Below are 63,604 nucleotides of genomic sequence, written 5' to 3' on the forward strand. Positions count from 1 at the left end.
GGGACCCCGGGTCCAGGGCCTCCTGCCTACTTTGGCAGCTGGAAACGCAGAGCCCTGACTTGGGACCCGGGTGAGATGGCGCTAGAGCCCGGGAAGGGGTGGAGTAGACGAGGTCGTGTCCCTTGGCGGGGCACGGGAGATGATGCAGGCAGAAAGAGCCCCTCGCCAGGGAGCGCACAGCCTAGCTGGTTCTTTGAGGCCGTGAGGGTTTACAAACTTTTTGGAATAACAGTGTATTCCGCAGAAGTAAGATCGATTGGGAGAGGTTTTATGTTGGGAAAAGCAGTCACTGGCAGCTGCCTAAATGTCCTCAGGTGAGGCCCCGTTAGAACAAGTCAAGGTCCCTCCTGTGTGGATGCAGGACCAAGCGTGTGATTGCAAAGTGTGTCTTTGACACTGTTTGGATTAAGTATTGGCATAAGCAGTTTCTGCTGTTAAAACAAGTGCATGTATGTGGATTCAGATGGAAGGCCTTGGCATCCACTGGTGACCCCTGCACACAAGGTCCCTACCCTACTGAGCCCAGAGAAGGAGTGAGATGAAACATAATCACGACGTGTATGACAGCGTGGAGGAAAGAAAGGGCAAGCAGAGCTGAGAGGAACAGGGTGGGCTGTGGACCAGGGTGCCAGGTGGAAGGTTCAGAGAAGTGGAGGAGCTGTTGCAGACAGCACCCAGCCCAGTGCTTGGTGCACAGCCGTGTTTGTTAAGGACTAAAGTATTTTGGGGATTAGAAGGAAATTCTAGAGGATGTCTGCTATGGTGCTGCCCTCTCTCGGAATATGTGAGGTCTTACTCCTACTCTACAAGTGTCCATGGCTCACGAGCCGTGGCATCACCTGCTTTGCAGAGTGGGTTGGGCGATTGACGGAAAGGACGTGGTCAGTGTTGGCCATTCTTGTGACTGTTCTCTGTGTTGGCAGAGTGGCCACGACCCAGCACAGGATGCAGAGCTTCCTGACTCTGCTGAAGGAGCATGAGGACACCCGCGCACCCCCAGCAGAGCTGGTGACCCTTGCAGGCAGACTGTGCCGGGATTTCCAGGATGACCTTGCCCAAGTGCGGCCTTTGGTCACAGCCATTCTGGACAGCTCGCTCCGCCTGCACCTGCTGGACAATGCAGATGTGGCCCTGGCGTGTGCTCGTGTCCTGGACCAGCAGGAGCAGCAGCAGGCAGCTTGCCGGCTCCTGGAGGTAGGCCTGGGCTACAGGCGTGGGGTACAGAGAGAGGCAGCAACTTCTCCAGGCAGCCTCCACCCATGCCAGGCACTGCAGCAATACCGGGGAGTTAGTAGGAACCCGTTGGTTGGAGGTCCAACCCCAGGCCTTGGGAAAAGGTGGGGGGCAGATTTTATATAAGCTTAGTCCACCCTCATGTTACTAAACTCTAACTAGTTTGGTAATCTGTCATTCATCAAATCCCTATTGAGTGGTGATCTGTGACAGGCATGATGCCAACAAAGTGAGTGAATAAAACGCAGTCCTGCCTTTGGAGAGCCAACATCTTAGCGAGGCATTCAGACAGACCCCCTCTCATTCTCTGGCTGCAAGTCTGCAATGGAGAACTCTGAAAAACAACAGTATCTTTGTCACTCACCTGCTGGTACCTTCAACCTCAACGCATTAGGCATTGAACCTGACCTGTGCTGATCTGAAGCTGTTTACAGTGTTTATTATTCCAACTAATGTGACCTCTGAACGTTTCGTATGCTTGGTGACAGGACACTGCCCCAGGTGGTGCTGAGTGGTGCATGTCGTGTGCCGGACGCCTGTGTTACTTGCTGAAATCTGAAAAATTCTGAACTGCAGAACACGTGTGGCCCAAAGGGCTTCCAAAAAGGAATTTGAATGCCTATTTTTCCTTTCTTTGACCCTGTAATACAGTCCATGCATAATTCATTGTGAGCTTACCTTCAAGATACTCAGTTCCTTCCAACCCCACCCCCCCAACAAGCTAGTGTGGTGTCCTCCTGCTCCTCCACCTGTTCACACAGCAGCCAGAGGGAGTTTTTACAATGCGGATGATGTCATGGTGTGCCCCTGAGCAGTGGCTCCCGGAGCCGGGGCCCGAGCCTGCTGCCGTCCTCTCACCTCTGGCTCCTCCCAGCCTCCTCTGCAGTGGCCACACCAGTCTCCTTGCCATTCCGACTCCCGAGATATTTCCCTGTCCCAAGGCCTTTGCAGGTGTCTTTCCCTCTGTTAGAGGCTGGCGCCTGGCTCTCCGTGTGGCTGGTGCCTTCCTACCCTTCTAGTCTCTACTTTAAATGTCAACCCATGGAGGCGGTGTCTCCCTCACGCTCCAGTATTGCCCCCTCATTATCCCTTTTCTGTCCTTTCCTGTGTTTGTGACTAGAAGGTTGTTTGTCATGTGCCTTCCATCTGCCTCCCTTACTGCACTGAAGGCCCACAAGGCAGGGCCGCCACAGCCTTTCTCACTGCAAGATTGGCTATACAGCATGACACCTAGAACCTAGCAGGGCTCAAGGTCTTTCAAATCTGTCAAAATCAATGAAGTAAACAAATGAGGGAGTGCAGAGTTAGAGCTGTAACGACTGCCGTGAAGGCGGCCGCTGGCATCAGTGATGAGAAACCCTGGAGAGGAATTAGAAGCTCAGTCAGGGTGACCCATGAGTATGTCTGAGGAGGTGACTTGTGGCTGAGACCTGGGAGGCGTGAAGGGACCACCACGTCAAGAACGGGCAGCAACCCCAGCCTGTGCAGGGTGTTCCTGCCCAGTCCTGCCCCCAAGTCAGGGCAGGGGGAGGTTCCCATGCAGGTTCCCTGAAGGCTGTGTGCTGAGAGGAGACGGGGGCACAGAGCCATCGGCTCTGAGGGGTCACTGCTGAGCAAGACTGGGCCTCTCTGATGCCTCAGAGAGAAAGCTGAATGATTCTCAGCACCCCCCTTGCCAGGATGGTCCAGGCAACACTGTAGTTAAAGGCCAGTGTGGGGCCACAGGGATCACTCCTGTGGCAGATGATTGGAATTAAGGAAATGATGGGAGCCACACAGGAATCACGGGAGACCAGCACCAGGCATCCTCCATCATCAGCAAAGTCCGGTTAAGTGGACGGGACCCCTTTATCCCCCTCACCTTAGAATGTGCCGAGTACCCGAGGGGCCAGTACTACTGCTGGGAGACAAAGGTCTTTCACGTAAGACCTGAATCACACATCAGGCCCTCAAATCACACCATGTGGTTATAACCACTGCTCCACCTCTCCTTTGCTGTTGGCCAAAAGAGAATTATTGGACTTCCCTTGCCACATGTGCCTTACCTTTGAGGTACAGCTGGGAGCTGTGCTCATCTTGTGTTTTGGGGAGGGTTGACGGTTTAAAGGCAGACTGATGTGAGTGCATCTGCCCAAGGTCTGTGAGGTGACCTGGCAGGCCTAGGGTCATACCGCTGGGCCTGCTGAGAATGGAGCGGGGGCTGTCTGACTCACGCCTGCATTGCGTGGCCACACTGGCACTTTGTAACATCAGTGGATTTGAACCCAGAACCCTGCTCTTCCCATCACTGCCTTCCCCAAGGCTGAGTCGGTTTGGGATGGCAGACGCAGGTCCCAAAAGTGTTCCAGGATGGGCAGGTGGCCAGCGCTCAGTACACTCTTCTTGGCAGGGGTGCCGGGTGCCAGGAGGCAGCCAGGAGCTGGTGCGGCTCTGGAACGACATCCACTACCGTCTGGTCATGAGGAGGCTGGGCGTGGCTGCGCTCACCCCGGTGCAGAAGTTCCGCTGCAGGAAGAGGTAACCCAGAAGCCTTTACTTGTGCATATTTCATGGGGATCCCGAGGGATTAGATGGACCGTGCAAACCCCAGAGGGGCTGAAGCAAAGTAGAGGTGAGGAGATGCGGACGGAAATAGTCACAGTGCAGTCAGCATAACATGGCTTCAGTGTGGGCCACACCTGTGCTGGATGCGGGTCACTGAGCTACACTCTCCACCAGCCACTTCAGTCAGCTGATGGCTGGAAATGGATGATTGACCGCAGGGTGACTGAGGCTAAGGCCAGGAGGTGGGCCTCGTGATCATCTCCGCCCAGCATCCACCCAGGGACTGGCCAGAAAGGGGGCCCTCGGGCCAGGAACAGTGGAGGTGGAGGGCAGGTGGGAGCGGCACAGCATGTGTCCCCAGGTCATCTAATCCCCACATCTGGGCTCTGGGTGGCCACTGAGGGGCTGCAAGGCCTTTCAAAGAAGTGAGAGTGAGAATGTTGCCAGTGTTAGCATGTTGCCAGGTGCTCAGAACAGTGCCAGGCACATGATAGGCACTAAGTAAGTGGTAGTCCTTGTCATCGCCACCATTATCAGCACTAAATCTATGTTACTACTAGTAATTATTATTATCACCATCATCACCACTTATGGATGAGGAAACGGAGGCACAGAAAGGGTAACCTGAGGTTCCACACAAGAGAGACATGCAAAGCCAGGACTCTGGCCCAGACACTGAGAAATTGGAGCCTTTAAAAAAAAATTGAGACAGGGTCTTGCTTCATTGCCCAGACGAGCATGCAGTGGCACCATCACGACTCACTGCAGCCTCAACTTTCCGGGCTCAAGCCATCTTCCCACCTCAGCCCCCCAAGTAGCTGTGACCACCATGACCGGCTAATTTTTAATTTTTTGTAGAGACAGGGTCTTGCTGTATTTCCCAGGCTGGTCTCAAACTCCTGGGAGCCTTTACTCTTCATCTCAGGTGCTCTCCACTGGTCAGGAAAGGGCTGTAGTTCTTGCTGTGAACTCCTGACAGCCCAAGTCATGAAAGATTCCTGAGCCACAGGGCCTGGTCGATAAGAATACTGGTCGCTGGAGGAAGAAGACGTGGATACCTTTTTGGCCCAGAGAATGTTCTTGTGTGGTACCCATCAGAGTGACGGAGTAAGACAAGTCATCAGAAGCCCTGCAGTAAATCAGCTGTGGGGTCTTCAGGGGATGTGACTGTAGCCTTCCATGGGCATGCTGGCAGCCCGCCAGAGTGCAGTGGTGTCATCTTGTCATCTTGTCGACATGTTTGCTAAGTGTCCCCTGCCTGCTGGGTTCTGGGAGGTGCTGGGGCTGAAGGCCAGGCTCTGCCTTCATGGAACTGACAGTGGGATGTGGACAATGGCTGACAGAGGAGGAAATAGAGTAGATCACATAATTCAGAGAGTGAGAACTGCTATGCAGAGAATAGGTTCAGAAGAGGGCTGTGCGAGGCTGGCTGCTTTAGATGGGTTGGTCAGTGCAGGCTGGTCCTAGTCTTGGAGAGTCTTGAGTGTGGGGACGTGCCAGCCATGTGAGCAGAAGTTTCCAGGAAGGGGCAGCACATTCAAAGACTTGGGGTCAGAGAAGCTTGGTGTTCAGGGGCAGATGGGAAATATTTCGGGGTGTATGTGTTCACAGCCCTTGAAAAATGTGAAAACAATTCTTAGCCTGTGACTGTAGAAGCGGGTGGTGGAGCAGATTCACCCACCCTGCCTTAGAGGCTGATGAGCAGCAGGAGGACATTGGGCCTGCAGCCATGGTAGCTGCTGGTTTGGGTTATGACCATGCTGATGGTCCCCGGGGGGTGGCAGGAAGGGATGGCATCTGAGTCACACCAGATGCAGACACAGGGATCAGGAGTAGATGCTGGAGTTTCTAAGGGGTTCCAGGCATGGCCCAGGGCTGGGATAGTGGCTGGGGAAAGTGGACAGGATTGTGTCAGGGTAGATTTTGGAGGTGGAGCTGGGGGGTTTGCTGGTGGACTGAACACATTAAAGGAGGTAAAGAGAGGACTGAAGTAGACTCCAGGGCTCTTGGCCTGTGTGGGAACCACCAGAAGCATGAGGGTTCCTTCACTGAAGTGCACAGGATCTGGGGAAAAGTTTGGAGAAGGGGGATGGAGTTCTTTTGGGATTCGTGATGTGTGAGATGCATTTTAGGTGTCCAAGTAGGCACTGGGATGACACGTCTTCTATAGACAAGTAATATTGGTGCATATATCATCTTTTTCTTATGAAATATTCAAATCAGCTCAGCACTAGAGAGGAGCATAACCAGCTGGAACGCCCCCGGTGTCCAGCTCCAGCACTTCTCAGACATGTGTCCCTTTGTCATCTCTGTGAGTGACACTGAAACCCTGGTAGGGCACAGAGAAAGGAGGGGTCCTCTATGCTCAGGGGACAGACCTCTGGGACTTTGCAGCCCAGAGGAAGATGAGGAAGATTCAGCTGAGACGTGGCCAGTGAGAGGAAGAGAAAATCCAGCAGTGTGCAGAGTTCAGAAACCAGTGAGGCTGAGGAGGTGCCAGTTAAGAGGAGAGCTGAGAAATGAACTTTAGATTTTGTGAACTGGGCAAGTGCTTTTAGTGGCAAGGTGTAGGGATCCAGGTGTGTCACAGAGACAGGGAGACAGTGGCAGTGATCCAAGATCATTGTTTGAGAAGTTCAGCTGGGACGGGAGCAGAGTCATGGGGTAACCATTGGAGGTGAGAAATTTACAGAGCTTAGCAGCTCATGAGAATGACTTACTAGAAGAAATACTGATGGTGGGAAGCAGGGAGTTAGTTCAGGGGAGCGTTCTTAGTGATGTGGGGGATGAGCAGGTGCCACGGCTGGAGCCTCCCCTCACCAGGGGCCCCACAGGCATTTGAGGAGTGCAGAAGAGCTGGCAGGTTTGGTGGGGGCACAGGTGATGCTTCTCTTCTGAGAACATCTTGGTGAAATGACAGCCAGATCACCCAAGGACAATGAGTCTTGGGAGGAGGTGCTGGGGGTGAGAGAAGAAGGGAGAAAGCTGACGTGGCCATGCAGGGTGGCAGGGGTGTGAGTGCTGCAAGCCTCAGAGGACTCATGCGAGAATGGGGCTAATGCCTGGAAACCAGCGATGAACAGAAGGCACTGCATGGAAAAGCACACACAGGGTGGCAGCCAAGTCCTGAGGAAAACAGTGTGTGTGTGTGTCCAGGAGGGCCGTGCACGGGGCCTCCATGGATGAGGATGCCTGTGTGTGAGTATGTCCAGGAGGGCCGTCCACGGGAGCTCCGTGGGCTGAGATGCACCCAGGAGCACTGCAGGGGCCCACAGAGGGTGCTCCTCACAGGCGCCTATAGATGTTCTGGAACAGCATATGTCAGGGTTGTGCATGTCTGTGGGAGAGACTCTAGTTTTCACTAACTGCAGGCAGAGAGAGGCATCCCCCAGGAGGAGGCACAGGGAAGGAAGTGTCACCTTCTGCAAAGGGCCAGGCCTGGAGAAGGGAACAGATTTGGAGGGGTCCTGTCTGTTAGCGCCTCCTCACTGTCCTCACCCAGGAACCCTCCGCCCCCCTCCCTCTGCCCGGTGGGGCTGAAGAGTCGGAACTTCCCCAGAGAGGTTCGTGAGAAGCTGCACAATTTCGCTGTGAGGGTGAACGCCAACCCCAGCAAGACTGAGAGGGTAAGAAGAGAAGACACCAGGACCCAGGGGGTCCCCGCCTGGTGCCTCCCCCTCCCCCAAGGGGATACCCCCACCTGAGGGTGGCCCCATCCCCCAGGGTGCCGTTGGCTTCAGCCTCTCCTCTGGACAGGGACCTTGCTGACGGGCAGCCCCTACAGACTGTCCTGTCTGCCACATGAAAGGTTTCATTTTCTCACGTGGAGTCATAGCATCGTGTCTGTGGCCCCACGGCTGCTCACTCAGCACCCACTGTGTGCCAGGCACCAGGACGATGGGTCGAGGCCTCCGCCGGCCGACACGCTCTCCACTGCACAGTGGGTTTGTGCCAGGCACAGGCAGTGCGGTTCCCTCCAGTGGCTTCGGGTGGCCCTGGGCATGTTTTCTGGGTAGACCTAGCAAGGGCCCCACTCAGGGGGACGTGCACGTGTGGCTGTGCAGACAGCCTGACCTGGCCTTACTGCTCAGGGCATGGGGATCAGCCCAGGGAGGCGAGGCCTGCATGTTCTGCTCATGCTCGCTGCTCCCTGCTGTCCTTGGAGAGGTTAGGCTGGAGAGGTCTCAGCCCCTTTCTTGGTGTAAATGAGCTGTCAGAGCCACTTCTACACACTCCCTGTCCTCAGGGAATGGAAGCAGGGCTAGAAGTGTTGTTGTTTGGGGGCAGGAGAACTTGGCGTTGGAGACAAGCTTGACCCCTGAGCAGGTGTACAACTGGTTTGCCAATTACCGGCGCCGCCAAAGAGCCCTTCCCCAGCACATGGAGCCAGCCCAGCAGGCCACAGCTGAAGACCCTGGTGCAAGGGAGAGGGGTCCTGACCCCCTGCAGCCCTCAGGCAACCCCCATGTTGACTCTGGGTTTGTGGACAGGCCTCAGTGGTCAGGTGAGTGGCCCGAGGGCCCAGTCTCCTGGTAGTTGGGGAGCTGATTTCTGATGGGCCGGGCCTAGGTAGCCACGCTGGTTACAGGGGTAGCCCTCCCCCAATCAGTAGGTTCCAGGTGTCCCTCTGTGGGGGCAAGATCACAGGGTCTGAGGGTCTGAGGCTCAAGACTGGCCCAGGCTGGGCTGTGGCTGCCCCTCTGCATTTCAAGGTCACTGTGTGGCCGGGCCAGGAGCTGGGCTGGGGAGGAGGGCATCATGTGGCCAGAGGAGGAGTTGGTGAGTCAGTTTGAGAAGTGAACCAAGCACCAGGATTTGGGGTGTCCTGGGTTGGCAGTTATGGATTGTTGGTTCACACCAAAGATAGGACAAGAAGCAAAAATATTGGGATGGCCCCATGGCAACAACCTTTTCCAGCCAGCAGGGCTGCTCATACCTGCTGGGAAGGAGGCTGGGAACCAGAGCCTCACTAAGCCTCCCCTCCCATCTCATTACTTTCAGAGGAACGTGAGGAAAAGGGGCCTCCACAGTCCCCACAGACCACCCAAGGACCATGGGAGCCACTGGCCTTAGCCCCAGCCTTTCCTGCAGATGAGACAGTCTCAAAGCCACTGGATGTCAGGTACTATCATCTCCATGGCCATGGAATCGTCTCACTTACTCAGTTCCCTCTCCTCAGGTGGAGACTGGGGCATGGAGTAGGCATAGGGGTGACAGGACCCCCACACTGGGATCAGGTCAGACCCCAGGGAGAGGGAAGCCACCAGCAAGGGGCCCCTGTCAGGGACTGGGGTGGGGGACAGTTTCTTCTGACCCCACACGTGCTCCTGCCGCCTGACTCATCTCCTGAGTTCATGTCTGTCTTGGAGAATGTGGGGACAGACTTAGAAAGAAACACATGCAGGCCTGCCACCTAAAGACAAACCCAGCTGTCCCTGTAGTTTGTTTCTAGTACTTTGTCTGTTTTGATTTTCATTGAGTTAATACCAGCCAGTATCTCTTGAGTTCCTACTGCACACCAGTGCTGTTTGAGCACATTGTGCACCCTAGGCTCCCCCTGCCCTGCCCTGAGGGAGGCGCTGCCCACCAAGAGACAGTGTTCTCCATGTCCCCCAGGTCTCTGCCGGGTGGCGAGATGTACCAGGAGGGGCCTGGCCATGATCCTGCCACCCTCCCCCTCTTCTGCCCTGGCCCTGGCCTCTGCCCTCGGGCTGCTGGCAATGACATGCTGGACCCCTCTCTGGCTGCCCCTGAATCTTGGCTGATGTCTCTTGCACTGGCGTCCTCCAAGGAAGTTTCCTTCCAGACTGGGCAGCTGGTCCACAGCCATGGGCTGGACTTCATGATGGGCCCTGCAGACACCGCTGTGGCTGTGTCCATTGCCACCCTTGGAGATCCCGGCCCTACAGGTGGGTCCACTTCAGACAGACCATGAGTTTCAGCACCAGACACTGTGACTACTCAGGTCCTGTTTGAGGGGATAGAAGTGAGGGTCGGGCCACATGGCTTGAACCCATGGTATTTGGTAAGACCTGGAACCAATGTAGCCAGAACAAAGACTCTTCCCACAAACATCCCAGATTATTTCTCATCTGTTTTAGTGTGTGTGTGTGTGTGTGTGTGTGTGTGTGTGTGGCTGTGTATGTGTGTATGTGTGTGTGTGGGCTGTGTATGTGTGTGTGTGGCTGTGTGTGTGTGTGTGTGTGTGGCTGTGTGTGTGTGTGTGTGTGGCTGTGTGTGTGTGTGTGTGTGGCTGTGTATGTGTGTATGCATATCACTGAAGAGGAAGAGTTAAGTTGAAAGGAAGGAGCTGCCATCCTGTGCTCTCCACTGCAGTCCACTTGATTTATCTGTTAACACCGGGTGCAGCAGAGGAGGCTGAGCTCCTTAGACTCCCCACTTGTCCACCCCCCTTACCTGTAGTAGAGATCCCACGATTTTAGTTTCTAAGTTACTGAAGCTGTAAAATCATTTAAAGAATATGTATTTAGATGTATATTTTGTCCAGAATCGTGTGATTTCTCACTTTGTAAGGAGGAAATTGGCGCTATGAAATTTCTTTTTTTTTTTTTCTGAGATGGAGTCTTGGTCTGTCGCCCAGGCTAGACTGCAGTGGCACAATCTCAGCTCACTGCAACCTCTGCCTCCAAGGTTCGAGCGATTCTCCTGCCTCAGCCTCCCGAGTAGGTAGAACTACAGGCACCTGCCACCACGCCCGGCTAATTTTTCATATTTTCAGTAGAGACGGGGTTTCACCATGTTAGCCAGGCTGGTCTCAAACTCCTGACCTCAGGTGATCCACCCACCTCAGCCTCCCAAAATGCTGGGATTATAGGTGTGAGCCACTGTGCCCAGCCAAATTCACCTATATTTAATATTCTATGCGTATATGCATCTTTTCTCTTCAGCTTTTTTTTCTTCTTGGAGCTTTTCCGTGCCTTTCCTTTTTCTTTTTACATTGTCCGTTTTTATCGCATTTTTAACATCTTCCAGCATTTGAAGCATCCTCTCTGAAATCTCACTGCTGGGGGCCCTCCATTTTCCCTTTCCCATCCAAGTGACAGCTCCCTAGGCCTGGAGAGAAGCCACTGTCCACAGTGCTCCCGTGCTGCTCCCTGGGTTCACTCCAGGGCGTCCTGAATTTCAGGTCTGGTTCTTTCTTTTTTTTTTTTTTTTTTGAGACGGAGTCTCGCTCTGTCGCCCGGACTGGAGTGCAGTGGCCGGATCTCAGCTCACTGCAACCTCCGCCTCCAAGGTTCAAGCAATTCTCCTGCCTCAGCCTCCGGAGTAGCTGGGACTACAGGCGCCCGCCACCTCGCCCGGCTAGTTTTTGTATTTTTAGTAGAGACGGGGTTTCACCGTGTTAGCCAGGATGGTCTCGATCTCCTGACCTCGTGATCTGCCCGTCTCGGCCTCCCAAAGTGCTGGGATTACAGGCTTGAGCCACCGCGCCCGGCCAGGTCTGGTTCCTTCTTTATTGGACTCCCTTGTTTTGTTAGCCAACGGTTTCAGTTAACTTTACGAGAGAGAGCGCCTGCAAGATAAATTATCCGAGTCCTCATTTGTTCGAAAGATGTCTTTAGTCTGTTCTCAGGTTTGCTTAACAGTTTTACAAGGACGGAATTCTGAGTCGAAATACTTTTTACCCCTCATAATTTCTTGGAGCTTTTAGATTCTTTTTTCTTTTCTTTTTTTCTTTTTTGGTCTTAAAGTTCTGAAATTTCACACTGAGGGTCCGAGGTGTGGGTCTTTTTACTTCATCTTGCTGTTAAGACTTTAATCTTAAAGAATAAAGTCTCCTGACCGGGCGCGGTGGCTCACGTCTGTAATCCCAGCACTTTGGGAGGCCGAGGCGGGCGGATCATGAGGTCAGGAGATCGAGACCAACCTGGCCGATATGCTGAAACCCCATCTGTACTCAAAAATATAAAAAAATTATCTGGGCATGGTGGCGTGCGCCTGTAGTCCCAGCTACGTGGGAGGCTGAGGCAGGACAATCACTTGAACCCGGGAGGTGGAGGTTGCAGTCAGCCGAGATTGCACCGCTGCACTCCAGCCTGGGTGACAGAGTGAGGCTCTGTCTCAAAAAATAATAATAATAAGGTCTCCTATAAGCTCTGAGCATTTTTTCCTAATATCCTTTGATAGTATCTTTGATAAGTTCCTGCTTCCATGTTTTCAGCTCTCTCTTTAAAGCACAAGTGTTATTTGTACGTTGGAACTCTGGGACCAATCTCCCAAAGAATTTACCTTTTATCTTGTATTTTTTGAATTGCATGTGTGTTTTGGGTATTTCTTAAATTCTGTTGTCTGATTTTTTTGTTTCAACAGTTATATATCTTTTTTTTTTTTTTTTTTGAGACAAAGTTTCAATCTTGTTGCCCAGGCTGGAATGCAATGGCGCGATCTCGGCTCACTGAAACGTCTGCCTCCCAGGTTCAAGAGATTCTTTTGCCTCAGCCTCCCAAGTACCTGGGATTACAGGCATGTGCTACCACGCTGGCTAATTTTGTATTTTTAGTTGAGATGGGGTTTCACCATGTTGGTCAGTCTGGTCTCGAACTCCTGACCTCCGATGATCCACCCGTCTCAGCCTCCCAAAGTGTGGGATTATAGGCGTGAGCCTCCACGCCCAGCCAACAGTTGTATATCTTAAGAGAATTTCAATCCTTCTTTACAGATCTCTGAACTCTTCTTCCTTCATAGATTATGTTACTTTCTATGGATGCAATATCTTATACTTCTCTAAGGTTCCTAATAATAATTTTTTTAATGTGCTTCATTGACTGAACGCAGGACTGTTGGGACTGTGGATTCTGGCCCTTCCTTGATGCAGGGCCAGAAAGAGGAAGGGATCTTAGGGCTCTCTCCTCTGGAGAGGACTCGTCAGTTTGATCATACTGACCTTTCCTTTTTTGCTGTCCTTTTTATTTAACTGTTGGAGACTCACATGTGCCTGTCTATACTTAACGAGGCTGGAGTGGAGACGGTCACTGGATGTCTTCACACTGGGACAAGAGGAGCTGGTCTTCAAACCTGGGGCCTGCACAAGTGAGGGGGGATGTTCTGTGGGAATCAGCAAAGTCCTTTGTTCTGTCTGTTGAAACCCCTGCCTTCATGTTCCCTGCTGCTGCCTGGGCACCTGGACGCTCCCCCTCTCTTGAGCTCCTTGTGAATCTCAGCCCCTGCCCCACACCCCAGCTCCCTGCCAGACACCCCATCCCCATGGGCTGCACTTGCGTCCTGACTGCACAATGTGGACATTGTGCTCATGGCTTTCCCTTTCTCTTGGAAGGAGAATGTGTAATCTATTGCTGTACTACGATGGATGGAACCAGAATGTCCAAACTGGTGCTTGAACATAATTTCTTCTCTCCAGAGTGTCTGTAAGGTCTGCATGAAAGAAGAAATAGCAGAAAGCAGGCACATGGTCAGGAAGGTTCCTTTGACCTAAGAAGGCCCTGGGCAGCTGGGCACCAGGTTAGGTGGTCACTCTGCTGTACAGGAAGGAGGACCACGTGAGCCTCACCCCGAGGCCTGTTGTTCTTTGTCTTTAGATCAGGGCTATCTTAATGCTTGTTTTACAGCCTAATAGACTCAGGGCAGGAAAAAATCCTGCCTTTTCAGGCCACAGCTCTCCTAAATGTCCACCCAGAATTGACCAAATCCACAGTAGCTTGTCTAAGAGCGAGAGATGTTCTGAGATACGCTCTGGAAAGTCACTGGGAGTGGAAAGTAGTGACAGCTTATACCTCAGTGGCATCTTGGTAACCTTGGTAGGAGGTAACAGTGGAAACCACCAAGGGCTGGTGGCCAAGCACTCCGTGAACCAGCCACAAGAGGAGACTGAGGGCTCCTGGCACTTTCCTCTGCACCAGCAGGACAGAGCAAGCTGCAGACTCTGACTCTGGCACTGAAGGCACATGAGGTCTGCGATGACAGCAGCATTTAAAGTCAGCAGAATGCAACCGCATCTTGGTCTCTGGAAGCCTGGAAAGGCTGTTGAGATCAATGGTTGCGACAGTTCCTTCCTCAGAGAGGGAGACTGAGGCCCAGGGACCGTGAGTCTGGTTCACGTGGCCCGGGCTGGTGGGGCCGCAGGCTGCATCTGCTTTGAGGTCTTGGTTGCGTCACACGTGAGCTGTGCTCCTTTCTCCTGCCAGTGTGCTGTGGAATCTCATTACATGCAGGGTTTGCTGGCCCCCCCAGTGGCTATCCCCAGAGCGTGCAGTTGGAGGAGGGTCTGGGCACAAGCGGTGGACAGACAGAGCTACGGGTGGGCAGCTTCCTGGTGACACAGCCCCCACTGCAAGCTCCTGAACTCACCCTCACCCAGAGGTAAGTCCTGGAGAGCCACACAGGCCTGGACAATACTTACCACGGGCCACAAGGTACGGTAATGCCCAATTTATAGACTCACCATCCCAGACTGTGCAGACAGGGCCCTTTCCTTTGGATTGCTGAAAACTGTAACAGTCCCCCCCAGCCTATATCTACGAAGAAAACGGTGGTTTTTCTCTCAAAAGAGCACCCCAAAACATCAGAGCAGATGTGGGCATCCCATGTATTGGTCATGATCAGGGTTCACCCTTCCCCTCAAATCACCCTGGACCCCAGCAGCCTCTTGCTGGAGTTTCCTTTTCCCTGAGCCAACACTGTCAGTTTTAGAGCAGAATCAAGATCCCGATTTTCTATTCTGAATTGTAGTTTTAAAGGGACTTGGGGGGTCTGGAACAGCCTCCCGGACACTTGCTGTTGATAGTGCCAGCACAGCAGGTGGGATCCTGCAGAGACAGGAGGGATGGAGGAGTGTGGCAGGGTGGCCTGGGGTCCTCTGGTGAGGAGGCGATCACCCCCACCACTCCTGTTCTAGCAGACGCCCCATCTTCTCTACAGGAGGGCCACCAGGAGCAGAGCAGGTCCCGAGGGTGTGGGGTCTCCCTCATCAGGGAGCTGAATCCAGGTTGACTCAAGGCTCGTGCTAGTGAGGGCAGAATTACAGGGAGACAGAGGAGAAAAGGGGGAATGGCCTCTGAATCACATGGTCTGCTTGCTGAAACAGCCAGATTGTGAGAAAATGTACACCACACAGGTGGACTCACTTTTCCATTCATGGCTGAGAGCTGAGACCAGGCAGAGTCTGCCATGGCCACGGTGTCCCCCGTGTCTCGCCTGACCTCTCCACATGGCCATCTTGACCCCTCCTCTTGCTCCCCCAACTCCCATGCCTCCCCACTCCGATCTGAAGGCCATGCTTCAACCTGAGAACATCAGTTCCTGCGTTCAAAGTGGCTTCGTTGAGGTGTGATTGGCTGTACATGTGTAGACGGAGCACCTGAATTTTCTCAGTGTGACTTTCGCATCCACGCGAGGCCACCGTGATGAAGGTCTTCAATGTACCCTTCTGTCCTTTGCCTCTCCCTGGCCACCCAGGACCATGGATCTGCTTCTGTCACTAAGGATTAGCTGCATTTTATAGAATTTCATGTAAATATGGTGTACTTTCGGGTCGTTGTTTTGCTCTGGTCTGGCTTCCTTCACTCTGCATGACGACTTTGAGAGTCGCCGTGTTGTGGATGCATGAACAGTTCATTCCTCTCTGCGGAGCGATGTGCCATGGCATGGATGTGCTACAGCTTCTTCACCCTCATGCTATGGATGGGGATTTGGGGGCATCACAGATAAGGCTACTGTGAACATCCCGTATGTGTATAGTCTGCACACCTGCCTTCATTTCTCATGGTGCATGCCCAGGAGAGCCGTGGCCATGTCACGTGCTAGGTATGCGTTGACCTTGCTGAGGAACCACCGACCCTTGCCCTGAGTGTGCCGTGCGTCCCTGCCCTCCCTCCTGCTCCCCGAAATCTTGTCTCCACAGCCCAGGCCTGTTCCTCCTTTGAGGTCTGTGTTTCCTCCACATTTTTGCTCACTGGCTCTTCCATGAGCCTGCTCTGAGCCCTCTGTGCAGTTGCCCCTATGACCCACCAGGTGACCCTGCTGTCCGTGTAACACATTCCCCTCCTAACACCCCACATACATTACAGCCCTGCAGGAAGAGAGTCTGTTCTGATCAGTCAAGTACTAACATGGCTCCTGTTGAAGAAAGCACAGCTGGGTGGATTTTGTCACCCAGTGTCCCCTTGAGACAGGGCCTATCCTTACACTGTGTCTTTTCCAGCCCTCGGGAGCTGGCCCCAGCCCCATCTGCCTTCCCCGGCCCTGTGTCTGCCATGGAGCTGAGCCAGGCCCTGCCCTCCAGCCAGGTGAGGCTTCCCTATGAGCACTAAAGGATTCCCTCTCTACTCCTGGATCTGCAGCTCATGGTGCTGAGGAGGGTTCAGCTCGTGCCACTGGAGGGAATACACCAGGCAAAGACGAACAAGGGACAAGGATGATTTGTGGCTAGACATGACTGGACTGGGAGCGGGGGTGAGGGATGCCGTGGGGCAACGTTCCCTCCTGAGCCCAGACTTGGGGGGGTCTTCCCAAGGTCAGGAGGTGCCCAGGTGGGAGGGCCGATCTTGAGCCTGGAAAGGAAGCCTCGGTGTTTAACATTGTGTTTTCTTCCAGGTGCAGTGTTCCAACAGCCAGGCCTCTGGTGATGCCTTCTGGGGAGCCAGGATGCTCCTTGAGTTTTCAGGGAGCAGCCTGGGCTGAGCTATCTTCAGGAGCCAGGCGGCACCCCAGGAGGAGCAGGTGTGGATGGTCTGGCTGGTCAACACAAGGAGTTGCAGAGCTTTATCCTGAATACAAAATGAAGGTCCCTAGAGTTCCCCTGGGGGCTCTGCTGAAAAGCATTGAGAGATTCTTTCCCACTGCCATGTTTGACTAGTTTGGTTGGCAATTCCCTGTAGTTGAGAAATGTTCATGGGATCAGGAGTCAAAGGTGTCCCACTCAGGCAGCTCTGGATCAGTCAGGCTCCGGGGCACTCGTGTGCAGAGAAGGCCATTCTAGAGAGGGGAGTGTTCTGCTGCTGGCTGCCTTGCCATCTGCCCATGCACAAGGCCAGACTTTTCCACCAAGTTAACTGAGTGAGGTATGAGGAGTGTCCTGAGATTTCTGCGTGTAGGGACTTCCAGTACTGAGAGGCAAACCTGTCTGCGAATGGCCCAGGCAGGGCAGAGTAGGCCGGGTGTTCCCTTCAGGTTGTAATTCACTGTGTCTGTGACACAAATGTTGTCAATTAAAGTTTAATGTTTTGAACTCCCTTGTATTCACTTAACCATGAATCCTGGGCATCTGTCCATGCCAAAGTACAGAGATGAACATCAGCCTTTCCACCCGGGGCCAGCGTTTCGTGATGTGGGTGTACATTAGTCCTGCAGCAGTGTCCGACAGATGGACATCTGGATGGTTTCTAATGTCTGTTTTATATGCAGCATTTGGGTGGGCAACCCTGTCCTCTGCCCTTTGCCCTTCACCTGGTTATTATTAGGATAAATTCCTGGAAGCTGAATTTCTGGGTCAGTTATGGTAGCCCTAGGTGCGGACTGTGGGTTTTGGAGTGTCTGTGACTGACCTTGTGCTCACCTGGCCACGTGCCCTCCTCAGCGGAGAGCCACAAGTGGTCTGGGCTGAGGTCAATAGCCCTTAACCCAGAGAATTCAGACTCAGGTCCTGTTCTCAGGAGCTCCCAGTCTGCTCTGTGAGAGACAGGAGCACAAATACCAACCTTCCTGTGGGGTCATGGGTGGAACAGGAGGAGGAGCCATGGCTGGGAGATCTGACAGTGGGGGTCGGGGGAATAGGACAATCTTGACGGAGGTTGGAGAAGCGTATTGTGATAGGAAGGGAATGGGGCAGTGCGGCAAAGAGAACAGGAGCTTTGGTATCTGGCGACCATTGCATTGCTCACCTGTGGCCCCATGTATCCCTGGCAATCCCCAGGCCTGGAGAAGCAGGAGGGCACTGGGACCAGCTTCCTAGCGATCCTGAGTTTCAAGAATGTGCTGCCAGCCGGGTGGTGTGGAGTGGAGGGAACAGGTGCTCGCCTACCTGTCGCAGTAGAACCGGCCCCCATGTTCCCCCAGGTCGACTCCCCCAGACTCAGAGGGCAGAAGCAGCAGCAGTGACTACTGTGCCTTGGGCTGCTATGGGAGGCACCACCCTTTGGCCCTCCCAGGAAACACACAGAGCCTGGGCCTAACCCAGCCCTGGGCTGGGGCCTTTCCTGCAACCAGCTGGGCCCAGAGACCCAGCAAAGAGGCACTGGGTGCTAGCTGGTCACAGCCAGAGGCCCAGGCTGCACAAGGATCTCCAGGGCATGTTGTTCCCTCCTGTCCTCAGCAGGTCTGTCCTGAACGTTCTAGAGTCCTGACTCAGACAGCTGTATCATGTCCATTCTAGAGAAAATGGACTAAAGTCTCCGGAGCCAGCCCTTGGCTAGGACTGGACCTCCTGAGAGGGGATCCCTAGCCGTGATTGCAGGTCCTACCAGGATGGAGGCTGGAGGCTCCTCATTGTCTCTGCTCACCTGTGAGGAGGAGCTGCTACCCACAGGCCCTTCCTTCCCGTCTCCTTTCTGGCTTTATCCCTGGCCTCTGTGACAATGGGATGTGGCCCCACCGCCTGTTCTGCTCTCACCCCATTAAAGGACCAGCCTGAGTCCAGTGGACACAGGTGAGGCACCATGACCAAGTGGTGTGACCCCTTTCTGTGCCTTCCTGAGGCACCTGTCTAGAGAATGAAGGGACATAATGGCTGTTCAGTGGATTGAAGGCTGGGAGGAGGGGCCAAGAGAGGTATGAGGGGTGGGGTTTCACCAGCCCTGGGCTTTCTGGACTCCAGGGACAGCAAGGTGGGGGCTCAGGGCAGCTCCAGTAACAGCAAGGTAGAGGCTCAGGTGCAACCCCAGGGACAGCAAGGTAGAGGCTCAGGTGCAGCCCCAGGGACAGCAAGGTAGAGGCTCAGGACAGCCCCAGGGACAGCGGGGTGGAGGCTCAGGTGCAGCCCCAGGGACAGCAGGGTGGAAGCTAAAACAGCTCCAGGAGACTGAGAACTGAGACCAGGACTTCCAGACAGAGTGGAAATGACCACCCAATAGCAGTAGTGGCCCATGAAGAGCCCTACTTCCCTGACTCGCCCTCTCGGGTGGGCTTGGGAGGCAGCTGTGGTCTGGAGAGAGTGGTGGATGGAGCATGCCTGTGTTCCTTTCCTAGGGCTGCTGTAACAAAGTACCACAAACTGAGAGGCTTAGAGCAACAGAGATTTGTCGTCTCCGAGTTGGGAAATCCAGGAGACCGAGTCATGCTCTCTCTGAAGAGTGGGAAGGATCTCCCCCAGGCCTCTCCCCAGTTCTGCTTGTTTCTTGGCTTGTGACATCGAAGCTTCAGTCTTCACAAGCCTTCCTCCTTGTATGCATGTCTGTGTCCAAATTCCCCCTTTTTTATAAGGACATAATCATAGTGGATTAAGGCTGGCTCTAATTACTTAATCTCACATTTATCATCACAAAGACCCTATTTCCATATAAGGCCACATTCACAGCTACCGGGGGTCAGTACTTGAACATATGAATTTGGGGGATATAATTCAACCCCAGCAGTGTCTGTCTCTGCTGGTGATTTCCACATCCCTGCTGGTGCCAGGTAACCATGGCCCCTCCCAGGGTGCCCCATCCTTGTACCTGGTGCTCCAGGCAATTCACCGGAGGGCCTAACTGCTGGATTTGGGGCTGGCATTGGGATCCCTTGCCCAGTAAAGGCTGGATTCAGACTGTTCTGGGGTTGAGGTGCTGGTGTTTTGAAGGCAGGAAAAACCAGAGGCTAGTCCTTCTCTGGATGCTGAGCCACAGCAGGGGACCTCTCCTGGGGGCTCCCATGCCTCCTGTGGCCTAGGCAGAAAGTCCTTACAGTCCCAGGCCCCCAAAGGCAAAAGCCCCTTCTGACTCAGACAGCATCCCTCCCACTCTGCTTGCCTGCAGAGCCCCTGAGGTTTTCTGGGGGACCTCAGTGCAGCTGAATCATCAGGGTTGAGGCAGGCCCTAGAGTTGATCTTTACATACAGAGAGTGGAAGGGTGTGGATGGCAGCGAGGTGCAGGTGGCCCCAGTTCGAACTAAATATTACAATACTAGCATGATTCCACTTCCTGGAGCTGACCTCTGGGGAGCCCCAGGCTGCTGTATTTATGATAGGGTCTGTGTGGCTCATGCGGCTTCACGCAGAACCTGAGCCATCTCATGACCAGACAAGTGCCCCCACAGCTGGGTTACCTCTTCTGTGTGGCCTGCACACAGGTTCATATGACTCACAAACTTTGAGTGGCACCTGGAGACCAGGTTCTGGGCTGGAACCTGAATGTGAAGCCACTTGGAGACTGTGTGATTGTGAGTGAATCATTCAGTCACCTGAGCCTGGCCCTCCCCTCTGCAACAGGAACTAGCCATACCTAGCAGATTGCTGTGAGTCATCTGAGCAAGACACCTGCATGGTGGTGGTCAGAAAACACTGATTTCTCCTTGTTGAAATGGGACAACCCTGGGAGATCATGTGCTGAGGTATGAATTACAGCAAAGCAAGTTTCAGAAGACCCTCTGTGCCCTAAGGAGGCACTGCTGATCACTCAGTGTCTGTGACGGCATCAGAGAGAAGGTGACCTGGACCTGGAATGACGAAACGGCCACGGGTTTAGGAGCTGGCAGATGGTGTGGCTGGAGCACATGTCTGGAATGTGGTTGGCCAGGCCCAGGCAGCACTGGGCTGTGGAGGGGCTTAAACGTGAGGCGAAGAGGGCCCACCCTGGTGAGGGAAGGCCGTGGACTAGATTTTTTTATTGAGGTAAAATTTACACATAAAATTAACTTTTAAAAATGTACACTTCTGTGACATTTAGTTCATGTACAACATTGTGCAGCCACCACCTCTTCGTTCCAAGATAGCTTCATCACTCCAAAGGAAATCCTCTCTCCATTAAGCAGCTGTCACACATTCCATCCTCCCTCCGACCCCTGACAACCTGCTGTCTCTTTGCATTTACCCATTATGGGTATTTCATATAAGTGGTATCATACATTATGTGACCTTTTTGTGTCCAGCTTCTTTCTATACATTGTTTTTATCTTTGTAGAGATAGAGTCTTGCTATGCTGCCCAGACTGGACTTGAACTCTGAGGCTCAAGCAACCTCCCACCTCAACCTCCCAAGTAGCTGGGATTAAGGTGTGTGGCCCTGTGCTGGGTTCTCAGCACAATGTTTTTCCTCCATGTTGTAGCAAGGGTCAACCACAGCAGCTTTGCCATTTTACAGCGGTGTTCACGTTTCTCCACTTCTTTGTCAGCACTTGTTTCTGGTTTGCTTTTAAAATAATAGCCATTCTGATGGGTATGGAATGTTATTATATTTTTGATTTATATTTCTATGATGGCTAGTGATGTTGAGCATTGTTTCATAAGCTATTTGCGTATCTTATTTACAGAAAAGTCTCTTCATTTTGATCTTGGGCTTTTTGTTGTTGGGTTGTAAGAGTTCTTTATATATTCTGGATACTAGACCCTCATCAGGTATATTATTTTACAGTGTCTTTTCTCCCATATTCACTTTTTTTTTTGAGACAGAGTCTTGCTCTGTTGCCCAGGCTGGAGTGCAGTGGTGAGATCTGGGCTCACTGCAAGCTCTGCCTCCCAGGTTCACACCATTCTCCTACCTCAGCCTCCCGAGTAGCTGGGACTACAGGTGCCCACCACCATGCCTGGCTAATTTTTTGTATTTTTTACTAGAGACAGGGTTCACCATGTTAGCCAGGATGGTCTCAATCTCCTGACCTCATGATCTGCCCGCCTTGGCCTCCCAAAGTGCTGGGATAAAAGGGCAGGGCCCCCCCCCCTTGGCCTTTTTTTTTTTTTTTTTTTTGAGACAGAATCTTGCTTTCTTGCTCTGTCACCTGGGCTGCAGTGCAGTGGCGTGATCTTGGCTCACTGCAGCCTCCACTTGCAGCTTCAAATGATCTTCCTGCCTCAGCTTCCGGAGTAGCTGGAATTACAGGTACATGCCAGCACACCCGGCTAATTTTGTGTGTGTGTGTGTGTGTGTGTGTGTGTATTTTTACTAGAGATGGGGTTTCACCAAGTCGTCCAGGCTGGTCTTGCACTCCTGACCTCAAGTGATCCTCCCACCTTGGCCTCCCAAAGTGCTGGGATTACAGGAGTGAGCCACTGCACCCAGCCTCTTTTCACTTTCTTGATAGTGTCCATTGATGTCGAAAGTTTTCAATTTTGATGAAGTCCAATTTATCTATTTTTAATTTTGTTTCCCATGCTTCTAGTGTCACATCCAAGAAATCATTGCCAAATCCAGTGCCAACAAGTAGATGAAAAGATTTTCAACATCACTAGCCATTAGGTACATGAAAATCAAAGAGATTTTCTCTTTGATAAAATCACAGTGAGATACCATTTCATACCCATTAGAGTGGATATTATAAAAAACAGGTGCAGTGGTTCAAGCCTGTAATCCCAGCACTTTGGGAGGCCAAGGTGAGTGGATCACTTGAGGACAGGAGTCTGAGACTAGCCTGGCCTGGCCAACATGGTGAAACCCCGTCTCAACTAAAAATACGAAAAAAATAGCCAGACATGGTGGCACATGCCTATAATCCCACCTACTCAGGAGGCTGAGGAAGGAGAATCACTTGAACCTAGGAGGCGGACGTTGCAGTGAGCTGAGATGGTGCCACTGCACTCCAGCCTGGGTGACAGAGTGAAACTCCATTTCAAAAAACAACAAATAACTATCTGGGTATAGTGGCATGCACCTGTAGTTCCAGCTACCCAGAAAGCTGAGGTGGAAGGATCCCTTGAGCCCAGGAGGCTGGGGCTGCAGTGAGCCATGATCATGCCTATGAAATGAGAGACAAAGATAAACTAATTAATATTGGCAAGTATGTGGAGAAATTGTAAGCCTTGTGCACTGCTGGTGGAATGTAAAATGATAGTTGCACAATAATGGGAATGTACTTCATGCCACTGAAGTGTACACTTAAAAATAGTTAAAATGGTAAATTTTCTTATTTTATATATATGTTTATATTTATTATATTATATTATATTATATAATCACACACAAAAGTCTTCCTTGGAACTGGTCCTGAAATAATTTCATGTGTGATGAAAGAAGAACCTTCTCTCCTGGAGTGTAAGTGGCCTTTTTGTTCATGCTGGCATTATATATCCCAGGCTCTTCCACACACACCCAGCATAATTTCACCAAGCAGAGGGAGTACACTCTCCAAAGGCCCATTTGTGCCTGTTTCTATCATTATATCCTATTCTATTTAACTCACTCCCTGCCCTCTACAAACCACCATCAATCACGGATATGTTTGCTATCTCTGTAGTTTCTGCTTTTCCATAACACCATAGAGATAGGATCATACAGCCTTTTCACACTAGCCTCTCTCACTTAGCAATATCCCTATCAGATTCACCCATGTCCTGCATGGCCTCAGTTTGCTCTTGTGAACAGGATTCCATTGCATGGATGTACCCCCAGCCTAGTGATTCATTCAACTATTGAAGGTATTTTTCTGTTATGAAAAGAGCTGCTGTACGTAAGTACATGCTGGGTTTTGCTTAGATCAGACTTCTACGTTTTCGAAGCAGTTATCTAAATATCTAGGAGTGTGATTGTTGGCTCATATTGTGACGCTCTGTTTAGCTTTGGGGAAAAGTCTGTCTTCCAAAGTGGCTACACCATTATGCATTGCACCAGCAATGAATGACAGTTTCTGTTGCAATTGCAAATCTACTTATTTTTAGATTGTAGTCACTTTAATAGATGTGCAGTGCTCTCACTGTTGTTTTATTTTGCTTTTCCCTCATGACAAGTGTCACTGAGCATTATTTGGTATGCTTATTTGCCATCCGTATATCTTCTTTGGAAAGTATGTATTTGGATCTGTCCCCATTTTTAATTGGGTTGTCTTCTTGTTCTATTTTAGGTTTTTTGGTACATTTGGCACACACTTTTTCAGATTTTTTTGAATGTTTTTTCATTACAAATTCCAATTATTCCTATACATTATTTCTAATATATAGGAAATCACTTGACTTTTGGCTATTGGCCTTTTATTATCTCTATCCATTCCAATTAAGGCATGGAATGGTGGGCTCTATTTCAGTTTCATTTTCCAAAATTATGGCATGGAAAATCATAAGATTGAATTTCAGGGGTTCACTGGGACTGCAAGAGGGGGCACCTGGCCATCATGAAACAGGAAGCACTGACCATCCGAGACTGTGCCTAGGTAGTAAGGAAGGGGTGCAAACACACACATTGTCCAGCCTGCTTGCAGCACCTGCATTCTGCTCACAGACCTCTGGGCTGAATCCAGAGGACCAGACCTTCCCTCTACTCAGGACCTGGGGATCCTTGGGGCTGCATCACAGCAAAGACCGGAGCTGCCTTCTCCTCAGGACTGACCTGGGGACCCTTGGCAAGGGGGAATCCACAAACCTTCCTCCTCCTCAGCACCCAGAGACCCCCGAGGGGCACTTCACAGTGATGACCAGCATTTACCTCATCTCAGGACCAACCTGGGGGGTGCATCACACTGAGGACCAGAGCTTCCTTCTCCACCGGCCAACCTGGGGACCACTGTGGGACACAACTACAACGAAGACTGGGGCTTGTTTCTCTTCAAGACTCACCTAGAGACCCTCGTGGGGCACATCCACAGTGAGGTTCTGAGCTTCCTTCTCCTCAGGTCCAACCTGGGGACCCCGCGAGGTAGATCATAGCGATGACCAGAGTATCCTCCTCAGGACTGACCCGGGGAGCCCTGGGGGGTGTGTCCACAGTGAGGAACAGAGCTTCCTTCTCCTCAGGACCTGGGGACCTCTGGGTGGGGGTACATCACACTGAGCACCGGAACTTCCTTCTCAGGACCAACCTGAGGACCACTGGTGGGGGATGCAACCACAGTGAGGACTAAAGCTTCCTTTTCCTCCCAACCTGCAGAGCCCCCAGGGGGTACATCACAGTGAGATCCAGAGCTTACATATCTGAAGACTCTTGTGGGTACACCCACAGCATTTTCCAGACCCATCTGGGGAGATGTCACCTCACCTTTGGGATACATGGGGGCCACAGGAGGAAAAGATGAGGAAAAGCGGGGCCTGCACCCCGAGTGCTGGGGAGGGAGCTTTGCTGTGTATTTTACTTTGCTCTGTAATATTTGAACAAGATTTATTTTAGGAAATCATACTTCTATTGAGGTTTCCACTAGTCATCTTTATAGTAAGTCAAACTACTTTTTATACATGTGGGTTTGTTTCTGGGGAGAAATCCCAGTACAAAAAAGGGAGAAACACTGAGACAAAACACTGGAACAGTCCAGGTCAGGGATGAACAAGCACCTGTGGGGCCACCCTGGATCCCAACAGGGAAGGGCAAATGTGCATCCTATGTACTTGCTTTCATTAATTTTTTCCTGATGGAGTCTCACTCTGCTGCCCAGGCTGGAGTGCAACGGCACAATCTCGGCTCACTGCAACCTCTGCCTCTCCAGTTCAAGCAGTTCTCCTGAGTAGCTGGGATTACAGGTGCATGCCACCACAGCTGGCTAATTTTTTGTATTTTCAGTAGAGACAGGGTTTCACCCTATTGCCCAGGCTGGTCTCGAACTCCTGACCTCAAGACATCCATCTGCCTCAGCCTCACAAAGTGTTGAAATTACAGGCATGAGCCACCATGCCCAGCCTTTTTATTATTATTTATTTATTTATTTATTTTTATTTTTGAGATGGAGTCTCGCTCTGTCGCCCAGGCTGGAGTGCAGTGGTGCGATCTCGGCTCACTGCAACCTCCACCTTCCTGGGTTCATATCATTCTCCTGTCTCAGCCTCCCGCCCAGCCTTTTTATTAATGTTTTAATGGTGTTTCTAACAAGCAGTTGAAACAATATTGAAAATTTAAAAATAAACATGTTAAAACTTGCAACTTTAAGTTTAAATATATCATTTATACCAAAATCAGAATTTATTTAAGATTTATAGCTGGGTGCAGTGCCTCACACCTGTAGTCCTAGCACTTTGGGAGGCCAAGGCAGGTGGACTGCTTGAGCCCAGGAGTTTGAAACCAGACTGGAAAACATGGCAAAACCCCATCTCTACAATCAATCAATTAATCAATAACTCTACCTGGCCCTTTAGCAAAGAATTAAGAAAAATAAGTACAGGCTGGTGGCTCACACCTGTAATCCCAGCACTTTGGGAGGCTAAGGAGGGCAGATCACGAAGTCAGGAGTTTGAGACCACCTGGCCAACATGGTGAAATCCCATCTCTACTAAAAATACAAAAAAGTAGCCAGGCATGGTGACAGGTGCCTGTAATTCAGCTAGCTGGGAGGCTTAGGCAGGGGAATCACTTGAACCTGGGAGGAGGAGGTTGCAGTGAGCCAAGATTGCGCCACTGCACTCTAGCCCAAGCCACAGTACAAGCCTCCATCTCAAAAATAAATAAATACACAAAATTAGCCAGGTATGGTGGCACTTGCCTGTGGGTCCCAGATATTCCAGAGGCTGAGGTGGGAGGATTACCTGAGCCAGGGGAGGTTGAGGCTACAGTGCACCATGATCACACCACTGCATTCCAGCCTGGGCAACAGAGGGACTCTGTCTCAAAAAAAAAAAAAAAAGAGTTTGTGGCTTTAACAGATGTTAACTCATCATTTTTCCTTCTTTTCCTGAGAAAGTCACAGTTAATTGGTTCTATATCTATACTCGTGCATAAAAGATTGTTTCACAAACACTGACATCATACATTAGATGAAATATATTAGGCCAGGTGCAGTAGCTCATGCCTGTAATCCTCAGTTTGGGAGGCTGATGGGAGCAGATCACGAGGGTCGAGACCACCTGGCCAACATGGTGAAACCTCATCTCTACTAAAAATACAAAAATTAGCTGGACGTGGTGGTGCACGCCTGTAGTCCCAGCTACTCAGGAGGCTGAGGCAGGAGAGTCACTTGAGCCTGGGAGGTGGAGGTTGCAGTGAGCCAAGATTGTGCCACTGCACTCCAGCCTGGCAACAAAGTGAGACTCCGTCTCAGAAAAACATATAAAATAAAATTGATATTATGCCATAAAATTAATTGAAGAAAGTCAACCCTTTTTTTCCCCCAGGGCTTGACCATTTTAAATAAAATCACTTTCTTAAAGGTTAGTTAACACTCAGCTGTGAACCTGTATGACCTTGGGGACTTTTCCAATGGGCGCTCTCGAAGCAGTATTCTAAGCTTTTCTATGCTTTTTTTTTATACTTTCCTCCAAGGTCCTAACATGTGTATTTGTACTAGGAAATCAACCATTTCCTCTAGGTTTCCACTTTGATGCAATAGGTTTCTCTTATTTGACTTTTAATTTTTCCTCTTTCTAGATTTCACACAATTCTTTTTTAGGGGCAGGGTCTCACTCTGTTGCCCAAGCTAGAGTGCAGTGCTGCAATCACAGCTCACTGCACCCTCAACCTCCCAGGCTCAGGTGATCCTCCCACCTCAGCCTCTCACATAGCTGGAACTACAGACACATGACACCACACCCAGCTAATTTTTTATTTTTTGTAGAGACAGGGTCTTGCAATGTTGCCCAGATGATCTCAAACTCCTAGGCTGAAACAATCTTCCCACTTCAGCCTCCCAAAGTGCTGGGATTACATAAAATTGTTAATCCTATGTACTTTTGCTAATTTTTGTCAACGATATTTTTAAAATGTACTTACCTTGTTTTCAATTGACATAATTGTCATGTTTGACAAAATCTTTCATGACACAATGACAATCTTAAATGATTTGACATTAATTTCTGCTTAGTAAGACATCTTTTGCAGGACACAGTGGTATTATTTAAGACACACACATACACACACACAGGGATCTCCAAATCCATGGGCTCTATATTCATGGATTCAACCAAACTTGGCTCAATGATATTTGAAAAACAAATAAATAATAACAATGAAAACATAAATACCAATACAGCATAAGAACTATTTACATATAGCATTTACATTGGATTAGGTACTATGGGTAGGGAAGATTTAAAGTATACAGAACAATGTGCATAGAAAATATGCAAATACTGGCCAGGCCAGTGGCTCACACCTATAATCTCAGCACTTTGGAAGGCCAAGGTGGGTGGATCACGAGGTCAGGAGTTCAAGACCAGCCTGGCCAACATGGTGAAACCCCATCTCTATTAAAAATACAAAAATTAGCTGAGCATGGTGGCACATGCCTGTGATTCCAGCTACTTGGGAGGCTGAGGCAAGAGAATCGCTTGAACCCAGGAGGTGGAGGTTGCAGTGAGCTGAGACCACGCCACTGCACTCCAGCCTGGCAACAGAGCGAGACTCCATCTCAAAAAAAAAAAAAAAAAAAAAAAAAGCAAATACTATGCCATATAAGGAACTTGAGCATCCATGTGGTTAGGGGGTGGGTCCTGGAACTAATCCTCCATGGATGCTGAGTGACAATGGCATACTTGCTATTCTACTGGCAGTTCTAAACATTTGTTTGTGGTTTATTTCAGGTTTCCTAATTACACAATCGCATCTCCAATTCATGGCAGTTTTGTTTCTGCACTCATCCCTCATTCCTTACATTCCTTGTTTTCACACACTGGCTAGATGTTACTCATTTCATAAAAGTGATGCACATTCTTTTAATTTTGTTTTGTTTTTTACAGACAGGGTCTCACTTTGTTGCCCAGGATGGAGTACAAGGGGAATGCTCATAGCTCACTGTAGTCTTGAACTACTGGACTCAAGCTAACCTCCTGCCTCAGCCTCCTCAGTAGCTGGGACTACAGGCACATGTCACTACACCTGGCTAATCTTTTTTTTGAGATGGAGTCTTGCTCTGTCGCCCAGGCTGGAGTGCAGTGGCACAATCTTGGCTCACTGCAACTTCCACCTCCTGGGTTCAAGCAATTCTCCTGCCTCAGCCTCCCGAGTTTATGGGATTACAGGCACATGCCACCACACCTGGCTGAGTTCTTTATTTTTAGTAGAGACGGGGTTTCACCACGTTAGCCAGGCTGGTCTTGAAATCCTGACCTAAAGTGATCTGCCCACCTTGGCTTCCCAAAGTGCTGGGATTACGGGTGTGAGCCATGGTGCCTGGCCACACCTGGCTAATCTTCTTTAAAAGTTTTTGTACAGATAGGGTCTCCCCATGTTGGCCAGGCTGGTGTCGAACTCCTGGGCTCCAGCAATCCTCCAGCCTCAGCCTCCCCAAGTGCTGGGCTTACAGGGATGAGCAACTGCACCTGGCTAATTTTACTTTAAATGAAATCTTTCTACTACTTTATCATTAAGTATGACTTGTGTTTTCAGAACGTATGTTCCAAACATATGTTTTGGAACATATATTGCCTACCAAGTTACAGGAGTTAATTTTTATTCCCAATTTAATAGTATTTGAAAGTCATCTATGGGTATTAAATTCCATCGAGTGATTTATCAGCATATACTGAGACAATCCCTATGAATTTTATCTGGTAATGAAGTTAATTAAAATATTTTCTAATATTAAATCTTCCAAACCTACTCTTTTATTTTTTGAGACAGGGTCTCGCTCTGTCACCCAGGTGGAGTAGTGGTATGATCTTGGCTCACTGCAACTTCTGCTTCCTGGATTCAAGTGATTCTCCTGCCCCAGCCTCCCAAGTAGCTGGGATTATAGGCACCTGTTACCATTCTGCTATTTTTTTTTTTTTTTTTTTGTATTTTTAGTAGACAGGGGTTTCATCACATGGGCCAGGCTGGTCTCAAACTCCTGACCTCAAGTGATCCACTCACCTTGGCCTCCTAAAGTGTTGGGATTATAGCCGTGAGCCACCACGCCCAGCCCAAACATACTACTTTGTTTCCATTAAGATCAGGTTCAGCTCAATTTAACAGAACCAACTCCCCTCCAATCCCAAAGAGAAAAGGTATCTTAAGATAGTTCATTTCTCTTTCATGTAAAAGATAACAAGATGTAGGTAGTCTAAAGCTGGCAAAATAGCAGCCTGTGAGTCACATCACTTTTTCTGCTACACATTCCAGCAGATGGCCTAAATCTTCAGGATGAGTTTAAGTGCTATGATAATTGCTGAATCTCCAAACACCATCGGAGATTAAGTGATGCAGATAAAAAAGAAAAAATGTTAAAAGGCACAAAGGTGCTTTCCCCAGTTGTCTGCTTACCTTTTTAAGGGACCTTCCCATTAGATCTTCTCAACAACTTCCATTATTCAAAACTCAGTAGCATGGCCACACTTAGCAGCAAAGACAGTAAAAAAATAAAAATAAAAAATATATATATGCAGTATATATATACAAATACATGCAGTGTATATACACACACACACACGCAGTATGTATATAACACATACATATGCAGTGTGTATATATATATATATATACACACACACACACACTGCCACCACACATGGCTAATTTTTGTATTTTTAGTAGAGCTAGTTTCACTGTGTTGGCCAGGCTGGTCTCAAACTCCTGACCCCAGGTGATCCACTCATTTCAGCCTCCCAAAGTGCTGGGATTACAGGTGTGAGCCACTGTGCCTGACCCTGTATCTCTCTTTTTAAGTGGGCACACTGCCATTATAAATAGAGTGATTCTGCTGGTAATGAACAAAGGATGTTGGATCCACTAATAGTCTGTTAAACCTAGTAAGATCATGACTTTCTTGTTGTTAGCTATACATTGCTTTGCTATAATTCTGCTTAGAATTTTTAAATCTATGTTTACAAATACGGTTTGCAAGTCATTTTTTCTCCTAAATTCCTATTTGATGGGGAAGTTGTAAAATACTGGGGTTATCTTTCCTTGGATTTTTCCTGTAACTAATAACTATTCCTGAAAAGTCTCTGGAATGTCTTTTTTTTTTTTTTTTCTGGGACTGGGGTAGAAGGACTAGGTAGATTTACACACCAGTGACTCAATTTCTATTTTGTAAAATTTTCATTTCATTAAATAGTATTAAGTCCTAATCAAGTATTATTCTTTCCCACAGTATCTGAGTGCTGTCCTCAATACTGTCAACACTTCTGGCTTCCACTAGGCAAGGCTGCATGTAGACTCGCATCTGAAAAAACAACAAACTGAAATCTAACCCTAGGTAGTAGTAAGCTGAATATAAATTTTCTCTTATGAATTTATTCTGTCTTCTTTGGTACATCAATAATAATATACACTTTTTTTTTTTTTTTTTCCTGAGACGGAGTCTCGTTCTGTTGCCCAGGCTGGAGTGCAGTGGCCAGATCTCGGCTCACTGCAAGCTCCGCCTCCCGGGTTCGCGCCATTCTCCTGCCTCAGCCTCCCCGAGTAGCTGGGATTACAGGCGCCCGCCACCTCGCCTGGCTAATTTTTTGTATTTTTAGTAGAGACGGGGTTTCACCGTGTTAGCCAGGATGGTCTCGATCTCCTGACCTCATGATCCGCCCGTCTCAGCCTCCCAAAGTGCTGGGATTACAGGCTTGAGCCACCGCGCCCAGCCAATATACACCTTTACAGTATTTCCCGGATTGGGGGATACACTTCAGCAAATATCTGCAATTATTTGTTTATGTAAGATTTCTCTCCCCTTCTGTGAATCATCATTCTTCACCCAAGGTATCTTGAGGTTGGATTCTGTATAAGCAGAACACAACAACAGTTAGGTATTCAGAAACCATTAAATTCCTCACCTTCAAGGATGAAAATTTCTTTGGGCAAGAGACAGGGTTCCCTCCTCTAATAAAGAGTACAAAGCGGAAGGTGTTTCAGAAATATTTGCAGTGTTGAATCCTCATATTCCTCCAAGATAGCCCTAATCTACCTGCCAGGGTCCCACTCTTACCAGATTAATGCCCACTCACCTAACAAACCTGATGAGGTAGTGAATAAAACTAATTTTGTGAGTAAGCAACTGGAAGAATTTTTCACCACTCTGACTCTATAGTTATACGTAACTAAGTAGTATCACTGATGACACATAATTTTAAATTGAATTTTTAAGATCATTAAATACATGGGTATCAAAAACAGTCCCTCTTGATCACACTCCAGAATTGTTTAAATTTTTTCAGTGACAACTTATCCATTTCCCCAGAGCCTCAGTGAGCACATGATGCCAACAATTCATTTCATGACTTCACAGCATGGGCCAAGTTTCTGCTGTGGAATATAAATGGAGACTTGAAGGACTTCCATCCTGTCTTGGGAAACAGCCGTTTCCAAATATCCACATATCCTTGCAAGCTTCTGCCTACACCTCTCTCTACCACCCATTTCTGAAGCAGTCTGATTTAGTAAGCTGTATGCAACAGATACACAATGGCTAATGCAATCCAACAAAGAATGTATTAAAAGCACACCCAATAGTTCAAAATAAAAGACAAGTGAACAAGGTTAAGAAAATGACAGTAACAAAAGCTGTTCTAGGAACCTCTACTGAAATAGCTACTTATTAAATCAAGATGCCACCATAGAACAAAAGCTCATGTTGCTTTTTCTGAACCTGAAAAACCTGTTAACAATGCACAGTTTTGAGCCTCAGCTGACAACAGTGCTCATGCCAAGTCCCTGGCAGGGCATCTTGAATGGTGGTTCCATCATGGCTGCATATACTGTGAGGGAATGTTTCTCTAAGAGAAAATCAAGATGTTCTAACCAGTGACGGTAGAATAGATTCCAGGCTACACAAACAAATGAAGTGTGCCTTATATTGATTACTATAAATAAAGAGGTTGCTGCCAAGACTGCTTCCAAAGGGCAGAAGATACCACAAGAAAATGTTTGCAATGTGGAAATGCATTTTTACTAAGTCATTCTAGTAACAAGTTGTGTTTGGTAAGCCACAAAGAAACAATGTTGGTATGCAGAGTAGAAATCTCTGGAAGATACTTTTGTCTCACACACGGCATTCACAAGTCAAATGCCAAACTGCAAAATTCCTATTATGTAGTGCACATAGGAAGGTATCTAAATATCCCTGTAGGCTCTGGTATATAACTTCTCATTGTTAACCTCCTTACTAGATTCACCTGTACAATGAAATAATCTGTATCTTACTTACAATTTAGAATTTTCTCAAATCTTTTCCTGAAAATTTGGAACACCTGGAATAAAATTTCTCTTAAAATGATTCCTAAAGGAAATCATTCTTCAAAATTAATATTAAAACATAATCATAGGTTGGGGTTTCTTTTTAGAATGAAGCTACTGATACAAGGTGAGGTTAACAGTCCAGCTGTGGCTTATTTGGTACATTCATAGATGTTCACTCCTATATATATATATATGTATATATATATTTTTTTCCCTAGGGGTTTGTCATTTCCAGATTTAAACTTTCCCTTACAGCATGGTTCCTCCAAGGTATATGCTTCCGATACATAAATTGTACTTTTGTTAATTCTGCTATTCATTAGCTCAATAATTTCTCTCATTAAAATCCTGTAAACTATGAATTTCAAAGAAGTCTATTCTATATTCATCTGGTTCATGAAGTTTACTCTTTGTGAATCTTATGTTAATAAATGACTTTACATTTGTTTAACATAGTTCCTCATCCGTATGAACTTTTTAAAAACGGTATGACTTGCTGCTGAGAATGTTCAGAGTGGTTACTAAATTCAGTTTTCTGTGTATTTTCTACTATTTTTTCTGCATGTAAAGAAGAGCTTTCTGTAGATGCCTTTCCATATGCTGTGTATTCATGAAGTTTCTATTCAGTATGAGTTTTCTGGAAGACGACAAGATGATTCCACTTACAGAGTTTCTCTTTATATATGATTTTGTGATTTCTTGTGAATTCACTTTCCGGAGTTTCATAAAATTATCAGTGTTTGTCATCTACATGAGTTCTCTGATGCATAATGAGCTGTGACTTCCAACAAAAGGCTTTCCCACATTCAGTGCACTTACAAGGCTTCTCTCCTGTATGTGTTCTCTGATGTGCACTGAGAATTGACTTTTGAGAGAAGGTTTTCCCACATTCATTGCACCCATAGGGTTTCTCTCCTGAATGAGTTCTTTGATGTACAACGAGCTGAGAATTCCTAATGAAGGCTTTTCCACACTCACTGCATCCATATGGTTTCTCTCTTGTGTGCATCCTCTGGTGTACAAGAAGGTGTAGCTTCCCACTGAAGGACTTCTCACACTGACTGCATTTATAAGGGTTCGCCCTTGCATGAGTTCGCTCATGTACAATGAGTAGTGACTTCCAAACGAAGGCTTTCCCACATTCATTACATTCATATGGTTTCTCACCTGAATGAGTTCTCATGTGTATAATTAGGTACGACTTGCTGCTAAAAGCTTTCCCACATTCACTGCACCCATAAGGCTTTTCCCCCGCATGAGTTCGCTGATGTGAAATGAGCTGGTCTTTCCTATTAAAGGCTTTTCCACATTCACTGCATTCATAGGGATTTTCTCCAGTGTGAATTCTCTGATGCACAATGAGTTGTGACTTGAAACTAAAGGATTTCCCGCATTCCCTGCACTCATGTGGTTTCTCTCCTGTATGAGTTCTCGTATGTATAATAAGGTATGACTTGCTCCTGAAGGCTTTCCCACACTCACTGCATCCATATGGTTTTACCCCTGTGTGACTTCTCTGATGTACAATGAGCTGGGACTTCAAACTAAAGGTTTTTTCACATTGACTGCATCCATAGGGCTTTATTCCAGTGTGCACTCCTTGATGTACCATGAGCTGCGATTTGAACGTAAACGCTTTTCCACATTCATTACAACCATAGGGTTTCTCTCCTGTATGAGTTCTCTGATGTACAATCAGGTTTGACTTTGTATTAAAGGCTTTCGGACACTCACTACATTCAAATGGTTTCTCCCCTGTATGAGTTCTGTGGTGTACAATAAGCTGTGACTTTAAACCAAAAGCTTTTCCACAGTTGGTGCATTCATAAGGCTTCTCTCCTGCATGAGTTCTCTGGTGTGAAATAAGCTGGTATTTCCGACTGAAGGCTTTCCCACATTCGTGGCATTCATAGGGGTTCTCTCCTGTATGAATCCTCTGATGTATAATGAGCTGTGATTTAAAACTGAAGGCCTTCCCACAATCGTTACATTCATGGAGTTTCTCTCCTGTATGAGTCCTTGTATGTATAATAAGGTAAGACTTGCTCCTGAAGGCTTTGCCGCATTCGCTGCATACATAAGGTTTCATTCCTGTGTGACTTCTCTGATGCACAATCAGCTGTGATTTCAAAATGAATGCTTTCCCACACTGAATACACCCATAGGGCTTTACTCCTGTGTGGATCCCCTGATGTACAATGAGCTGTGATTTGAATGTAAAGGCTTTTCCACAATCACTACAAACATAAGGTTTCTCCCCTGTATGGGTTCTCTGATGTACCATAAGGTTTGACTTTGTATTAAAGGCTTTCTGACATTCATTGCATTCATATGGTTTCTCTCCTGTATGAATTCTCTCATGTATAATGAGCTGTGATTTTAAACCAAAAGCTTTCCCACATTCATTACACACATATGGTTTCTGTCCTGAATGAGTTTTCTGGTGTGAAACAAGCTGGTCTTTCCTACTGAAGACTTTCCCACATTCACAGCACTCACAGGGATTCTCACCTGTGTGGATTCTCTGATGTATAACAAGTTGTGAATTGAAACTGAATGTTTTCCCACATTCACCACAGTCATGCAGTTTCTCTCCTGTATGAATTTTCTGATGTACAATGAGGTATGATTTACTACTGAAGTATTTCCCACATTCATTACACCCATAGGGTTTCTCTTCTGCATGAGTTCGCTGATGCACTACAAGGCATGACTTGCTGCTGAAGGCTTTCTCACAATAGCTACATCCAAAGGGTTTTTCGCCCATATACACTTGTTGGCACATAAATTGCGATTTCTTATTGACAGCTTTTCCAGATTCATTACTTTCACAGTATTTTATTCCTGTAACAGTTTGCTCCTGTTTAGAATGGAAGAATGATTTTCCATGTACCTGAAATCCATTAGGATTCTTTCGAGCATAATTACTAGTGAAATCTATATATTTCAAACTCTTTCCATGCGTGGCACATTTATGAGGTTTTTGTCTTAAAAGATAATTTGTACTAAGAAGACATAGTTTTCCAAATGTAGTGCATTCAAAGCTTTTTCCCGTACTTCCAAGCTTGTCTTTATTTTCCTGATGCCATTCCATAAGATCATCAATTTTCCAGACTGTGTCTAGAAATGAGAACAATTAGTTATATGTTATAAATAATAACATGATTGTAGTATACTAGAAAGTTGCCTATGAAATACCATATCATGAGGTTTTTTAGTTTCAGATATCAGATCTGAATATAAATAAATTCTCAGGTGTAAAAACACTCAAACTACTGGGTACAGAGAAAAATAAAGAAAAAACAAACTGAAGACAGGCATAGTAAACTGATAAGAAGTTAAAAAGTTTTGCATATTGGATAAAGAAGGCAAAATAGGCACAAGGAACAGTGAAGATAATATAAAGATGTCATTAGGGATCTATGAACATTAAATTTATTCAAAAAATAATTATTAAATGCCTACTATGTGCCAAAAACTATGCTACCTTCTAGAGAAATGGCAGAGAACAATGCAGATTACTGCCCAGTCCTCCTGGAAATAACATCTCAATACCTAGCAAATGGATAAAAATAAACTGAGAGGGAACATCATTCCCTAACAGGACAAGAAGCAGTTCTTCAAACTATTCAGAGAAATCAAAACCGAAACAAAAAGCTTCCTACAATGTAACAAAAATTAGAATGCCATCAGACTTCTCATTAGGAAAACTAGAGGACAGAAAATAGAGCAATGAGGAATAAAGTCAAAACATTTTCAGATACAGAGGTCTCAATGTTTCTATCACCCTTTTCCAGGAAGCTACCCGAGTTGCTCCGAGAAAAGAAATGACAGAGGATACAGAAAATAAAACCAAAAAGGAGATCCTAGGATAAAAATTGCACAGAAGGTCTTAAGAAAAACTAAGCTACTCTGAAGGAAGTCAGAAAAACTTAGCAGTCAGTATCACTAGGAAGAAAAAAGGAATACAATTAATAATTTGGCTGAAAGTATCGCCAAGAATATTCAGATACTGAAAGAAGAGTCTGCAGTTACATATATGATGAATACCTTAATGATAACAAAATTAAACAATCAAAAAATTAACTACAGAAAAAAATACAAATTTAGAAACAAAAATAAATCACTGTATACTTTCATGATTTACCTATAAACAGAAATCAGTCATACCAACATAAAAATTGAAGACAGATCTAACCAAAAATATGAAATAACTGTATCAGAATGATGGAGGTATGGGAACATGCGAAGAGATATGTCTCCATCATGAGTGTGCATACAGTGGGAAGGTATGGACGGAGAAGAGTGAAAGAGAAGTAAATCACCTTTCTATACTGAGCAATCATTAGGGGAGAAAGCCAAAGTGTAGCAGAATAAGCCAGTTATTTAGAAATATGGAGGCAACCACCACAAGAGTTAAAAAGAGACTGAAGATGTTTTCTCTAGCAGTCATGGAAAAGAATGGGCACAGGGTAGGCAAACAGCTGTTTGATACTGAAGCCATCCTAACTATCAAATCCTATATTTTATCCTTCCATTCCTTCTGTTGCTGGTAACATACCCATCCTTATCTTTGCTTGGTTCCTATAGCTCTGCTTTCATCATTTGAAATCTAATGTATCTTCTCTACAGCATGCTCTTTGTAACAATAATGGCAAAAATAGGATTATACTTGACACCTCAAGGTGGAGTTCAAATAATTTAAAAAATCAGGGAATACCAAACCCAGTAACTAAAAGACAGGCTTTTTTTTTCTTTAGATGGAATCTCATTCTGTCACCAGGCTGGAGGGCTGTGGTGTGATGTAGGCTCACTACAATCTCCACCTCCCAGGTTCAAGCAATTCTCCTGATTCAGCCACCCGAGTAGCTGGGATTACAGGCATGCATCACCACGTCCAGCTAATTTTTGTATTTTTAGTAGACATGGGGTTTCACCATGTTGGCCAGGATGGTCTTGATCTCTTGACCTCATGATCCGCCTGCCTTGGCCTCCCAAAGTGCTGGGATTACAGGCATGAGCCAGAGTGTCTGGCCTTTTTTTTTTTTTTTAAAAAAAAAAGGGTTGCCAAGCACAGTGGCTCATGTCTGTAATCCCAACGCCTTGGGAGGCCGAGGCGGGCAGATCACCTGAGGTCAGGAGTTCAAGACCAGCCTGACCAACATGGTGAAACCCTGTCTAAAAACACAAAAATCAGCCAGGTGTGGTGGCACGTACCTGTAATCCCAGCTACTCAGGTGAGGCAGGAGAATCACTGGCACCTGGGAGGTGGAGGATGCAGTGAGCCAAGATTGCACCACTGCACTCCAGCCTAGGCAACAGACAAGACTCCATCTCAAAACAAAACAAAACAAAAAAAGAGACGGGATCCCTCTCTGTCACCCAGATTCAAGTGCAGTGGTGCAATCATTGCTCACTGCATCTTCAACCTCCCAGACTCAATTGATCCTCCCACTTCAACATCCCAAGTGGCTGGGACTACTGGCAACAGCCATCATGACCAGCTAATTTTTAAAAACTTTTGGTAAAGCTGGGGTTTCACTATGTTGCCCAAGCTGGTCTTAAGCTCCTGCCCTCAAGTGATCCTCCTACCTTGGCCTCCCAAACTGCTCGGATCACAGACAAATGCCACTGCACCCGGCCCAGGCATTCTAAAGCTTGAAAATTATTTAAACATGATTCAAGACCATATTAAATATGGTTCCTGGCTGTGGTCCAAAGGCAATCACTGGGATTCCAAATAAGCACCAAGAGAATTGAGATTCTGAAGCTACAAAAAAGCAGTCTCCCCAGTGACCATCTTGAGTTTAATCACAGATGATGATGGAAAAGGAAATTATGCTTGGAGAGCAGAAACAAAGGTTTCTCAGGTAGCTTATTTCACTGCCACAGAAAGAAATCCTGACAAAGCCTACAGTGTAAATCAGTGGCTACCATGTGGTGTTCACTGCTGCTGCCCTCCTGGAACTGGGGGACTCTAGACTTGTCTCTATCCCTCTACATTTGGATGACTGGATGTGTTTAGTTTATCTTTAATTATAGGTCTATAGACCATAAAGAACTACTCTGAATGGGAACAGGATCCTAGACTTGTATTAACGTAGTACAAGAATAAACATATGGGTTGCAGCAAATATTTGAAGATGGATGGCTGGGAAGAAGGGTGTGACAGGTGCTGCCTGGCCAAGGAAGGTGAAGGCAGACAGTGCTGCTTACCCAGTGGTTCTTCCGCCCCATTCCTGGCTGGCAGTAACCTGATTCTTTTCCACCCCCATCCTTACGGTGATGTGCTTCAGTCAGGGAAGCGAGGACCCATTTCTATCCCCAGCCCCGCTTCCAAAAGGTAAAGCATAATTTATCTAAGCCAACAGAGATAGCCCCATTTGCCTTTCCAGAGCCTTCCTCACACAGGGACATGTGACAAAAATTTAGCCTGTTGAACACGATCAGTCTGCTTGAGACCTCCTGGGATGAGTTTTCCTGTCTGACAGACTTATATGTGAAGAAACAGCCATTTTTATTTTACTGGCCACTGGTATATCCACAGGCATCAACTAGAACTGCAAGAGCCATCTGAGGATCATTAAAGATAACCTAAGGAAAATGCCAACATACCTAGATGGGCCCTTGGTGATTGACTGAGTCAATCACTTAGTTGATCCTGGAGCTGCCCCACTTCACCACTTTTTGTGATGTGTAATAATAAATCACTTCTGCTTATATTAGTTGGTCTGGGATTGACCAACAACTGCAGCTGAAGCAATCCTAGTAACACAAGGACTAACTGCTGATTTACGCTGTCAAGCTAGTGATAGAATAAATGGGGTGTTCAGGGAAACATATCTGACAGTAACACCGAAGATCAATTAGTATGAAAAGAGTAAAATGAATAAATTTAGCTAAGTACAACAATCCAGACATGACAACATTGGCCTCGTTTTGAGTGGGAATTGAGACGATGAGGGTTTTAAAAGACCTCTTTTTAAAGGAACAAAATGCTAACAGACTGTACCAAAACCAGTAAGGGAGCCCTGCACAGAAAGGAAATTCAAGCTGACTTATCCAGTGTTAGGAAAAAAACCTTAAAACGGAAGAAACAGCAGGATGAACAAAAAGAAAAATGAAAAGAAGGTGGTATGTACATGGCTATGCAGCAGTGGGAGAGACAATTTCAGTTTCTGAAAATGAGGCCAGGGAGTGGTACAAGGAAGATGCCAGTGACTCAATCTAAACCAGGACCAAAGGGCAGATAAAGGCCACTGTGGCTATCAATTACCAGCAGAGGAAAGAGCTGAAATCTTCCGAATGGAAGCTGTTACGGTCTGAATGTGTCCCCTCTAAAATTCATGTTGAAACTTCATCCCCATTGTGGTGGTATTAAGAGGAGAAGACAAAGTCCTGCCCTCATGAATGGATTAGTGGTTTCTAAAAGGGCTTGAGGGAACGATCTTAGGCCTGTTTTGCCCCTCTTTCTGTCCCACAGTGTTCCTCACCTCCAAAGGATGCAGCAACAAGGCGTCATCTTGGAAGCACAGAGCAGGCCCTCACCAGACACCAAACCTGCCAGCACCTTGGCTTTGGACTTTCCAGCCTTCAAAACTGTGAGAAATAAATTTCTGTGCTTTATAAAATTACCTAGTCTGTAGTACTTTATTATAGCAACACAAATGGACTCAGACAGAAGTCGTCTTTTTCTGAGATGAGATCTCGCTAGCACCCAGGCCAGAGTCTAGTGGCACAATCATAGTTCACTGCAGCATCGACTTCCTGGGCTCAAGCAATCCTCCTACCTCAGCCTCCCAAGGAGCTGGGACGACAGGTGCACACCACCATGCTCAGCTAACATGTGAGCCTTTTAAAAGTTACCCTATATGAGGGAAATGAAGAATAAAGACCCCTTGGATTCAGAAGAACAAGAGCAGCCCAGTAGAACATGAAGGGAAAAAGTGCTTGGTCATGCGGCACAAGAGCAGGATCCACAGGTGTCACTGCAAGATCATGGACACTACCAAATGGCAAAGGAATGTGCTCAGAAGGTACAGAGGGATAATGTTAAAGCCACTAGCAAGGCTGGGCGCGGTGGCTGACGCCGGTAATCCCAGCACTTTGAAAGGCTGAGGTGGGTGGATCATGAAGTCAGGAGATCGAGACCATCCTGGCTAACATGGTGAAACCCTGCCTCTACTAAAAAGACAAAAAATTAGCCAGGCTTGGTGGCAGGCGCCTCTAGTTCCAGCTACTCGGAAGGCTGAGGCAGGAGAATGGCGTGAACCCAGTAGGCAGAGCTTGCAGTGAGCCCAGATCGTGCCACTGCACTCCAGCCTGGGCGACAGAGTGACACTCTGTCTCAAAAAAAAAAAAAAAAAGCCAATAGCATAGAGAAGCATAAAAGGGGTAGAATCTACTAACAGGTTTCAAAAAGAAGGAAGATGGGACTGTGGCTGTTGAATTTATGTGTAAGGGATTTAAACGTAATTTTCAAAATATAGAAAGGAAAGAGAAGGAGTATGAGAGTCACATCAAGTGAAGTAAAGAGGAAAGGCTTGCTAAAATGCATAATGAAGTGAGTCTATCACCAAGACAGAGTAAGGAGGGAAATAAGGACGCCAACCAGAAGATTAAGAATGGATGGTAAGGCTGGGCGTGGTGGCTCATGCCTGTAATCCCAGCACTTCAGGAGGCTGAGGCAGGCGGATCACTTGAGGTCAGGAGTTCGAGACCAGCCTGGCCAACATGGCGAAACCCCGTCTCAACTAAAAATACAAAAATTAGCTGGGCATGGTGGCGCACAACTGTAATCCCAGCTACTCAGGAGGCTGAGGCAGAAGAATTGCTTGAACCCAGGAGACAGAGGACGCAGCGAGCCGAGATCATGCCACTGCACTCCAACCTGGGCAACAGAGTGAAACTCTGTCTCAAACAAAAACAAAAAAAAAAAAGAGCGCACGGTAATACGTGAGGCAAAGTACAAACAAGAGGAGCACATCACATTAGAATTCATGCTAATTCTGAATAAAGAGGAAAAGATTTGTCTCCATCACTCACTTGGACAGGACTGATTTGGAATTTGGGCCTGCACCACACATAGCTCTTCTCCTTCTTCCAACTTGAAGATGATATCAGGTTTGGTGTGTTGATACCCTATAAACAGAAAATCACAGACAACCTGGAACAAACAGGTTGGGATTCAGAGATTCTGAAGAATGGGGAAGATTTGGTTTGGAGGTAGCATGATGAAGCTGCCTTGTTGCAATTTGGCAAAGTAAAGACCATTCAACTGGCATACTCTGCTGCCAACAGGGAACTAAGAAAATCTGGCCTTAAAATCTAAGTCCAAAATCACTAAGTATTTCACAGAAGGCCTCCAGTTTTCAGCAACCAAGAAGAAGCCTGGAGATCAAGCACACACCTCCTCAGGGAAGCAGCACTTACCTAGGGACACCAGGTTGCTATAGTTCTCCAACATCACATTCCTGTACAGGCACTTCTGTGCTGAGTCTAGCAGCTGCCACTCCTCCCAGGTAAAATCCACAAACACATCCATGAATGACAATGGTCCCTGAAATACAATACTCTCATCCAATCTCAAGTTATTTTACTAGGTTTGTGGAAAACTAGCTGCTTAGGGTGTCTATTACTTATGTTCAACTTTGTGAGAACAAAAATTGTACTGAAAACATGCATCAATGTGCATTAAATCAGTCATCTTTCTTTTTCTTTTTTTCGTTGAGATGGAGTCTTGCTCTGTCGCCCAGCCTGGAGTGCAGTGGTGTGATCTTGGCTCACTGCAAGCTCCACCTCCCGGGTTCATGCCATTCTCCTGCCTCAGCCTCCTTAGTAGCTGGGACTACAGGCGCCCGCCACCACGCCTGGCTAATTTTTTGTATTTGTAGTAGAGGTGGGGTTTCACCGTGTTAGCCAGGATGGTCTCGATCTCCTGACCTCATGATCTGCCCGCCTGGGCCTCCCACAATGCTGGGATTACAGGTATGAGCCACCGCGCCCGGCCGTAAATCAGTCATCTTTCATTTAACATTTGACAACTATGATAAACTCCCTTTAACAAATGCGATAAACTCTCTTTAAAGTTTTAAGCTATCCTAGAAACCATCTACACAAGGGTTCTCAGACATGCGACATTCAGTAGTAAAGGCAGGACAGTCAGACAAAGAAGTTTGAATGATCACTCCTACATCTGCAATACAGTTACCGACCTCTAGGTGCCGGGAATATAAAAATGAATGAAATAGAGTCCTGCCCCCAAGAAGCATTCAGCACTGCACAAGGAAGGAAAGCTACATATGCAAATGCAACTGGAAGTCAGTGAAGTTAAAATAAAAGAACACAGATTACAACATGCGCACAAAGGAAGAAGTAAGCAATGCTATTTGACGGGGTCAGGTAGAATCTGTGAAAGGGTACTATAGGTACCTAGAAGAAAAGACACATTAAAACTTTATGGACTAAAAAGGTAACTGCCGTAAGTAGCAGCCACTCTGTGGGATAAAAGACCTAGACATGAAAATATACAGATGGTAAATGAGCATACAAAGCATGCTCAATGCCATATGTCATTAGGGAATTGCAAATCCGGACAAAGTAAGACACCACTACACATCTATTAGAATGGATAAAATCCAAAAAACTGACCACCAAATGCTGGAGAGGATGTGGAGCAACAGGAACTCTTATTCATTGCTGGTGGGAATGAAAAGTGGCAGAGTCTCTTTGGAAGCCAGTTTGGCAACTTCTTACAAATCTAAACAGTCTTACCATATAATCCAGCAACTACGCCCTAGGTATTTATACAAATGAAATGAAAACTTACGTCAAAACAAAAAGAGAAGACATACATGGCAAGTATCATATATGAAAAGAAGTTATCATTACTGAACCCACAGACATGAAAAGACGAACTACTCTATGCACATAAATTTGGTAAGTTAGATGAAAAGGACATATTCCTTGGAAGACACAAATTACCAAACTTACTCAAGAACAGATAAACGGGCCAGGATAGCTCACGCCTGTAATCCCAGCACTTTGGGAGGCCAAGGCAGGTAGATCATGAAGTCAGGAGAACAAGACCATCCTGGCTAACACAGTAAAACCCCATCTCTACTAAAAATACAAAAAAGTAGCCGGGCATGGTGGCACACACCTGTAGTCCTAGCTACTCAGGAGGCTAAGGCAGGAGACTCACTTGAACCCGGGAAGCAGAGGTTACAGTCAGCCAAGATCGTGCCACTGTATTCCAGCCTAGGCGACAGAGTGAGACACCATCTCAAAACAACAAACAAACAAATAGATAAGTTTAATTAATAATTATCTATCTATTAAAAGAATAAATTTGGGCCAGGCGCGGTGGCTCACACCTGTAATCCCAGCACTTTGGGAGGCCGAGGCGGGTGCATCACGAGGTCAGGAGATCAAGATCATCCTGGCTAACACAGTGAAACCCCATCTCCACTAAAAATATAAAAAATTAGCCAGGCATGGTGGTGGGCACCTGTAGTCCCACCTACTCAGGAGGCTGAGGCAGGAGAATGGTGTGAATTTGGGAGGCGGAGCTTGCAGTGAGCCAAGATGGTGCCACTGCACTCCAGCCTGGGTGACAGAGTGAGACTCTATCTCAAAAAAAAGAAAAAAGAAAAAAAAAGAAATAAAATTTGCAGTTAACATCATACAGATTGGAAAGAAACAAAACTGTCCTTTTTTACAGAGAGAGTAAGAAGGAAACTGACGATGTCAACAAAAAGATTAAGATGACATGACTGTTTACAAAGAAAATACCAAAAAATCTAAGAAAGTTCCTAGAACTAACTAGCGAATGTAGCAAGGTCACAGGATACATGGTCAATACATAAAAGTTGGCTATATGTCTATATAACAGCAATAAATCATTTGATTTTGTAATTAAGAAACTGGCTGGTGCCATGGCTCACACCTGTAATCCCAGCATTTTAGGAGGCCGAGGGAGGTGGATCACTTGAGGTCAGGAGTTTGAAACCAGCCTGGCCAACATGGCGAAACCCTGTCTCTACTAAAAATGGTGTGGTAGTGCACACCTGTAGTCCCAGCTACTCAGGAGGCTGAGGCGGGAGAACTGCTTGAACCCAGCAGGCGGAGGGTGCAGTGAGCCCAGATCGTGCCACTGCACTCCAGCCTGAGTGACGGAGCAAAACTCCTCAAAAAAAAAAAAAAAAAAAATTAAGATACTGATACTGTTTACAACAGCAACAACGAAACAGAAAGAACTTACATATAAATCTAAAACATCTGTGTAGGATCTGTATGCTCAAAACTATAAACACTGACTTTTAAAAATCAAAGATCTAAATAATGGGGGGACCCTGTGTTCATGGATTTGAACTCAATCCAAACGTACGGTAAATCTAAAAGTTAAAGGTAAGGTAATAAAGTAACAAAGAAAAAGATCTTGATGAGCTTAGGATAAGAAAAAAATAGGACACAAAAGTCATTAGCAATAAAAGAAAAAAATGTGCAATACAGACTCAGTAAAAGTTAGAAATACCTGTTCATCAAAAGTAAGCATTAAGAGAGTAAAAAAGCAAGCCAATATTGGAAGTAAAACAAGCACCCCAGGTAAACATTTGAATATAGGCTTCATATAAAGTTTGTTTTAAACTTTAATGTGCATGAATCACTGAATCTTGTTAAAATGAAGTCTTATATTAACAGCATTGAGGTGAACTCTGATATTCTGCATTTCTAACAAGCTTCCAGAACAATACATATTTTGTAAACACACATTTTTTTGAAAACAGGATACAAATAAAACACAAAATAACTTTTTAGGGATGGGGAAGGAGATGGACATTGAGTATGAGAAAATAAGAGAATATATAAATAAAGGCAGAAAGGACCTTACATGAACCAATGATAAAAGGGCCACAGGCCAGGCACAGTGGCTGATGACTATAATCCCAGCACCTTGGGAGACTGAGGCAGGGGGACTGCTTGAGCTCAGGAGTTGATGACCAGCCTGAGCAATATAGGGAGACCTTCTCTCTACTAAAAATAAAAAACATCAGCCAGGCATGGTGGCACCTGCCTGCTGTCCCAGCTACTCAAGAGGCTGAGGCTGGAGGATCTCACCTGAGCCTGGAGTTTGAGGCTGCAGCGAGTTATGACTGCACCACTGCGCTCCAGTCTGGGCGACAGAGCAGGACCTTGTCTCAAAAAAAAAGTGGGGGGGGGGGGGTCTTGACCTGAACTGAGGAGTGATTAACTTAACCCTTTGACCTAAGGATCTCCATCCGTCTCCACGCCAAAAAAAAAAAAAAAAAAAAAAAGTAATAAAGAAAACACTAGGAATAAACAAATGAGAAGCTCACCCAGGACGTGGTGATTTTTGGCTGCTCTTGGGAAATAAATAGCCACTCTAGGACTTTCTCTGTTCTGCGACTCTTCCGCTTCCGCCTGGGTGCTCCAGGGAGGTGTTGCAGGCCAAGAGTCCCTTGGCCCAAGACAGATTCCTGACCTTGGAGCTTTCTCATCCTATCCCATGAACTGTTTCGTTCTTGGAGAGGTGGGACCTGTGGACTCAAGAGCAAATTTACTTTAGGGAGCATAATTTACTTCTGGGAAAAGGAAATAGGGGTCATGTCACATAAATGTGAGAGAAACACATTAGAAAACAAGGCAGGTTTAACTTCAGGAAAAGCAGGTTAGAGGTAGAAAAGAAATGGCTTCCTGGCAAGGCTTAGCACCAAGAGTTCAGGCCGTGTTTTGAGCCCTTCATGACAAAAACAGAGGCAGAGCCCTCAAACAGCAAAGCTACAGAAAGATCCTGGCTCATCCTAGCTCCCAACAGGGACTTCCTGCCACAAACCAAATGGCGTCTTAATAGGCTGGTTTGGGAGGGCAGCGGGAATAAAACATTATTATGAGGGAAAAAGGAAGCAAATGAGGCTCTGACAGAATAAAAACATAACCAAAATATCTGACCACATAAAAATTGTTACACATTTCAAAATGAAGTAAAAGAAATCAGAAAAACAAAACTTTGAGAGGACAGATTTATAAAAAACAAAAGAGCCTAGAAGGTAGATGCTTAGACATCTGGAAAATGTGAAATGAGAAATATCAGAATAAATTAGGAAAAAAAATTCAGAAATGAAGATTAAATTAAGAGGAACACAAAAAAGTAGCAATGACCTAGAAGGCAGCACAGGTGAAAAGTGGGGAAAGCCTAAAAAAAGGGAATAAAAAATTAGAAAAAGATACAATGAAATGACATGAAAAGGCTGTTCACCGAGGCAATTTTATAACCCAAATATCTATAACTACATAACTGGTTGAAAATGCTATGACCATCTATACAGCAGTAAACGACGACAGAGATAGGGAAGCGAGAACAAACCTCTATGCACCAGTATTGGTATAATACAATGATCAATATATACTCTTAGTGACGATGACAAGGGGAAGAATAGTACATACAGAAAGCTGGCTTTCATGTTAAAACAAGAAGGGGCATTGCTAGTGTATGTATATGCCTGTGTTTGCCATATAAATGGGATGACATAGTATCTAGTCTTGTGTGTCTGGTTTCTTTCACTTCGCATAATGAGGTTTATACTTGTCATAGCACATATCGATAGTTTGTTTCTTTTGTTGCTGAATAGTATTTCATCACATTTCATCATTCACCATTAATGGACATTAAGATTATTCCCTGGAGGCCGGGCGTGGTGGCTCATGCCTGTAATCCCAGAACTTTGGGAGGCTAAGGCGGTTGAGTTGCCTAAACTCAGGAGTTTAAGACCAGCCTGGGCAACACAGTAAAACCCCATCTCTACTAAAATACAAAAAAAAAAATTAGCCAGGCGTGGCAGCATACACCTGTAGTCCCAGCTACTTGGGAGGCTAAGGCAGGAGAATTGCTTGAACCTGGGAAGCAGAGGTTGCAGTGAGTGCCACTGCACTCCAGCCTAGGCAACAGAGCAAGACTCCGTCTCCAAAAAAAAAAAAAAGATTATTCCCTCGAGACCAACAGCTTATCTCTCAGAGCCTTCTCTGGGTACACTGGGCACTAGCCACCCACTCTACATTTTGCTCTACATTTCAAGATCGAGGATCCTAGAATCTCTGCCTCTTAAGAAATCCTCAACCTGCATCCAGAGACTAAATAGAGTACACAGGCCAGGAAAATGCACATAGAGCCAGACTATCTGGTTTCAAGTCCTGGCTCTACATTGACCAGGGGTGCCACCTGGTCTCCAATTAGCCCTTTCTGGGCCTCAGTATCCTTACCCATCAAAGGAGAATAACAGTATTCACCACCACCTGGGGCTAGGACTACTGTGAGGTTTTATTTTTTATTTATTTATTTTTTTGGAGATGGAGTCTTGCTCTGTTGCCCAGGCTGGAGCGTAGTGCCATGATCTCAGCTCACTGCAAGCTCCGCCTCCCAGGTTCACGCCATTCTCCTGCCTCAGCCTCCCAAGTAGCTGGGACTACAGGTGCCCACCACCACGCCCAGCTGATTTTTTTGTATTTTTAGTAGAGATGGGGTTTCACTGTGTTAGCCAGGATGGTCTTGATCTCCTGACCTGGTGATCCACCTGCCTCAGCCTCCCAAAGTGCTAGGATTACAGGCGTGAGCCACCACGCCTGGCCACCATGAGGTTTTAACGTGGTAATACCTAATAAAAGATTTAGCACAGAACCTCATACGTAGTAGACACTGAGCATTAACATTTGGTTAAAATGGCAAAAGAAAACAAAACAAAAAACCAGGCATACTTCATGAAAATAAACCACCCTACAAAATGACAATCACCAAGATGAAAAGCATATGCTAGTTCTTAGAAAAGAGGACTCCACCTTCAAACATCCCCCAACTCTAACTAGTGTCTCCATTTCTACCACACTACACAAAATCCCTGCTACCTCTTGTCTGAACCACTGTAGTCACCTAATCAGTCTCGCTTCCCCCTTTCTGTGTCTACTCTTGTCCACCTACAACCTGTTCTCTACTCAGCACTCAGAAGGGTCTTTGGAAATCCTAAGCAGATCATGCTGCTCCCTTTCTTAGCACCACACCCTCTCCTGGACCCCATGGTTTCCTAGCCTGATCTGGCCTCTGGCCACCTGTGTTCATCTGCTCTCCTCTCTCTCACTCCCTACCCCCAGCCACAAAGACCTTCCTTCCAGGTTACAAAGGCATCAAACTTCTCCTGCCTTACAGCCTTGGCCCTGGCTGTTCCCATCCTGGATGATGATCTACCTGCTCTTAACAAGGCTGGCTTGCTATTGCAACTCAGAGTTAGATGTCACTTCCTTAGTGGGGGCCTTCCCTGAGCACCCAAGCTAAAGTAGCCACCAGTCATTTCTTTTTTTGTTGTTTTTGAGACGTAGTCTCACTCTGACACCAGGCCGGAGTGCAGTGGCGCAATCTCGGCTCACTGCAACCTCCGATTCCCCAGGTTCAAGCAACTTTTCTGCCTCAGCCTCCCATGCAACTGGGATTACAGGTGCCCAACACCACACCCAGCTAATTTTCATATTTTTAGTAGAGACAGAGTTTCGCCATGTTGGTCAGGCTGGTCTCGAACTCCTGACCTCAGGTGATCTGCTCACCTCGGCCTCCTAAAGTGCTGGGATTACAGGCGTGACCCACAACACACAGCCCATCACCACTAAATTCAATTTAAGTTTTTATGACTGCTATGGTTTGAATGATTGCATCCCACCAAAATTCATGTTGAAACTTAAGCCCCATTGTGATGGTATTAAGAGGTGGGGCCAATTAGCTGGGTGTGGTGGCATGTACCTGTAATCCCAGCTCCTCAGGAGGCTGAAACAAGAGAATCACTTGAACTCGGGAAGCAGAGGTTGTGGTGAGCAGAGATTGCCATTGCACTCCAGCCTGGGCGACAGAGTGACTCAGCCTCAAAAAAAAAAAAAAAAAAAAAGAGGTGGGGACTTTTAATAGTGATTAAATCATGAGGGCTCTCCTTCAGGAATGGGATTAATACCCTCTTAAAAGAGGTTTCAGAGAGCCGTCTGGCCCTTCCATCTCTTTGGCCATGTGAGGACATAGCAGTCTTCTCTTTTTGCCCCCTGCCATCATGTAAGGATGTAGCAAGAAAGTGCCATCTTGAAAGAAGAGAGCAGAGCCAGGTGCGGTGGCTCACGCTTGTAATCCCAGCACTTTGGGAGGCCAAGACAGGTGGATCACAAGGTCAGGAGATCGAGGCCATTGTGGCCAACATGGTGAAACTCCGTCTCTACTAAAAATAAAAAAATAAAAAAAAATTAGCTGGGTGGTGGCACACGTCTGTAGTCCTAGCTATTTGGGAGGCTGAGGCAGGAGAATCACTTGAACCCAGGAGGCGGAGATTGCAGTGAGCTGAGATGGCGCCACTGCACTCCAGCCTGGGGACAGAGAGAGACTCTGTCTCAAAAAAAGAAAAAAGAAAACAGGCAGCAGACCTCATCAGATACCATATTTACCAGCACCTTGATCTTCAACTTCTCAGCCTCCAGAATCGTGAGAAAGTACTATCTGTTATAAGTTGCCAAGTCTGTGATATTTTGTTACAGCAGCACAGACAGACTAAGACAATGATCTAATAGTACTTGATCTCCCTCATACATGTCACTTGACAAGCATTTTTGAGGTTTCTTTTTCTTTAAGTGTGAATTACATGTCTCTATTTTGTCTCACTTTTCTTGGATTCCATCTCAGTCTCCAACACCTCTTCCCCTGCTTTCTCTTGTCATTTCCCTGACCACTGTCCTCAGTTATCTTCTTACGGTACACATTCTCCCTGAGCTACTTTGGCCACACCTAACTGGTGCAACCTCATCCAGACCTTTCTCTTGAAACACATGCCTGCCCACCTGCCCACTAGCAACCTCTACCTAGAGGAGCCAATCCATATAAAACTGAAATCTCCCCCCTCTATCAATCACAATTCTGACAGTCTTCCCTTACTCAGCAAATGGTGACATTCCCAACCAGGCCCACAGAGTAGAACTCTAGTTGTCATCCCTGGCTTTTCTGCCTCTCTTACCACTGCACCCAACTAGTTATGAAATCTAATTTTGGCCAGGCGCGGTGGCTCAAGCCTGTAATCCCAGCACTTTGGGAGGCCGAGATGGGCGGATCACGAGGTCAGGAGATCGAGACCATCCTGGCTAACACGGTGAAACCCCATCTCTACTAAAAATACAAAAAAACTAGCCGGGCGAGGTGGCGGGTGCCTGTAGTCCCAGCTACTCCGGAGGCTGAGGCAGGAGAATGGCGGACCTGGGAGGCGGAGCTTGCAGTGAGCTGAGATCCGGCCACTGCACTCCAGCCCGGGCAACAGAGCAAAACTCCGTCTCAAAAAAAAAAAAAAAGAAATCTAATTTCTTCCGCCTCTTTACCACCTTTGTTTTTTTTTTTTTTTTTCGAGACGGAGTCTTGTTCTGTCGCCCAGGCTGGAGTGCAGTGGCACGATCTCGGCTGACTGCAACCTCTGCCTCCTGGGTTCAAGTGATTCTCCTGTCTCAGCCTCCCGAGTAACTGGGATTACAGGTGTGAGTCACTGCACCCAGCTACCTCCTCTCTTTTCTCAAAACCACTAATTTACTTAAACCCTTATATTCTCTTACCTGCTGCAGACTAGACTGTTCTACCCTCAAACTCTTTGTGAAAACACTTAAATAAGTAAACTCCTTCCCCTATACCATCAGTCCCCAACCAGGGACCGGTTTTGTAGAGGACAATTTTTCCATGGACAGGGAGTAGGGGGTGGCAATGGCTTCTGGATGAAACTGTTACACTTCAGATCATCAGGCATTAGTTAAGAGTCCCATAAGGAGTGCACAACCTAGATCTTTCACATGCGCAGTTCACAATAAGAGTTTGTGCTATGAGAAGTTAACGCAGCCTCTGATAGGAGGCGGGGCTCTGGCAGTCATGCTAACCCGCCACTCGCCTCCTGACATGCACCCCAGTTCCTAACAGGCCACAGACTGGTACTAGTCTGAAGCCTGAGGGTTAGGGACCGCCTGCCCTATATGATAAAATCCAAGTTTTTAATGGGGTCCTCAAAGCCCTCTATGATCTTAGGCCTACGGCTCTAGCCTCATTTTTTAATATACACTTCTACTCTCACCATTAAACTCTACATTTCAGCAACCCTTAAGTGCCCAAAGTTCATCATATGAGGTCATTTCAAGCCTAATGTGCATGTTACTTCTTTTTCCCAGGCTGGTTTTAATCCTTTGTCAACTTTAGGTATGTCATCTTTCACACCCAAGTTTAAGACTCTCTGAATCAGTGAAGCATTTGGGAGTTAAGGGGTTAGGGGGTGTCCTTACTTCCAAAATCGATCCATTCCTGCATGCCCCCGTGTATTTCCACAGCCTGCTCCCAGAGCACTCATTAACTTGTCATTGTGTCTTTCTTATCCACCATTCCTAGACCACTGTTCTTCAAGACAGGGATAATGAGCAACCCATCTTTACATTTTTAGCACATGCCCCAGGGTCCAGCACACAAAATAAAATAAAAATGTTGAACAAGTGAATAAAAAAGTCTGTAATTTCCAAAATAACGTTCAAAGATCCCAGATACAGAAGACCCTCAGTAAATGCAGGCTGAAAAAACTGAAAGATAGGTTAATATCTGTCTGGACGGAGGGAGAGGGAAACAAAGAACAAAGGTGACTAAGATGGCGTACTTCCAGGTTCTTCATCACCAACTTCCCCGCGCCGGGAAAGGCACAGGTCAACTGCGCAGGCGCAGCATGACGTCCCACCGAGGAAACCGAAACCTACCTGGCCGCGCCCACCGCACGGCCCTCCACCCGCCCGCATCCCGCCTACCGCCCTCCCACTCCCAGGCCCAAGACATAAAAGCCGCTCGGGCAGGGGCGCCGCGCGAACTTCCTCGGTCCCTCCTCATACGTGGACCTAGGAACCTCGCGTGAGAACGCCGGAGCCACTTCCTCGGCCTCCGCCGCCGGAGACCGGTGAACCTCGCCTCCTCTTTCTATACATTGGCTATGTAATAAAGTTTCCTTTTTTATCTTGCCTACTTGCCTTTTCCTCTGGCGCCGGCTCTGGTGGTCGCATAAAACAAATCAGTATCCCTTGTTTAACTCAAACGTTCAACATACAAAGTTGTCAGAAAAGAGACGATGAAAGGAGGAAAAAAGGAAATCGGATGACAAGAAGCATTTCTGGAAAGTCTAACATGCTCTAAAGGACAATCCAGTTGCCTAAAAGAGCGGTGGGGTGAGAAAGCTCCCGGCACATTCAGACTTTGGAGTAGATGGAGTGCGCACACGTTGGCATTCAGAGAGAGCTTTTCGAGAATGAAAGAAAACCTCTACTCACCCAAATAGAAGCTGTTCGGACCCTGGTGGCCATCCCTACGGTCAGTTTTGTGTGCCTCGCTGGAGGTGACAGGAGGCAAGGGATGCTAGAAGAGAGAGCACAGTGAAGAAAGCGTTCTCCCAGCAGTCCCCAAACCCAGAGGGGGCGGGTCCGAGGCACCAGGGCTGCCTGCCATTCTCGGAGCTGAGGCTCCTTCCCTCCCACAGCCACGGGATTCACCATCTCCACCCCCTCACCAACACACAGGTTAGGGTCAGGCAACCGCCCCGGGTCTGCAGCAGGAGAGAATTAAGGCAAATTAGTTCTGTCCCGTCCCGCCGCCTTGGAACTGGAGGAATTCCGCGCCTCCCGCTCCTCCAAACCCTGAAGGGGCGGCAAGATAGAGTCCGGGATACTGCCTCCACCTCCGAATCTGCAGCCAGAAGGGTTCGCAACCACTCCAGACTCGGGTGGCCCGGTGACCACGACGGGTGACGAACGGTATCTGCGGAACGAGGCTCTCACCGTCGGCGCAGAGCAATGGCGGCCTTACGTGTGTCGCACAGGAATTGCGTCATTGAGAGTCGAAGGCGAAAAACTACAACTCCCAGAGGCCTCTGCGAGGAGTTACTCCCGCGCCGGAGGGCCCCGGCCAAGGGCCACCGGGAGGGGGCGTGCTAAAGTGACCCGAAAGCTCAGACCCTCCTGGCCCAGTCCCTGAGCTCCCGCACTTGGGGGTTTTAAATTATAAAGAGAATCAAAATACTTGACACCAATTGCTCAACGGTTAGAGGGATGTAAATTAGGTTACAAGTATTCTAGTCCATGCTTTACTGAAATGGTAAAAGTCTTATTTTGCTTCACACTTTAATAACAAAGATTCATAAAATTCCCATTACATGTTAACATAAATAATATTTTAATGAAAATTACATATATTTTACAAAAGAAAAAATTTAGCAAGTAGTGGCTTCGTTTTTTGTTAAAGTCTTTTCTGACTTAATAGAAAGCTGGATTCTCATATCTGCTTCTATGTTTAATCTGTTGCATATGTTGTTTTTGTTAAAGTATATAAAGATACAGGTCGAACAAGGGATAGGTTTGTTAGTGTACAATCTGAAACCATGTAGATGAATTTTTTCTACTCTATTACATAAAATCCATTGGTCTACATTGCACTTTGAATGGATTCTTTTATCATGCATGATTTCATAACATCATGCATTGCCCAGTTGGAAAATATCAGTTTAGTGAGCTTTGCAGATCTTCCAAATGTCAACACATTTCATTATACAAAAAGAATTATTAGGCTGGTACAAAAATAATTGTGGCTTTAATGGCAAAAGCCGCAATTACTTACTTTTGCACCAACCAAAAATATCTACTAACATTATTATTGATCTTAAGTATTGGGAAGGGGTGACATTCACAAAGGCAGATACAAGTTTTCTAAAATTCTTTCGTTTCTGGCTTTTAAAAACTTTTATAAATTTATGGGGTACAAGTGTAATTTTGTTACATGCATCACTTGTGTAGTGGTGATGTCAAGGCTTTTAAGATATCCATGCCCTATTGTACGTTATATGCATTGTACCGGTTAGGTAATTTATCATTGTCCCTGAAACCCCCCAACACCTTTTGAGCCTTCATTGTCTATCATCCCACACTCTACATCCATGTGTACATATCCTTTAGCTCATACTTAAAGTGAAAACATGTATTTTTCTTTCTGTGCCTGAGTTGTTTCACTGAAGATAGTGGCCACTAGCTCCATCCGTGATGCTGCAAAAGACAATTTCATTCTTTCTTATGGCTGAATAGTATTCCATTGTGTATAGATAACACTGCAAGCTCCGCCTCCCAGGTTCACGCCATTCTCCTGCCTCAGCCTCCCAAGTAGCTGTGACTACAGGCACCCACCACCGCCCCCGGCTAATTTCTTTTTTTGTATTTTTTTAGTAGAGACAGGGTTTCACCGTGTTAGCCAGGATGGTCTTGATCTCCTGACCTTGTGATCAGCCCACTTCAGGCTCCCAAAGTGCTGGGATTACAGGCGTGAGCCGCTATGCCCGGCCCGGCCTGTCTTTTTAATAGTAGCCACTGTGACTGATGTAAGATGGTATCTTTTTTTTTTTTTTTCCCCGAGACGAAGTCTCACTGTGTCGCCCAGGCTGGAGTGCAGTGGTGTGATCTCAGCTCACTGCAACTTCCACCTCCTGGGTTCAAGCAATTCTTCCTGCCTCAGCCTCCCGAGTAGCTGGGATTACAGGTGCCGGCTACCACGCCTGGCTAATTTTTGTATTTTTTATTAGAGACAGAGTTTCGCCGTGTTGGTCAGACTGGTCTTGAACTCCTGATCTCAGATGATCCGCCAGCCTCGGCCTCTCAAACTGCTGGGATTACAGGCGTGAGCCACAGTGCCCGGCCTCATTGTGGTTTAAATTTGCACTTCTCTGATGTTTAGTGATGATGTTGAGCATATTTGCATATACCTGTTGGCCATTTGTATGTCTTCTTTTGAAAAGTGTTATTTGTGTTCTTTGTCTGCTTCTTAATGGGATTATTTGGGTTTTGTTGTTGTTGATCTGTTTGAGTTCCCTGTAAACTCTAGATATTAGTCCCCTGTTGTATGCAAAGCTTGCAAAAAATTTCTCCCATTCTGCAAGTGTCTCTTCACTCTGCTTATTGTTTATTTTACTATGAAGAAGCTTTTTAGTTTAAGTCCCATTTCTCTTTTTCTCTTTGTTGCATATGCTTGTGAGGTCTTAGTCATGAATTATTTACCTAGACCAATGTTCAGAGGAGTTTTCCCTAGGTTTACTTCTAGGGTTTTTATAGTTTCAGGTATTGCATTTAAGTCTTCAATACAACTTGAGTTGATTTTTGTATACGGTAAGAGATAAGGGTCAAGTTTCATTCCTCTGCATATGGCAATCCAATTTTCCCAGCACCATTTATTGGAGACATTGTATTTTCCCCAGTGCTTGTTCTTGTTGATTTTGCCAAAGATCAGTTGACTGTAGATATGTGGCTTTATTTCTGGGATCTATCTGTTCCGTTGACCTACGTGTCTGTTTTTACACCAATACTATGCTGTTTTGGTTACTATAGCCTTATAGTGTAGAGTTTTTTCTGGGTTACATAGGAAATTTAGGGTTTCTTTCTTTTTTTTTTAAATGGAGTCTCACTCTGTCACCCAGGCTGGAGTGCAATGGCATGATCTCGGCTCACTGCAAACTCTGCCTCCCACATTCAAGCAATTCTTCCTCAGCCTCCTGAGTAGCTGGGATTACGCGTGTGCACCACCATGCCCGGCTAATTTTTGTGTTTTTAGTAGAGATGGGTTTTCACCATGTTGGCCAGGCTGGTCTTGAACTCCTGACCTCATGATCTGCTCACCTCGGCCTCCCAAAGTGCTGGGATTACAGGTGTGAGCCACTGCACCGGGCTAGGATTGTTTTTTTTCCTAAATCTGTGGAGAATGACATTGATATTTTGATAGGGAGTGTATTGAATATGATAAATGTAACAGTATTAATTCCTCTGAACAGCATGGGATGTTTTTCCATTTGTTTATGTTATCTACAATTTCTATCATCAGTGTTTTGTAACTTTCCTTGTAGAGATCTTTCACCTCTTTGGTTAAATGTATTCTGAGGTGAGCTTTTGGTAGCTATTATAAGTAGAATTGCCTTCCCGATTTTGTTCTTAGCTAGATGTTGTTAGGGTATAGAAATGCTACTGATTTATTATTTTGATTTTGAATACTGAAGCTTTCCTGAATTCATTTATCAAATCTAATACTTTTTCAGTAACATCTTTAGGTTTTTCTAGATATAAGATCATATCATTAGCAAACAGGGACAATTTGACTTCCTGTTTTTCAATTTGGATGCGTTTTATTTCTCTTGCCTGACTTCTGTGGCTGGAACTTGCAGTACTGTGTTGAATAGCAGTAGTGTAAGTGGGCATTCTTATCTTGTTCCAGTTCTTGGAATGTTTTCAACTTTTCTCTCATCAGTATGATGTTGGCAGTGAGTTTGTCATATGTGGCCTTTATTATTTTTTAGTATGTTCCTTCTATGCCTGGTTTGTTGAATATTTTTATCATGAAGGAATGCTGAATTTTATTAAATGTTTTCTCTGCATCTATTGAGATGATCATGTGGTATTTGTCCTTGATTATGTTTATGCAATGCATCACATTTGCTGATTTGTGTATGTTGAACCATCCCTGCATCCCTAGTATAACACTCAGTTGATCATGTGTATTATCATTTTCAGGTGCTGTTAGATTCAGCTTGCTAGTATATTGTTAAGGATTTTTGCATCTGTGTTCATGAGGGATATTGGTCCATAGTTTTCTCTTTTTTGTTGTGTCCTTGGTTTAGGAATCAGGGTAACATAGGCCTTGTAGAATGAGGTAGGGAGAATTCCCTCCTTCTCAATTTTTTGAAACAGCTTTAGGGGGATTGGTATTAGTTCTTCTTTGTACATTTCGTAGAATTCTGCTGTGAATCCATTTCATTCTAGGCTTTTTTGGTGGGGGAGATATTTTATGATTGATTCTATCTTGCTCTTTATTATTGGTCTGTTCAGGGTTTTTCTTTCTTCATGTTTCAATCTTGGGAGGTTGTATTTTCCAGGAATTTATCCTTATAATCTAGGTTTTATAGTTGGTTAGTATATAATTGTTCATAATAGTCTCTAATGATCTTTCATGTGTTTGTGGTATCAGTTGTAATGTCTTCTTTTTCATTTCTGATTTTACATATTTGGATCTTCTATCCTTTTCTTGGTTAGTCTACCTAGTAGTTGTCAATTTTGGGTTTTTTCCTTTCGAAGAACCAATTTTTGGTTTTATTGGTCCATTGTATTGTATCCATTCTTGGTCTCTATTTCATTTAGTTTTACTTTGACCTTTGTTATTTATTTTCTTCTGATAACTTTGGGTTTGGTTTGTTCTTACTTTTCTAGTTCCTTGAGATGTAATGTTAGGTTAATTTGTAATCTTTCTGCTTTTTTGATATGGGCATTTAATGCTATCCATTTTCCTCTTAGTGCTACTTTTGCTGAATCCTACAGGTTTTGATATGTTGTATTTCCATTTTCATTTGTTTCAAAAAACTTTTAAATTATAATCTTAATTTTTTCATTGATCCAATGATCATTCAGGAGCATATGGTTCAATTCCACATATTTGTATGGTTTCCAAAGTTCCTCTTGTTATTAATTTCTACTTTATTGCCCTGCAGTCTGAGAAGATAATTGATATGATTTTGATTTTTAAAAATTTGTTGAGACTTGCCTTGTGGCCTAACATATGGTCTATCTTGGAGAATGTTCCATGTGCTGATGGGAAAAGTGGATATTCTGCAGTTGTTGAGTAGAATGTTCTATAAATGTTGTTAGATTTGTTTGGTTTGAAGTCCAATTTAAGTCCAAGGTTTCTTTGTTGATTTTCTGTCTTGATGATGTGTCTACTGCTCTGAGTGGGTGTTGAGGTCCCCCACTACTATTGTATTGCTGTCTATCTCTTTTCTTAGAGCTAGAAATATTTGTTTTAGGAATAAGGGTGCTCTGGTGTTGGGTGCATATACATTTAGAATTATTATATCCTCTTGATGATTTGATCCTGTTTTCATATATTGATTTTCTTTTTCTTTTTCTTTAGTGTTGATTTAAAGTTGGTTTTATCTGATGTATATCTATTTCTGCTTGCTTTTGGCCTCCATTTGTGTGGAATATCTTTATCCACCCCTTTTCTTTAAGTCCATATGTGTCTTTACAGGTAAAGTGAGTTTCTTGTAAGCAGTGTATGGTTTTATTATCTTTTAAAATTCATTCTGCAAATCTATAGCTTTTAGGTGGAGTATTTAATCCATTTACATGCAAGGCTAGTACTGATATGTGAGGTTTTGTTCTTATCATATTGTTGTTTTCTAGTTGTGTTATAAGGTTTTTATTTCTTTCTCTTTCTCTGTCTCTTTGTCTTTGTGCTTTGGTGGAATTCTGTTGTGTTGCCATTTGATTTCTTTGTCTTCCTCCTCTGTGTAATTGTTTTATAAGACCTGTGCATTTTATACATTCATGTAAATTTTATGATGGTGAATATTGAACTTTTATTCCCATAGTTAGGACTCTTGAGCATTTCTTGTAGAACCAGTGTAATGATTGGTGACAAATTCCTTCAGTGTTTGCTTGTCTGGAAGGGGCTTTATTTCTACTTCATTTAAGAAGCTTAAATGTTGCTGGATATAAAATTCTTGGCTAAGTTTTTTTTCTTTTTTTTTGAGATGGAGTCTCGCTCTGTCACCCAGGCTGGAGTGCTGTGGCCAGATCTCAGCTCACTGCAAGCTCCGCCTCCCAGGTTCACGCCATTCTCCTGCCTCAGCCTCCCAGGTAGCTGGGACTACAGGTGCCGCCACCTCGCCCGGCTAGTTTTTTGTAGTTTTTAGTAGAGACGGGGTTTCACCGTGTTAGCCAGGATGGTCTCGATCTCCTGACCTCGTGATCCGCCCGTCTCGGCCTCCCAAAGTGCTGGGATTACAGGCTTGAGCCACCGCGCCCAGCCTAAGTTTTTTTTCTTTTAGCACTTTGAAAATGCTATCCCGTTCTGTTCTGTCCTGTAAGGTTTCTGCTGAGAAGTTCACTGTTAGTCTGATGGGGTTTTATTTGTATGTGACTAGGCGCTTTTCTCTTGCTGATTTTAAAATTAGTTCCTTCTACTTTGAATTTAAGCAGCTTTAAATTGTATGTTGTGTTGAAATCTTTTTTGCAATAAATTTTCTGAGGATTGCTGGACCTCCAGTATCTGAATGTCCAAATCTCTTCTTAAACTTGTAAGTTCTTGTCGATTATTTATTTCAACAGATTTTCTACACTTTTTAAATTTTTCTTTCCCCTCAGAATGACAGAATTCATAAGTTCAGTCACTTATGTAGTCCTAAATGTCTTGAGGGCTTTTTTCATTCTTTTATTTATTTTTAAATTTTTATCTGACTGGATTATTTCAAAAGAATTGTATCCTTCTTTCTTCTGCTTAATCTAGTCTATTGTTGAAGCTTTCAAATGTATTTTGTAATTCCTTCAATGAAATTTTCAGATCAATAATTTGTTAGGTTTTTTTCCAAAGGTATCTTACCTTCTTGGTAAATTTCACATTTATATCCCAAACTGATATTCTGATTTCTTTGTATATGTTTTCAGATTTCTCTTGCATCTTATTGACCACCTTTAAAATCAATATTTTGAAGACTATATCTGGCATTTCAAGACTTTTTCTTTTTGGTCAAGATGTATTGCTGGAGAACTATTATGTTCATTTCAGGGTATCATAATATCTTGCTTTTTCATGTCTCCTATACCTTTACATTGATTTCTGCACATAGGAAGCAATAGTTGCTTCCTTTTACTTTTGAATTTACTTTTGTTGGGGGTACACCTTTTTCCTAATGATGTGACTATGATGTTGGTTGGGTAGGACCATTTTGTTTTGCTTCTGGGTATGTACAGTGGCAAAGTCTGTATTATTTCATTGGCTATAAATACCCTCAGTGTGGTGCCTTTCTTAAATGATGGTTGCAGTAGCAACACACTAGGCAGGTGAATGGGCTCACAATCTCCTGGGAAACTGGGGTGGCGTGGGCAATGGGAGTAAGACTGCTCTGACAAGTTATTGTATTAGTCTGTTCTCACATTGCTATAAAGAAATACCTGGCCGGGCGCGGTGGCTCACACCTGTAATCCCAGCACTTTGGGAGGCCAAGGCGGGCAGATCACGAGGTCAGGAGATCGAGACCATCCTGGCTAACATGGTGAAACCCCATCTCTACTAAAGCTACAAAATATTAACTGGGCGTAGTGCCACATGCCTGTAGTCCCAGCTACTTGGGAGGTTGAGGCAGAAGAATTGCTTGAACCTGGGAGGCAGAGGTTGCAGTGAGCTGAGATCATGCCACTGCACTCCAGCCTGGGTGACACAATGAGAATCCATCTCTAAATAAATAAATTAATAAATAAACACCTGCGCCTGGGTGACAGAGTAAGACTCTATCTGAAAAAAAAAGAAGAAGAAGAAGGAAATTACCACAATGACCAAACCATAGCATAAGAAGAATAGCCGGCAGATGCCCAAGATAGTCGCATAGGAAGAGCTGAAGCCTCCAGCTCCCAGCGTGAGCGATACAGAAGATGGGTGATTTCTGCATTTTCAACTGAGGTACCGGGTTCATCTCACTGGGGTGTGTCAGACAGTCGGTGCTGGTCAGTGGGTGCAGCCCAATCAGCAAGAGCTGAATCAGGACGAGGCATCACCTCACCTGGGAAGCACAAGGGGGAGGAGAATTCCTTTTCTTAGCCAAGGGAAACTAAGACACACAGCACCTGGAAAATTGGGTAACTCCCACCCTAATACTGCTCCTTACCAAGGGTCTTAGCAAATGGCACACCAGAAGATTATATCCCACACCTGACCCGGAGGGTCCCATGCCCACAGAGCCTCCCTCATTGCTAGCACAGCAGTTTGAGCTCTAACTGCAAGGCTGGGGGAGCGGCGCCCACCATTGCTGAGGCTTAAGTAGGTAAACAAAGCTGCCCAGAAGCTCAAATTGGATGGAGCCCACCGCAGCTCAAGGAGGCCTGCCTGCCTCTGTAGACTCCACCTCTGGGGACAGGGCATAGCTAAACAAAAAGCAGCAGAAACCTCTGCAGATGTAAATGTCCCTGTCTGACAGCTTTGAAGAGGGCAGTGGTTCTCCCAGCATGGAGGTTGAGATCTGAGAATGGACAGACTGCCTGCTCAAGTGGGTCCCTGACCCATGAGTAGCCTAACTGGGAGACATCCCCCACTAGGTGCAGACAAACACCTCACACCTCACACGGCTGGGTACATCTCTGAGACGAAGCTTCCAGAGCAAGGATCAGACTACAACACTTGGTGTTCAGCAATATTCTATCTTCTGCAGCCTCTGCTGCTGATACCCAGGCAAAAAGGGTCTGAAGTGGACCTCAAGCAAACTCCAACAGACCTGCAGCTGAGGATCCTGACTGTGACAAATAGAAAGGACACCCACACCAAAACCCCATCAGTACATCACCATCATCAAAGACCAGAGGCAGATAAAACCACAAAGATGGGGAAAAAGCAGTGCAGAAAAGCTGAAAATTCAAAAAATCAGAGCGCATCTCCCCCTCCAAAGGAACTCAGCTCATCACCAGCAATGGAACAAAGCTGGATGGAGAATGACTTTGATGAGTTGAGAGAAGAAGGCTTCAGTCGATCAACCTTCTCAGAGCTAAAGGAGGAAATATGTACCCAGCGCAAAGAAATTAAAAACCTTGAAAAAAGAATGGATGAATGGATAACTAGAATAATCAATGCAGAGAAGACCATAAAAGAATTGATAGAGATGAAATCCATGACATGAAAACTACGTGACAAATGCACAAGCTTCAGTAACCAACTTGATCAACTGGAAGAAAGAGTATCAGTGATTGAAGATCAAATGAATGAAATGAAGTGAGAAGAGAAGTGTAGAAAAAAAGAGTAAAAAGAAGTGAACAAAACCTCTAAGAAATATGGGATTATATGAAAAGACCAAATCTACATCTGATTGGTGTGCCTGAAAGTGACAGGGAAAATGGAACCAAGTTGGAAAACACTCTGCAGGATATCATCCAGGAGAACTTCCCCAACCTAGTAAGGCAGGTCAACATTCAAATTCAGGAAATACAGAGAATGCCACAAAGATGCTCCTCGAGAAGAGCAACTCCAAGACACAAAATTGTCAGATTCACCAAAGTTGAAATGGAGGAAAAAATGTTAAGGGCAGCCAGAGAGAAAGGTTGCATTATGCACAAAGGGAAGCCCATCAGACTAACAGAAGATCTCTCAGCAGAAACTCTACAAGCCAGAAGAGAGGGTGGGCCAATACTCAACATTCTTAAAGAAAAGAATTTTCAACCCAGAATTTCATATCCAGACAAACTAAGTTTTATAAGTGAAGGAGAAATAAAATCTTTTACAGACAAGCAAATGCTGAGAGATTTTGTCACCACCAGGTCTGCCCTACAAGAGATCCTGAAGGAAGCACTAAACATAGAAAGGAACAACCAGTACCAGCCATTGCAAAAACATGCCAAAATGTAAAGACCATCGATGCTAGGAAGAAACTGCATCAACTAACGAGCAAAACAACCAGCCAATATCATAATGGCAGGATCAAGTTCACACATAACAATATTAACCTTAAATGTAAATGGGCTAAATGCTCCAATTAAGGGACACAGACTGGCAAATTGAATAAAGAGTCAAGACCTATCAGTTTGCTGTATTCAGGAGACCCATCTCACATGCAGAGACACACATAGGCTCAAAATAAAGGGATGGAGGAAGATCT

The 63,604-nt window shown here is 46.0% G+C and overlaps 2 protein-coding genes across 12 annotated transcripts in view; one reads left to right on the forward strand and one right to left on the reverse strand.

The window, feature by feature from the left end:
* ANHX (anomalous homeobox) overlaps positions 1-16,986 on the forward strand; it is a 17,846-nt gene extending 860 nt beyond the window's left edge. The window contains exons 2-9 of the mRNA XM_011960751.1: positions 924-1,194; positions 3,623-3,750; positions 7,280-7,403; positions 8,065-8,281; positions 8,779-8,899; positions 13,987-14,115; positions 15,956-16,040; positions 16,348-16,986. Coding sequence (XP_011816141.1) covers positions 946-1,194; positions 3,623-3,750; positions 7,280-7,403; positions 8,065-8,281; positions 8,779-8,899; positions 13,987-14,115; positions 15,956-16,040; positions 16,348-16,434 — 1,140 coding nt within the window. The 5' untranslated portion in view covers positions 924-945 and the 3' untranslated portion in view covers positions 16,435-16,986. The remainder of the gene's footprint in view (positions 1-923; positions 1,195-3,622; positions 3,751-7,279; positions 7,404-8,064; positions 8,282-8,778; positions 8,900-13,986; positions 14,116-15,955; positions 16,041-16,347) is intronic.
* Positions 16,987-32,658: 15,672 nt separating this feature from the next.
* On the reverse strand, positions 32,659-53,846 carry ZNF268 (zinc finger protein 268). Of its 11 annotated transcripts, none has more exons than XM_011960947.1 (7): positions 53,571-53,753; positions 53,226-53,310; positions 46,223-46,423; positions 42,297-42,423; positions 41,910-42,005; positions 40,358-40,463; positions 32,659-35,984 (listed from the first exon to the last, which is right to left on the reverse strand). In XM_011960947.1, the coding sequence occupies exon 7, from the start codon at positions 35,956-35,958 to the stop codon at positions 33,598-33,600; it is 2,361 nt and encodes a 786-aa protein (XP_011816337.1). In that variant the 5' UTR covers positions 35,959-35,984; positions 40,358-40,463; positions 41,910-42,005; positions 42,297-42,423; positions 46,223-46,423; positions 53,226-53,310; positions 53,571-53,753; the 3' UTR covers positions 32,659-33,597. The 11 variants fall into 11 exon arrangements, with proteins under 11 accessions (XP_011816337.1, XP_011816316.1, XP_011816326.1 ...); XM_011960984.1 differs by having other exon boundaries at positions 35,674-35,984; positions 53,571-53,782; XM_011960926.1 differs by lacking the exon at positions 40,358-40,463 and having other exon boundaries at positions 53,571-53,846.
* Between the last annotated feature and the right edge of the window lie 9,758 nt (positions 53,847-63,604).

This window comes from Colobus angolensis, unplaced genomic scaffold, assembly GCF_000951035.1.
Source record: "Colobus angolensis palliatus isolate OR3802 unplaced genomic scaffold, Cang.pa_1.0 Scaffold115, whole genome shotgun sequence".
Classification (NCBI taxonomy): domain Eukaryota; kingdom Metazoa; phylum Chordata; class Mammalia; order Primates; family Cercopithecidae; genus Colobus; species Colobus angolensis.

What these genes read in the sequence shown, in the direction of transcription:
- ZNF268 (XM_011960926.1), bottom strand. Translation starts at nt 53,258, where the DNA reads ATGGCCACCAGGGTCCGAACAGCTTCTATTTGG. An exon ending in TCCGAACAGCTTCTATTTGG is followed by an intron (nt 46,424 to 53,225) that starts GTGAGTAGAGGT and finishes TTGAGTCCACAG; the next exon opens with GTCCCACCTCTCCAAGAACG. An exon ending in TAGCAACCTGGTGTCCCTAG is followed by an intron (nt 42,006 to 42,296) that starts GTAAGTGCTGCT and finishes TTCTGTTTATAG; the next exon opens with GGTATCAACACACCAAACCT.